General features: G+C 45.5%; 1 protein-coding gene across 1 annotated transcript; it reads right to left on the reverse strand.

Moving 5' to 3' along the window:
- Positions 1-24513: 24513 nt before the first annotated feature.
- LOC112872964 lies at positions 24514-24864 on the reverse strand. The gene has a single exon (XM_025935999.1). It carries the CDS (start codon positions 24862-24864, stop codon positions 24514-24516), a length of 351 nt encoding a protein of 116 aa, XP_025791784.1.
- Between the last annotated feature and the right edge of the window lie 47225 nt (positions 24865-72089).

Raw genomic sequence — 72089 nt, forward strand, 5'->3', positions numbered from 1 at the left:
TACATTCCTGCAATCACTATAAGGATGACGGACGGGAAGAATGTAAGGTATCATGGTTGAGGTGATACCCCGTCTGTGTTGTTGAAATTGATAAGGTCGCGGAGTGTGCCGATCGGGATTAAGCGTTTGAAAGTACTAGCCACATGCCGCGAAATATGGTAAGCGGCAAGCCTAGTAGCCAATCGGCCCGAGGAGTGGACATTCCTCCCACCACTCGTGTTGCTTCTTCTGGTTACTTAAGTTCGACGTGTGGGAATATGTGTTGCAAGGGCAACCAGGAATACGAGTTTTGTAGTCGCGCTACAGACGTATGTCCTGCACTTTGGAAGTGCGTGTGGTCCTGCAGTCGATTGTGGTGGACCTGTCCACGAGTCGGAATGAAAGGCAAACGGTTGCTTCGGAACAATCGTTGGATGTTCCAAGCGTGTGAGTTAGGTTTACCTTGCAAGGTTAAATTCGATTCAGAATCGTCCGCTTCTCACGAAGATTGAGACTGCTTGATCCCTTTATCACACAGAGTAACAAGAGCAACTATATGATGAGTAATGCTGATGGTTGATATAAAGAGTTCTACCTTGCTTGAGTAGTTATAGGTGCTTACCTAGAATGGATAATCAACTAGAACCTGAAAGCTAAAATTTGAAATTAAGGACCTACTCTTTGTTGCTTTTCAGTTGGAAGTAAACCCAGAATCCTTGAAATACCTTCATGAGTCTAGTTACGGGCTAAAGTATACCCAATTCCGGGTAAGCCTTGCTGAGTATTAGTATACTCAGTCTTGCTAGTTATATGTTTTTCAGGTAATGTCTTTGAAGACCCTACTCTTCCCTGTCATGGCCCCGTGCTCTTCCAGATGGTTGGTCCGTGGAATGGGATCCGTCCCCGGCCAACACTGATGATACCGAGTGATGTCGTGCCCGGGCTTAGCATGACATCCGTCTTGACGACGTGCTGTAATCATCGCGTATGTTTTTTTTCGCTGCTAAAAACCATAACTCTAATAGTTTGTAATGTTTTCTCTAAATTTGAAACTTCGTACTGCTTTTGGAAACTTTTATAATGTAATTCCCTGTGATGTAAAATATGATGGTAACTGTATCTCTGGACTCACCTTCGTGTGAGGTAACCTTATTTGATCCTGTGTATCGGTGGTTAATCGGGAGGTTACCCGACAGGACAAGGGATTATATCGTTTTAAAGCACGTTGGAGCCCTTAGGAATGGACTCACGTACTTGAGCCGGTATAATTCAGGTTGGTTCTCCCACAGCTCCCTCGCCGGGATTTGACCGCCAACCATGGCAGCACCGCCCAGGGACTACATTGCAATCGCCAAGTTCTTTTTAGGGTCCTTTCTGCTAGATCCAGGGACCTATCTGCGAGATCGCGAGTACGTTCTGTTTTCAAAAGGCCATCACATATAAAATAAATTTAAATTCATAGAAAAAAATCATAAAGATGCAAACTAAAATTTGTTGTGGCCCTCTTGATGAACCCGACTAGTTACAAACTATAACTTGGGCTAAGATAAATCTTGTTTTAAATAGCCCATAAATATATCTCCTGATCTAGAACCATACTGTGAATGATTTTTGGACTGTAAGCTAGTTTCTGCTTGTGAAGACTTGTGTAAAAATTTCAAGGCCAGAACATTACTCTACGAGTAGTTTTTGTAGTATCTTGTTTGATGTGCTATTTTGCTAGAGTTATTTATTCATGATGTTCTACAGATATTTTAGGGTTGAAACTTTTAAAGTAGAGTAACTTTGATGCATAAAAGCTATGGACAAAGTTTGGAACCTTTTACTTCTGTCTAACTTACTCATATGTTTTTAGTTAAGAAAAACTGCATTAAATCAAAGTAACTAGTCCTGGTGCTTAGAAAAATATAAAATTTAAACAAATCTTGATTAATGTAGATGTATCTTGACCTATTTTACATGCCTTGTATCTTGCACTCTAAAACCTAAAAAATTTACAGTAGACTCACCGTAAGTTTAGAAGTACTTAGTAAAATATTGAGCACCAGTTCTTATATGGTTTATTCTGTATAAATAGATTTTGATCTTAGCAGTAGCTGTTTAAGGTATTTTTTATGATTAATCTGCTGAATGAAAATGGCTAAAAATTTTATAGTGAGTTTTTTACTTAAGTAATATACTCTGCATAAAAATCTCAACACCAAAAACTGTCTCTACGAGTAGTTTTGTTTAGTCCATGCTTACTTTTGAAAAATGGCCATTTATGGAAGGACAAAACCACTCATTGACTTAATGAAGTTAGTTAATCTAGATAAGTACTTGATAAATGACTGCCCAAGGAAAAGAAAATGAGTGCTTTACAACTTAACTTGAGTTTCGTTGAATTACAACTTTATAGTGAAATAGTTATTTATCTTGTATCATTAAAACCACTCGTACATATGCATTCATATAGAACCGACAACTCTCACCGACGGAACCTACGAGCTGGTGCCCGAGTCTGAGAGTGAGCAGCGTGAAGCTCAAGTTAATCTAATAGAAGTTGCTGAAGACCCGAACCAAAGTTTGGAAGAATCCCCGACTAGTTTTGCTCAAGAAGGCAAGCCCCGGAGCATAACCCCAACTTTTAAACTTATGCAACTTTTATTTATATATGGTATTGTGCATTAAGTTTTTAGGAGTTGATTGAAACCCTAGTTCCATGATCCTAGTACCTATGATATGAACCCTAGTTTGTGTCGGTCGCTAGATTGCCATGCTAATAGAACTCTGGTAAAAGTTGAGTGATTCTCTGTCACTCGTGAGATATAGGAGTTGCTTGTTTTACCTATGTTGGAATCATAAGGTCGACGGACGGGGCTATGTTATGATATTCCTGTTGATGATTGAGGCCCAGTTTGTTTAGTGAAAATTCTAAGGCCGCGGTGTGTGGTAGTGGTGGTTAAGTTTGTGAACGTACTAACCACATGCCGAGAATATGGTAATCGGTAAGCTTAAGTACCTGATTAAACTAGTGCGTGGACATATCTCCCACCATCTTGACGCTGTTCTCATGCGCACATGGTGAGTGCAAGAGCAGCCACGGCCCGACGCCGTACTGTGGTTCGTGGACCTCTATACTCGAGGACTGTGGCCTTGATCCATGAAACAGGAATAAAGGGGAAAAGTTGTACATGTGACTCTATGAGTAACCACATAACTTGTGTTTAGGTTTCCCTTGCAAGGTTAAGAAATTCGATTCGAATCGTCTATTTCTCACGGCCATTGAGATTGCATAACCCTTTTACCACATAGAGTAAGAAGAGGAACAATGATGATGATTAATATGGTTCGATGCTCACTTAAATATTCTCCAGCATGTGTGATTTGGATAGTTGCTTACCTAGAATGGTTAATCAACTAGAACTTGATGCTAAAACTTGAAAGCAAGGACTCATTCTTAGATGCTTTTTGGCAAAAACTACCCTCAGCCAAAACCCTTGCATGTTTAGAAGTCGGCTAAGTATATACCACTAGTCAGGTAAGCTTTGCTAAGTATTAGTATACTCAGCCTTGGTTGTGGCTTTATTTTCAGGTGAGACCTTTGAGGACCTGGTTGCTAGTTTGACTTGGCTGTGTACTCTTCCTCCTGGTTGGTCGGTGGAATGGGATCCATCCCCTGCCAACAATGATAACACGGAATGATGTTATGTACGGGCTTCATCATTATATGTTGTATCATTGTTAGAATTATTGTTTATTTTCCACTAAACTATTAAACTCTGAAAGTACTTGTTATGCATGAATTTGAACTTGGCTTGTAATAATAATTCAGGTTAAACTCTATGATGTAAAATTTTTGGATTGTTGTAATCTCTGGTCTCACCTTCGTATGAGTTTTATGTATGCGTTGTTTCGATCGAATTTCCAGTGGTTGCATCGGGATGTTACCCGACAGACTGTCATTTTACTCCGTTTTTAGTGCGTGTTAGCTGGGATTGCCTTTATCATGATGGTTAGTGCACTTAAGCCGGATTAATTCAGGTGGTTCTGCCACAGTTGGTATCAGAGCCGAAATGCATACAATAGAGAGTATAATGAGCCTTAAAAACTTATTTTCTTAAAACTTGACAACAAAAATTACGTTTGCAAAAATACGTTGGTTCGTTAAGGATGACGCCTAGTTCGTAAAGCCCTAGGGAATTATGAGAAGTAACTAGTGGCTATCTTAACTATATTATATATAACTGACTTTCAGCACATTACTTTCTTTCAAAACTTACTTTTGTGTACAACCGACTTTTAATTTCTATAACGACGCACTCATCGCTAAGGTAAGAAGGAAAGGATTCTCAGTCAACTGAGAGAGCTTGACCCTCACGTCGGTGACGCGAACCGACGCTGCCCTCAAGCAGTGGCTTACTTGAGGTACTGCCAATATACCAACCACTCATTGATTATATTGGGAGTAAAATATGCTGCACGTACGGTGGCTTCGATGTACAAACGTCCCGTAAGGCGATTTTTACGGGAAGTGAATACGTTATCATGGTAATGTATGAAGCACTATCCATGCAGTGTTGAATGAATGGATGCCGCTACTATAGTGAGCGGTAATGTATGGGGACGCTTTCGTGAGTACTGGCACGAAAGGTTCAATATATATTCTATAAATCTTCTGCAGGTACACTAACCGCGATTACGTAAGCTAAGAACGGTTAGAAAAAATTGGCTAGTTAATATAAGGAGAGACGTATTATGTATCCTACCGAAATTAACCACGTAAGACCAAAGCTATTTGGCAATTGTTTTGCTTTGTGAGGATGAATAGGGTGTGCATGCATCATGATCATACATGAAAATTGAATGAAACATTATCCTAGGTTACAAGGGGTAAGTTGCACTAGAGCACGTTTGAGCACTCCTGTTACAAATAAATTCTTACACCTTCTTAGTGAAGTTTTCTGCAGAAGTGTTCAATACAAAACTTGTTGAAAATTCACTCAATCAGTTGCTGTTTAAAATTGAAAATTGTTGGCCGAGTAGATTTTCTCTGGTAGTCCAAATACTAGCTCTCTGTCCATTGAAAATCTGGGTAAACAGCAATTGAAAAACTTAAGGATATGACTACCTTAGAGCCTGTTCTAGCCAAAGGGGTTGACTAGAAAAGTTGTGCACAAATATCTTAGGAAGGTTCTGGTAAAATTTGGGAGTTTTTGGACATCAACTTTTTAAGTTATGACTGCTTAGTTCCCTGAGAATAGAATCTGTTCATTTATCTTGTGCACAATTTTTCCTATATCTCACCCATTTGATCTTTTGTTTAGATGGCCGACCCTATTGTCATGGTTGTGGATGAGGATGGACGCGTGCACTTGGAGTGCCTCCACTGGGAGGGTTTTCCCTCCATTTTGTGGGACGTTACGAGCGCTGCGGGCTACCCCATTCCTCCCCGCTACGTGGGATGGGAGTTCGCGGAGATGGGAGTTACTCGGTGCCAAGTGCACATAACTCTCCTTCCACCCCCAGAACACCCGGAGTGTCCGGTCTTGGAGATCGAGGCTATGGGTCGCCGCCTTGCTGACACTTGGGAGACTGCCGCCATGAAGGCACTCACTACCTTTTGTGACCAGCACCCCGTGGAGGTCACCTTAACTCCCATTGGCTTGTTCCCTACTATCCAGGATGACAATCCCATGTGGCTTGATAGGGTGCAGCACATGGACTACCTGGCGGACTTCCACGCTCAGAAGACCATCCTAACTTCTGTGCGGTTCATGAATGCACTGTACCGTCTCCAGAGTCTTCTGAGTCAGGGGCTTCCGTAGGCCACTGACCTTGCACGGGCCTACTACATGATGGCAGACACAAGGGATGAGCAGATTTAGGAGCTTTTCGAGGATCTTGAGGATAGAGATGCTCGTATTGGCCAACTTGAGGGCCAAATCCAGGAGCATGACACTGTCATGGGCAAAAGGGATGCCATGTTGAGTTCTTGGAGGAGCAGTTCCATGATCTCAACAGCGAGTTGGAAGATGCCAATGAGCACATTGAGATGCACCATGCACAACAGGCAGCCCAGCATGCCCCACCGGATGCAATGGATGTGGATGGTGATGAGGAGCCCCAGGAGATGGAGGGTGTCTCCGAGATTGACTACGAGGCTGGAAGCCCGCTGCCACCACCACAAGGAGCTCACTCCCCCGTGTGCAGCGAGTTGTCCGTCAACGACCTCGATGATTTCTAGATTATAACCTTGGTGGACTTTTGCACATACTCCTTGATAGTGTAGCCTAACTTTTGGCAAGTGTTGTACTAGGCTAACTGAGAGTTGAGTACCTCTTTTTTAATGAGTGCAGCTCGACCGTATGAACACCCTACTCGTGTAGGCCATGGTTAAGGACTTGTTGGACTAGTTGTAAATGCTAGACCTACTATTGCAGAAATGTGTCTGAACTTTAATCCATGTTTACCTACATTTCTGGGCTGTGTGATGAATACCAAAGTTGTCATAAATTTACTAGTATAGGTTCTTACAAATTTTCAGCATCATTGGACTTTTGTAGTTAGAGTTATAGGCAAAGTACTATAACTCAATCTGCTGAAGAACCGCCAAAATAGAGAAGCAAAGATGTAGTCGAAGTGGTCGAATACATAGTCTTAGTAGTCGAAGGTGTAGCTCAAGTAGTCGGAAATATAGTCAAAGAATTGAAAAAATAGTCGTACCAGTCGAAGATGCAGTAAAAGCAGGCCATGATGTAGTCGTAGTAAACGGAAATGTAACTGAAGCAGTCGGAGATGCAGTCGAAGCAGTCATAGATGCTGTATAGTCGAAGTTGTAGTCTTGCTAGGCAGAGGTACAACTGAAGCAGTCGGAGACATAGTTGTAGTAGACAGAGATAAAGTTGATGCAGTCGGAGAGCAGTCGAAGTAGTCAAGATTGCAGTGCAGTCAAAAATTAAGTCGTAGTAGTTGGAGTTATAGTGGAAGTAGTCGCAATATAGCCGTAGTAGTCAGAAATGTACTTGAAGCAGTCAGTGATACAGTCAGGATATCAAAGATGCAGTGTTGTCGCAAAAAGTAGTCGTAGTAGAGGGAGGTATAGTTAAAGCCGTCGTAGATGTTGTTGAAGCAGTCGGAGATGTAGTCGAAAGGAGTCATAGATGTAATGAAAAAGTCGGTGATGTAGTCAAAGTAGCCGTATAGTAGTCAATGCAGTTGGAGATGTAGTCGATGATGAAGCCGTAGCAGTCAACGTTGTAGTCCTGGTATACGGAAACGTAGATGAAGTAGTCGATAATGTAGCCATGGTAGCCTGAGAAATAGTCGTGGTAGTCAGAAGTATAGTCGAAGTAGTCAGAGATGTAGTAGTCGGAGGGGTATTTGAATACCAAAGTCGTAGGCCACTAAATTTCCTAATCACTGCCAAAATTTGTAAGGGTTTGGATGAATAGACTCGGAGTTACGATTTTTCTTGCAACCAGCAGTATTCTGTCCATAGTTCATATCTGAATCCTTGAGTTCTAAATCTTCCGCACTTATTACACTCAGCCTTGGTGGTATTGTGGATTCCTGAATTAATGAAAAATTTGCACCTTGCAGATGGTTCAAGGGACCCGCAACACCCCGACTGGTTTTGGTGCTAGTGGTAACGGACAACAGCAGCAGCCGCCACCACCACTACCCAACATGGCTGAAGTAATGACCGCCCAGACCGAGTTGCTCCACCAACTTGTTAAAGGGCAGCAAGCATTTCAGCAATTGTAGCAGCAGCGGGGTGGGCACAATGTCCACTAACCTCAGGCTGCTGGCTACCTGGACTTCTTCGATACTCTGCCCTCTGTTTCACAAGACGGAGGAGCCCTTGGATGCGGATGCTTGGATTCGCACAATCGAGTCCATGTTTTCTGTACTTGTGGTGCCCTGTTCCGATGCAAATAAGGCCTGTTTTGCCGTGCAACAGCTTCGCGGTACTGCACGCGTTTGGTGGGACAACTATTTCACCATGCTCCCAATCAACCGTGTTGTCTCTTGGGAGGAATTTAAGAATGCATTTCTGGCTCTTACTCAGGGTACCCGCACCACACTCCAGTATGCCCAGGCTTTCAATAACCTTTATCAGTATGCGGGCTATCACGCTGACTCTGATGCTAAGAAGCATGATCGCTTCCGCAGAGGCCTTAGTACCAAGCTCAAGGACCGCTTAAACTCCATCAAGGTAGACACTTGTAATGAGCTGGTCAATCTGGCAATCACTCAGGAAGACTGTATTTTGGCTCACCATGCTGACAAGAAGAGAAAGGCACCAGCTGGACCCTCTAGTGCTCTGGCACAGAGGTATCGTTCGGTGCAGAATGATACTTCCAAAGCTCCTCAGAAGGCCCCTCAACAAGGGCGTTGGGTTTTCAGGCCCCCACAGCAGCAGAGCGTCGCACGACCCCCTATGCCTCAGCAGACTGGCCCAAGGCCAATTGCTTGCAGCCAGCTTGTCCGAGCAACACAAATCATTGCTTTAATTGTGGGAGTTCTAGCCACTTTGCACGAGAATGCCCCCAGTCTGGGCAGCCAAATGAAGGGCAAGTTTCTAATCAGAACAATAAGAACAAGGGCAAAAGATAGACTGTTCATGTTCAGCAGGGAAGGATCAATTTCACTACACTTGCTGATCTTCCAGAAGGTGCGCCAGTGATGACGGGTACATTCTCTATCCATAAGAAGCTTGCAATTATATTATTTGATTCTGGTGCATCCCATAGTTTTATTAGTGCAAAATTTGGCGCAAAAGTAGGATTGGATTTTTGTCACACAAAAGGGTCATACATGATATCAACACCGGGTGGTAAAATTGCTTCCAACCAAATCATAAGGAACGTACCGATCAAGTTGGGTACTAAAACTATCAAAACCGACCTCATCCTTTTGGCACTTGAAGGCATGGACATTATTTTGGGGATGAATTGGATGGCTCTGCACGGGGTTACATTAGATATTTCTTCCTGAGCTATGGAAATAAACTTACCCAGTCACGGAGCCACTACTCTTCACCTACCTTCTCAGGAAAGAATAAATTCTTGTGCTTTCACGATGGAAGGAGTCAAAACAGAAGATATTCCAGTGGTGTGCGAGTATGTCAATGTTTTTTGAATGACTTGCCAGGAATGCCACCAGATAGGGATATTGAGTTCATTATCGAACTGCAGCCAGGCACTGCACCTATCTCAAAAAGACCATATAGAATGCCACCCAAGGAGTTGGCTGAATTGAAACTACAATTGCAGGAACTTTTAGATAAAGGTTTTATTCGTCCTAGTGCATCACCTTGGGGTTGCCCAGCCCTATTTGTGAAGAAGAAGGATGATAGTTTGCGATTGTGTGTGGACTACTGACCTCTCAATGCGGTGACAATAAAAAATAAGTATCCACTTCCCCGCATTGATGTTCTCTTCGATCAATTAGTGGGAGCTAGAGTCTTCTCAAAAATTGATCTTTGCTCTAGCTATCATCAGATCAAGATTCGTCCATGTGATATCCCTAAGACTGCCTTTTCCACACGATACGGGCTATATGAGTATCTGGTCATGTCTTTCGGGCTCACAAATGCTCCTGCCTACTTCATGTATCTTATGAATTCAGTATTCATGCCCGAACTTGACAAGTTCATTGTGGTTTTTATTGATGACATCCTTATTGTGGCAGAACCAACCTAAATTATACCGGCTCAAGTACGCGAGTCCATTCCTGAGGGCTCCAACGTGCTTCAAACGGTATAATCCCTTGGCCTGTCGGGTAACATCCCGATAAACCACCGATACACAGGATCAAATAAGGTTACCTCACGCGAAGGTGAGTCCAGAGATACAGTCACCATCATATTTTACATCACAGGGAATTACATTACAAGAGTTTCCCAAAAGTAGTACGAAATTTCAAGTTTAGAGAAAATATTACAAACTGGTAAAGTTATAGTTTTTAGCAGCGGAAAACATACGCGATGAATTACAGCACGTCGTCAAGACGGATGTCATGCTAAGCCCGGGCACGACATCACTCGGTATCACCAATGTTGGTCGGGGACAGATCCCATTTCACGGACCAACCTTCCAGAAAAGCACAGGGCCAAGGCAGGGGAAGAGTAGGGTCTTCAAAGGCCTTACCTGAAAAACATAAAACTAGCAAGGCTTAGTATACTAATACTCAGCAAGGCTTACCCGTTCATGGTATACATAGCCATGTAACTAGACTTATGAAGGCTTTTAGCTTTGGGTAGAGTTTTTAGCTGAAAAGCAACGAAGAGTAGATCCTTAATGTCAACTTTTAGCTTTCAAGTTCTATGTGATTACCCATTCTAGATAAGCACCTATAGCTACTCAAGCAAGGTAGAGCTCTTTACATCAATCCTCAGCATTACTCATCATATAATTGCTCTTGTTACTCTGTGTGATAAAGGAATCAAGCAGTCTCAATCATCGTGAGAAGCGGACGATTCTGAATCGAATTTAACCTTGCAAGGTAAACCTAACTCACACGCTTGGAACACCAAAGGGTCGTTCCGAAGCAACCGTTTGCCTTTCATTCCGACTCGTGGATCAGAGCCACCACAAGCGACTGCAGGACCATACGTACTTCCATAGTGCAGGACGTACGTCTGTAGTGCGACTACAAAACCCGTACTTCTGGTTGCCCTTGCAACACGTATTCCCACATGTCGAACATAAGTAACCAGAAGAAGCGAGACGAGTGGTGGGAGGTATGTCCACTCCTCGGGCCGATTGGCTACTAGGCTTACCGCTTACCATATTTCGCGGCATGTGGTCAGTACTTTCAAACGCTTAACCCCGATCGGCACACACCGCGACCTTATCAATTTCAACAACACAGACGGGGTATCACCTCAACCATGATACCTCACAAAACTCCCATCCGTCATCCTTATAGTGATAACAGGAATGTAAACATTACAATTCCTATATCGCGCGAGTGACAGGAAATCACCCGACTTCTACCGGTCCTATTAGCATAGCAGCTAATCGGACTCAAGTTCTAGTGTTCAGTACATTGGTTCCTGGAATTATACGACTAGGGTTCCAAACAATTCCTAAGAACTTAATGCATAGAATACGTAAATAGATATAGATTGCGGTGTAAATAAAATAGTGGGTTATGTCCGGGGCTTGCCTTTACTGGTGGGACTGAAGTCAGAAATGTCAATATCTTCCGAACTTTGGTTCGGGGCTTCAGTTAATCCCTTGGTGACGTTCATTTGGTCTTCAGGAACATCCTCTGTAGACTCCGGGGAGATCTCGTAGGTACCGTTGCCGAAAGTAGTCGTATCTACATGCAATGCAACATTACATTTAAAGTGTGCATATGAAGCTATCTTACTTTACAATAAAGTTGCAATTCAACACTCACTTAACATATTACTCGTATAACAAACAAAAGATCTGAAACTAACTTAAATAGAGCTTTAGGAGGACAACTAATTAGAATCGGCTGCTCGTTGAAGATTACAACAGAGCCGATTGGAAACAACAGAGGTTTATTCGATTGAAAGGTGCATCGGGTTCCTAGATGATCAATGAAAGCATCGATTATTTCAGCAGAGGGATGATTCCTAAAGCAGTTGTGTCTTAATTGAGATGTGCTTAAGTGTTATCCTAGGTAACTAGGTGTGGTTGTATCGGCTCGATTACGTCAGCACAACAATTGAGTGACGTACAGCCGATTGGAGTGTGGTTGAGGGTATGTGACCGATAGATATATAGCCGATTGTTCAGCCAATAAATCGGCTGATAGAAGTATATGGATAAAGATGGGAAAACTAAAGAAATATCGGCTCTATTAGATTGATGTGGAAGACAGCTAGAATCGGCTTGGGTTAGCCGATAGCAAGAATCGTAAGATTGTGTGTGCACCTCAGATTGATCGGCTATGTGACAGCCGATGTAGGACAGAACAATAGAATTGTATCGGCAGTAGCCGATACTAGAAAGGTAACAACCGTATCAGCTAACCAGCAGATGGTAGAAGCATCGACTGACAGCTATTACACAGGAACATCATAGACTCAAGGAAACGGATGCTTAGTGGTTGCGTTGATAACCTGACACTAAAGCGTAGCTGTCGAGATGTATTAGCTAAGTAGTAGATGCACACGGACTAACAAGGATCTTTATACGAAGAGAACCTTAAGGAAATGGCAATCAAAACAAGGACAGAGTCTGGATGGCAGGAATCTGAGTATTCGTGTGAAAAGATTAACTAGAGATCACACATCTGTACTTGAGACATACATCTTATGATCTATATTCAGCTACAACACATGCATACAACACAAGGTATAATAAAGCACTCATTTCCTAAGATTTAACCTAGACCACAATTCAAAGACTTTCAACTCAAAATCACAACATATAACTTGTAGATTTTGACCTAGGGTTTCAAACAAAACTGATTTTGTACTTTTATGAACTTCTTATGAAAATCTATAAAATGTAGAAGTTCACTGATTTGAAATAAAGAAAGCTCTGGAAATCTTACAGAAAACACCCTAGAACTTTCTAAATCAAAGCAATTAAGTCCCTGGTCTGGGAAAACAGATAACAGGAAGTTAACGATGATATTCTGGCAAAGGAGTCGCCGGCATTAGGAGGATTCAGTGAATCAGGGCAAACCTTGGGGTAGCCTTGGTTATGAAGGAGAACACGCGGAAAGTGAATTCCCGTGGTGAACGGAATCGGCGATGAGAAGAGCTCGATGAAAGGGTTCACGAGCTTTCTTGAGGTGTTGTGGTCTTGCTCGGACGATCGACGAGGAATAGGAACTGCTGGATGTCGTGGATCTTTGGGACGAGACGATGGAGCCAAATGGGTTCGCTATACCGACTTCTCTGCGAACCCTAGGGTTTTCCTGCTCATGGGTTGAACTTCCTCTGCCCACGCACATGTGATGCCAAAGCATGGCCGATCGAACACCTCTGCTCGCACAAGAAGAAACCCTCCTTGACCTGACTGCTCCGATGCGTGCACTGCCGGCATACTTGCGCAACCATTCGCAAGGCCGCCGCTCCCGTTCTGCTTCCACACCATCGGCCTCCAACTTGCTTGTGCGTGGTCCGTTGCTTTGCATACGCACGCGCCTGCAGAAACGAGCCGTGTCGGCCACCGGTGGAACACTCTCGCTCGCATCCGCGGACGTGCTAGTCCAAATCCGTTTGGACCTTCACCTTCGCTTCGCCGCTTTTCCTCCGGCTCGCCTCGCCAAAAGTGTAGCCGCATCACTATCTGTGGCCTCCGCCGCCCCACGCCGAGCACTCGACGTGGTCGAACCCTGGAAGGAAGCCCTGGATGTCATGCTGTTTGCAGACCAGCTGCTGTCAAACCCGCGCCGCTGTTTCCGCCTCGACCACCTCATGCTGTTGCTCCTCTTCTTCCTCATCTGCTGGATCCGCGTCGCCTCGGCCTTATCACGCTGCACCTGCACACCGTTGCTCTACACACCGTCGCAACATCAGCCCGACGGCATCTTGCACCCTTGACGCTTCGCCCAACAGCAGGACCCTCGCGTCCTCCACCACCACGCGTATCGGCATTTCATCGAACACTTGAGCTGCGTCCTTGATACGGCCATCGCGTTCCTGCATCTCGCGCAACAGCTTTCCACCGCAACTCCTCCTGCGCGTGCCGTTCCTCGGCATGTCGTACTCCAGCATCGCCTGTTCATGCCCATGGGCCCGCTCTGCTTCTCCTGCCCAACACCTGCATACACCGCCAGCTTCCGTGCCGCCTGGAGCCACACGCTCTGCACCGCCCGAGCGCTCTGCTCGCGCGCACCTCCGGCCGTGCGCACGCCGCCACTGCCTGCGCATGCTGCTCCTCCTGCGCGCGCCTAGCTGCCACGCCGAGCCGTCTGCACGCCTCACTCCAGTGCGCCCCGTTCCCGCGCGCCTGTGTTACCGCCTGAATCCGCCTCTGGGCTCACACGTTCACGCCAGGGCCTGCTCGCTGCTGCCCGCGCGCCAACGCCGGCCTGTCGCCCAGCTTCTGCTCCTGTGTGCCGTGCACTCGCTCGGCGCCCGCCATCGCCCATGCTCCAGCCCCCGCTCACGCGCCTGAGCGGTGCTTCGCTCGCCGCTAGCTCGCTTGGGCTCGCCTGCGCCTCGCGCCTCGCGCCTCTGCTCGCCCGCGCATGCCCCGCCTGGGCCTGCCTCTGCGCGCTTGCCGAGCCGCGCCCGCCGCCAGCGCCACGCCCGAGCCATCTCCACTCCGCTCACCGCCGTGCGCCAGCTCGGGCTGCCAGCTCCTGCCCAGCTCCCGCACCTGCCTCCGCGCCCGCGCCTGCCTGAGGCTGCTTGCCAGCCGCGTGTCCCGCGCTAGCCGCGAGCCGCGCGCTCGCGCGCGCGCCTGCGCCGAGCCACGCCGCCGGCCGCGCAGCGCTCCAGCTGCTGCAGCTCGCGCCTGCCCCTGCGGCCGCCGCCCGTGTGCCGAACCGGGTGTAGGAGGAGAGAGAGGGGGAAATGGATAAGGAGGAGGTTGTGCTGCCGGTGGGGAAAAGAAGAAAGAAGGGAAGCGTCAGGATAAGGAAGAGGAGAGAAGAAGAACAGATGGACTTTCCCAAGGGCTTATACGCAATTTCAGAAAACTGCAGGGACTTGTTTGTAAAGCAAAAATTTCCCATTGATTTAAAACCCTAATGAAGAAATGCCCCAAACGAAAGTTGGAGAGTTTTTCAAGCTCTACAACATTGCTTTAGGGCTCAAGTTCAAAAACTCAAAACTTATATTTTTACACGTGAATCTTTGATCAAAAGTCGGATTTGAATTGCTTTTGTCCTAAAGAATGAAACTTTATAAAATTCAGGACCTAAATGCAAGCATTTATGACACGACATGATGACGGGATAGACTCATCATAATGATTGGATAGACATGTCATGATGACTTGCACTTTTACACTTTAGTCCTGAGTAATTTTGAAAGTTACTTTTGTAAATCAAATACTTACGTAAAAGGACTTATACTTTTATAAAATTACATAAACACCCTTATTTTTACCATTTTACCCAAAATTTTTACACACTTCAACACATGCATTTCTAATACAACTTTTTGGATAAAGATATATTTTTACAAGATATAAAATAAGAAAAACATATTTGCAAAACTACCCCTCACTTATTTTGAAGTTAACTCCTATCCAATTACATTTTGCAAAAGCAACCCTAGGTTTTTTTGTAATTACAAAAATACCCTTCTACTGGCACTTTAAATTTTCAAAAGCTTCACATAAACACACATGAGCTTTATACAAACAAACACATACTTCACACTAACAAATATATGTCTAGCATTACAAATACATGAACTGTCACACTTATTTATTCAAAGAATGAGGAAGATCATGCTAAGCACCTGCACATTGTTCTCCAGCGTCTTAGAGACCATCAGTTCTATGCTAAGTTTTTCAAGTGTGAATTCTGGCTGGATAGTGTAAAATTTTTAGGCCACACTATTTCCAGCGAAAGCATAGCCATTGATCCTAGCAAAGTACAACAGGTGATGGATTGGATACCTCCCACCTCGGTCCACTAGTTTACAGTTTTCGTGGTTTAGCTGGTTATTATCGCCGCTTTATTCCGAACTTCTCCAGAATTGCTAAGCCTATGACTGAACTATTGAAGAAAGGAGTAAAGTTTGTGTGGAGTAAGAAATGTGAAAAAGCTTTCCACACTCTTCGTGAACATTTGACTACAGCCCTAGTCTTAGCTCAACCCGACAACACCAAGCCATTTGATGTTTATTGTGACGCATCCGGCACTGGTCTTGGTTGTGTGCTTATGCAAGACAATCGAGTCATTGCCTATGCTTCACGAGCTTTTTGACCTCATGAGCAAAATTATCCAACACATGATCTCGAGCTAGCAGCTGTCATTCATACTCTAAAGATATGGAGACACTATCTTATGGGCACTCATTGCAATATCTACACCGACCATAAGTCTCAAATATATCTTCACCCAAGCCGATCTGAATATGAGACAAAGAAGATGGTTGGAATTGATCAAAGATTATGATCTTGAGGTGCACTATCACCCAAGAAAGGCTAATTTAGTTGCAGATGCACTAAGCCGCAAGGCTCATTGCAATTGCTTGTTCGTAGAATTCTATAATGGAACGTTATGTCATGAGATGAGGAAACTCAATTTGGAAATGATTCCCCAAGGCACTTTAAATCATATCTCTGTTGAACCAACCCTTCAAGATCATATCATCATGGCACAATTACATGATGAAGGTGTTAAAATCATCAAGCAAAAACTCTCTCAAGAGAGGAGAAATATAAATATTTTCGCCAAGACAAGAATGGAGTTCTATGGTTTGAATCTCGCATAGTGGTTCCAAAGAATCATGAGCTCCGAAAACAAATTCTTGACGAGGCACATCTTTCCAAGTTCTCTATTCACCCGGGTAGTAGCAAAATGTATCAAGATCTTAGGCAAAACTTTTGGTTGACCAGAATGAAAAGGGAAATTGCCAAGTATGTCTCGGAATGTGACACATGTCAGAGGGTTAAAGCTAGCCACTTGAAGGTAGCCGATACACTTCAACCCTTGCCTATACCATCATGGAAATAGGAAGACATAAGTATGGATTTCATTGTTGGATTGCCCAACACCTCCCAAAAGCACGACTCCACAGGGGTCATCATGATAGACTCACAAAAACGGCACATTTTATTCCAATACACACTACCTTCACTACCAAGAAATATGCCGAGATTTACCTTGATTGCATCGTTTGCATACATGGAGTACCCAAGACGATTATTTTAGATCATGGTGCTCAATTCATAGTATGTTTTTGGGAATACTTACAAGCTTCTATCGGCACCAAACTGATTCGAAGCTCAGCTTACCATCCTCAAACGGATGGCCAAACCGAGAGAGTAAATCAAATACTCGAAGACATGCTTAGAGCTTGTGTCATTCATTATGACAAAAGTTGGAACAAATGCTTACCCTTAGCAGAGTTCTCATACAACAATAGCTATCAGGCAAGTTTGAAAATGGCACCGTTTGAGGCCTTGTATGGTCGTAGGTGTCAAACTCCGTTGAGTTGGTCCCAAACCGGAGAATGTAAAATATTTGGACCAGACTTGGTAATCGAGGCAGAGGAAAAAGTAAGAATAATACAAGAGAATCTAAGAGTTGCACAATCTAGGCAAAAGAGCTATTTTGATAAAAGGAGAAAGCCTTTGCAATTTGAAGTTGGTGATCATGTCTACCTTTGGGTTCCCCAATCAAGGGTGTGCAAAGGTTTGGAGTGAGAGAGAAGTTAGCTCCCCGATATGTTGGTCCTTATGAAATCACCGAAATTTGCGAACCCGTGGCCTATAGAGTGCGACTACCCCCACAGCTTGCAGCCATCCATGATATCTTTCATGTCTCTCAACTCAAGAAGTGTATTCGAGTTCCAACAGAAATTGTTGAACAAAAGGAAATATTGGTATAACCGGACCTCTCTTATGTTGAATATCCTATCAAAGTTCTTGGTCAAATGGAAAGGGTCCCTAGAAGAAAAGTGGTTAAAATGTATAAAATCCAATGGAGCCATCACACCAAAGAGGAAGCCACATGGGAAACTGAAAGCTATCTAAATCAAAATTTCCACGGTTTTCTAAATTTGTCCAAAGGTACACGCACTATCCACCCTAGGCGTACTTATCTGAATCTCGGGACGAGATTCTTTTTAAGGGGGGAAGGCTGTAACACCCTAGGTGTTTAAAACCCTAAGCAAGAAAATCTAAACATAGCATCATGCATAATAACCCAGAATCATTGAAACAAAACATCTAATTATGTGTGTGCATATGCATGTGTATGAATGTGTATGTGCATGTGTATGTATGTGTGTATGCGAGATTTGTTTCTTTTGTGTTTGTAATCTTTCATGCTCCACATTTCATGACAAATGTAGTATAAAAACACACTCATATTTTAGTACGTTACAAAGTGTACTTCAAACACCATTTGCAAATTCAAAATTTAACACAACAAATGACCAGTAATTCCAATCCTAGTACTCTTGAATTTGAAATAACTTCTAAACCGTGGCTCAAATGAACTTTGGGCTAAAACAAAAGTTGTAAATTCTCAAATTCCCTAAAACTTTCATGTTTAGAGTTTTTCAAGTTTCTATTAGAAATTTTGAGAAAATTTCATTTGAAGCGTGGCTCTTCTCTCCCTCCCTCTCTCTTCTCTCCCCTCCCCTGTTCTGCCCCATCGAGGGGTAGCGGCCGCCGGCCACTTGGCTGATGATGCCTGCCCTGGCAAGCCGCGCTAAGGCCCCCAACAGGCCCCGACCAGCCACCGACCGGGCCTGCTGCCGGCAATTTGCCCCGCTCCATATCCTGCCCTGCCAGCTCTCGCGCGCCACGCGGCCGTTGATTCCCGACGCCCGAGCCAGGATGCGCTGGCGATGCCGTGCCTTTGCCGCAGCCTTGTCCCGACTGCGCCTCCCTTTGTTGTGTCGCACCTAGCACCACCTCCCCTTCCCTGTGCTCCTATAAAAGGGCTGCACCGAGCCCCTGCTCACGCGCACCTGAGCACCACCACCGCCCCGCCATTAGCGCCGCCACTCAACCTCGCTGTCGAGCCCCACTTTCTGCTGCTCCTCTGCCCATACTGAGGCTCTAAATGGGTCGCCCTCGACCTGCTGTTTCTCCCCAACTTCCCCACGCCGCCCTCCCTCACCTGACCACCGCCGCGCATCGCCCGCACCTTGGCGAAGCTCCTGCTCACCGCTGGTAGTCCAACTCCGGCCACCCCAGCCCCAACCGAGCACACCAACAGGTTCCCCTCAACATCCTCGTGCTCCCCCACCCCTTTCCCCTCGTCGCCGACAAGTTCCCTCGCTGGGATTTGACTGCCAACCATGCCAGCCCCGCCTAGGGATTACATTGCAATCACCAAGTTCTTTTTAGGGTCCTTTCTGCTAGATCTAGGGACCTATCTGCGAGATCCCGAGTACTTTTTATTTTCAAGAGGCTGTCACTTGTAAAATCAATTTTAAATCATAGAAAAAATCAGAAAAATGCAAACTAAAATTTTTTGTGGCCCTTTTGATGAACCCAAAAACTTTTGCACAAATGGATTACTAGTTACAAATTATAACTTGGGCTAAGATAAATCTTGTTTTCAATAGCCCATAAATGTATCTCTTGATCTAGGATAGTACTGTGAATGATTTTTTGGACTGTAAGCTAGTTAGGAAAACCTACATTAAATCAAAGTAACTAGTTTTGGTGCTTAAAAAAATATAAAATTTTAACCAGAGACTACCTTTGAGTGGATTATCATGTTGGAAAAGTTTGAGAACCGGAACCCTTATGGAACTACCTATAGAAACAAATCTTGATGAATGTAGATGTATCTTGATTTATTTTCTATACGGTAACTTGCACCCTAGAACCTAAACAATTTACAGTAGACTCACCGTAAGTTTAAAAGTACTTAGTAAAATATTGAGCACTAATTCTTGCATGGTTTGTTCTGTAAAAATAGATTTTGATCGTAACAGTAGCTGTTTAAGGTATTTTTCATGATTATTCTGTTGCATGAAAATGGATAAAAATTTTATAGTGAGTTTGTACTTAAGTAATGTGCTCTGCATAAAAATATCAACACCAGAAACTGTCTCTACGAGTAGTTTTGTTTAGTCCAGGCTTAGTTTTGAAAAATGGCCGTTTATGGAAGGACAAAACCACTCACTTACTTAATGGAGTTAGTTAATTCAGAAAAGTACTCGATAAATGACTGTCCAAGGAAAAGAAAATGAGTGCTTTACAACTTAACTTGAGATTTGTTGAATTACAACTTTACAGTGAAATAGTTATTTATCTTGTATCATTAAAACCACTCATACATATGCATTCATATAGAATCGACATCTCTCGCCAACGGAACCTACGAGCTGGTGCCCGAGTCTAAGAGTGAGCAGCACGGAGCTCAAGTTAATCTAACTGAAGTTGCTAAAGATCAGAACCAAAGTTCAAAAAAACCTCCGACTAGTTTTGCTCAAGAAGGCAAGCCCCAAGCATAACCCCTACTTTTAAACTCATGCAACTTATATGCAAGCCCCAAGCATAACCCCAAGCATTAAGTGTTTAGGAGTTGATTGAAACTCTAGTTTTTTTCGTAGGTACTACGATATGAACTCTAGTTTGTGTCGGTCGCTAGATTGCCATGCTAATAGGACTCCATTAAAAGTCGAGTGATTCCCTGACACTCGCGAGATATAGGAGTTGCTTGTTTTGCCTATGTTGGAATCATAAGGTCGAGGGACGGGGCTATGTTACGATATTCCTGTTGATGATTGAGGCTCCGTCTGTTTAGCCAAAATGCTAAGGTCGCGGTGCGTGGTAGTGGTGGTTAAGTTTTTGAACGTACTAACCACACGCCGAGAATATGGTAATCGGTAAGCTTAAGTACCTGATTGAACCGGTGCGTGGACATACCTCCCAACGTCTTAACACCGTTCCCATGGGCATATGGTGAGTTCAAGAGCAGCCACGGTCCGGCACCGTACCGTGGTTCATGGACCTCTGTACTCAAGGACGGTGGCCCTAATCCATGAAATGTGAATAAAGGGGAAAAGTTGCATGTGTGACTCTATGAGTAACCACATGACGTGTGTTTAGGTTTCCCTTGCAAGGTTAAAAAATTCGATTCGAATTGTCCATTTCTCGCGGCTATTGAGACTGCTTAACCCTTTTACCACATAGAGTAAGAAGAGGAAAATGATGATGATTAATCTGGTTGGATGCTCAGTTAAATATTCTCCACCATGTGTGAATTGGATAGTTGCTTACCTAGAATGGTTAATCAACTAGAACATGATGCTAAAACTTGAAAGTAAGGACTCATTCTTAGATGCTTTATGGCAAAAACTACCCTCAGCCAAAAGCCTTGCATGTTTTGGAGTCGGCTAAGTATATACCACTAGTCGGGTAAGTCTTGTTCAGTATTAGTATACTCAGCCTTTCTTGTGGCTTTGTTTTTAGGTGCGACCTTTGAGGACATGGTTGCTAGTTTGACTTGGCTGTGTACTCTTCCTTCTGGTTGGTCGGTGGAATAGGATCCGTCCCCGGCCAATAATAATAACGCTGAATGATGTCATGTACGGGCTTCATCATGATATCTTGTATCGTCGTTAGAACTATCGTTTATTTCGTGCTGCACTATTAAACTCTGAAAGTACTTGTTATGCTTGAATTTGAACCTAGCTTGTAATAATAATTCATGTTGAACTCTATAATATAAAAATTGTGGATTGTTATAATCTCTGGACTCACCTTCATATGAGTTGTATGTACGTTGTTTTGATCGAAATTCCAGTGGTTGCATCGTTTTACTCCATTTTAAGTGCGTGTTAGCCGGGGCCTCTATGGTGATGGTTAGTGCACTTAAGCCGGACTAATTCGGGCGGTTCTGCCACAGATCATTCCTCGGGTCTTTTCCAAATTCCAAATAGGCTTTCTGTCGCCCTTCTTGCACTTATCTGAATCCCACACCGCATCGGTTCATCATCCTTTGGGTTGGAGAAGAAACGCCTCAGGCTGTTGTGAACTGGGAGGTACCACAAAACCATGGCAGGAATTCTATTCTGCCTCTCAGAAATGCCTAAAGTAGTGTTTGCTGGTTCAACAGAGGTGACACTATTCCTTGCATCATTCCTCTTTCTTTTATTCCCATCACCTGGACCTTCAATGTTGCCACCACAATAACCGGCATTGTTTTTGTATCAACTTGACTTACAAACAGGGCATTTGTCCAAGTCTTTGCAAGTATCCCCATGATAAAGAATACAATTATTTGGACATGCATATATTCTTTCCACACCCATCGTGAACGGACTGACAAACTTCTTTGCTCGATAGGTGTCAGCGGGCACTTTATTTTTCTTTGGAAGCAAGCAAGCCAACAAACGCAGGAGATCATTGATTCTACTGTCTAACCAGCTGTGCTTAGCCTTTAGAGTCAACAGCTGAAGATGAAACGAAGCACGGACCAGTATTTCGGACATCCCTTTGATCGCTCGTATATATTTTTCTCTGCTAATTTTTTTCACCATCTCGAAGTTTGCTAACCCCTTTGCAGTACCTACCAATAGCTCTGCTTTGGTTTGGCGCAACAACTGGCTAAGAAAATCACCATCACCAAGTTTCTCGTCACTACCACCATCGATGGGCCCCTCGCCGACACCATCACAATCATCATTGCCGACCTCCGCACAAAATTCATCATAAGCATCAAACAATCTATCAAACTCGACGTCTTCTATCATTTCATTGAGTGTGTTCTCCATTGGAGGGGGTACTGCTTTTCGTCATGATGCGTCAAGCTCATGTAATCCTCAACAAAACCACCCACCAACACATGCGATCTAATTGTAGTTGTGTCGGTGAATACTCTCGTATTCTTGCATGTTTTGCACGGGCAAGGTATCCTGTGTGTCTTCTCATTATTTGCGTGGTTTTCCGCAGCTTGAATTAATTTATTAAATTCTCTACAGAAATAGGCATCCGTCCTTCATGCTTTGTACGTCCATGTCCTATCCATCTCTAAATATCAACAAATAATTTAAGTGAATTAAAACAAGCTCTTCAATAATTTAGAAAATATGCATATAAACTTTATATCCGCCTAGATATGCATGTGTGCAAATATAAAAAAAACTCAAATCTTGTTCTATCTCCTCCATGGATCTAGGAAATTGGTTACTTAGAAATAAGGCTAAAACATAAAGATTAGGTTAAAATGATTATATAATATAGTTGTCATACTAAAATAACATAACTTCATCCAAAGTTTGAGGCAAATAGATCCCCAAATGGCCATAAATATATACTTTTATATATGTGTAGATATTGAAAAATTCAATTTAATATGTAAAAACTAAAAAAAGTTAAAACCCCACCTATTATTGAACAACTAAATTATTTTAAAAATAACTATCATGGATGTGTGTAAATATAGAAAAAACAAATCTTCTTCTCTCTCCTCCATGGATCTAGAAATTTGTTTACATGGAAATAAGACTAAAACATAGAGATTGAGCCAGAATGAATATATAATCTTATTCTTCTACTAAAATAATATAATTTCATCAAAAACTTGAGTCAAATGGAGCCCCAAATAATAAATTTACACCATGGAGATCTAGATCTAGCAAGAGACAAAGAGAGAGCCATTTGAGACTTAAAACTAACAAAAAAGCTTAGAAAATATATGAGATTAGCACCAACTTACCTCCTACAGCCTCCAACTTGAAGAAAATCAAGTTTAAAACCTTCCCTTCTCTTTTTCCTTTTTTTATTTTTAGGTAGCACCTCCCCAAGCAAGCAATGGGCTGTATGGAGGAGGAAGAAGGGGGCACCTAGATTTTTCGATCATTTTCAGGGACGGGTGATGGCGTTACTCGTCCCTACAAATACTTTTCCAGGGGCGGGGTGGTTGCTACAGTACCCCTGCTCACTTTGTAGGAGTGGGGTACATTTTGACCCGCCCTGAAAAAAAAGAAGGCGTTGCTACGAATTGATTTTCAATAGTGAGGGCAATAACCTCTCTCAAACTGGGGTGCAAGTGCGACCCAATTTTGAATGGGACACCAACCATGTTCAACTCCGACCCTCGACTTGGGATGGTGTACCCGGGTCGTGGGACAAGGCATCGACCCTGAATATGTGATGAACAGTACCCCATCTCTCAACCGTATCGTCCTCCTGGTCATGCAACCATACGCTAGCTCTGCATTTGCAACTCCTTCTGGAACTTTGCCAACGCATGGGCAGAGGTCGTACTTGCGCTAAGCTCTCAGTTTTGGGGCGAGAAGCTTGTAGGTCTTATGCTCCCAATTTCTTTTCAAGCAAGGAGATTTCGGTTAGTTTATAGCGTGCTTGTGCGTCTCAATTAATGAATTATTATGAATATGTTTGAGATATTGATGTGTATGCGGTATGCCCTGCAGTTTCTGGTGAAAGTTCCAGGGTAAACTTATAAATTCCTGGACATCGTATCTGTACGGATCCTTATTAACAAGGAGAGACATGCTTTTTTTCCCATTGATAAGAAAATGAGACGTTGAATGCTTTTTTCCTGCTGTATGTGGTGCCATATTATGGAACCTATTAGTGTTTTATACAGATGAACACCAATACAATTCTTACGCTCCAACACCATCCAACTAAGAAGCACCAACTTCAATTTATTCATTTATTATCTGAGCATTACAGGTGGCCTGGTATGCTAGCCAACTTCCATCATCCGGTTCTGTCGTCAGACCTGATTTTAGCTAGTCTGTGACAAAAAGGGAACTTAACATCAGTTCAACATCGATATTTTAAGCACATCTACTCAGTTAGTTCTCTCTAATTGCCTAACTGATCCGAAATTATCTGACCATAGCCACCTCTCTACTTGTTTACATGGTCCAACTCCGACATGTGGGCCCTGTCGTTTGAGTTCCTACACGGCATATCACCAATCCAAAAATACAAGCTAAAACTCACCCCCGCAGCTCCAGGGGATGGCGACGGCGCACTGCCCGGCGACGTAGAACACCCTGTCCAGGTTGATGTAGTCGAGGGAGCTGAAGTAGTCGCAGACACAGGTCGCGTTGGCGATGCCCCTCACGGTGCCACAGCAATGCGGCGACGGCTGCACCATGGGCCCACCGTCATCCTGGACGTACTGGTAGCAGGTGCTCCGCAGCGCTACAAGGTCGTTGTGGCAGGGTGCTCCCGCCGCAGCAGCTGCAGCAGGTGTGCCGGCTACATGGGCGGCGGCAAGGAGCAGGAGGAGGAGCGTTGCGGCCAGGATGCGGCCAGCAGAGCTCATCAGCTGGTACATCTTGATTAGTGTATTGTTGTTGTTGTACTATATTGTGTGGAGTTACACTTGGTATTTATAGTGTCTGGTCGTCTTGAAAAAATTGTAGTGCTTGTTGGAGAGGTTTATTTGTTCGATTGGGACTTTTCAATTTTTAAGAACAGCTGCAATACGAAATTTGTGAGCATCTTTTCAGGCTGAGAGTTTGGTCAAGTTAGTGTTCATGCAAATGACATAGGATTGATTTGACCCCTAAAACTAGGGCATTCCTACCCTCACTTCTGCAACAATGCCAAGCGTGCTGCCGCCCGCACGGCCACACCTTCGACTTCCGAGATCCAAGGAAAAAGAAAAAAAGTACACCAACCCTGAATGTGGATTGGATTAGGAAAAATCCATTTTATTTTCTTCAACAATTCATTTTATCCACTTAACCCTTTAAATAAAATTTAGGCTCAATTTACTTCTCCAAACTATTCCAATTGGTCCAATCTACCCCCTACTAAGATTTCTCACTTTTATTTCTACGCATACAAGTGGAATTTGAACTTCAAATTTCACAATGTAACTTATAATATGATGGCCTATGCTAGAAAAATACATTATAATTTTTCATGAATATTTTTTATGCAGAATTGTATTTTTGTGATAAATTTCGTGTTAAATGTTTCCAACTTATGAAAATAACCATGAAAATTTCTTAATATATTTTTTTAAGATAGGGCATCATGTTCTCTACCCACTTATAAAATTTGAACTTAAAATTCAATTTGTACGCGGAGAACAAAAAAGAAAAATAGCATTTGGGGTAGATTGTACTAACTGGAATTGTTGGGGAAGTAAATTAAGTCTAAATTTTTCTCAGGGGATTAAGCGAACAAAGTGAATTGTTGAAGGGAGTAAAATGGATTTTTTCCATTGGATTATGCAAATAGGGCCTGATTTGGACATGTTTGGGATAAATTTTCAAATAAATTAGAGAAGTTTCAACCGCACTGTCTAAGGAGTGCACGATACGCTCTATCTGAAGGTCTGGTGCATCGTAAAATTGCAACTCCAAAGCTTGCCATTGTAATATTTCATTGGAAAATGGTTTTATTTTTCCCTCTTACTTTCCAACTTTAAATAGACCTTGCCATCACCTTGGTGCCATTCCTACATCAAATTTGACATATGAGAAACATCAATATGAAGTCAATCCTCTGTAAATGCTTCTCTGAGGCCTTTTCTCATGTACCTACTTTATAACTGTTGTTCCTATGCATAATATTTCAAGTCCTGCCATAGTTCTGTTCAAATTAAAATGGAATTCAATCATTTTTTTCATTGAAGAAGTCCCATATTTGAAAGACAAGCAGCCTAGGATCGGATAAATCGTTCAGAAAAGAGAGGCTAACAATCTTCAACATCACTACCTTACACCACCTCTGAATGGATCACTATCTTCATCTACAAGCAGTTGAGACATAAATTATTATCCATATCTTTTTGAAAATGCTACAAATTTTGAATTGCAAAGTATTTTGCTTGAGAGATTCAACTATAGGGTTAGGACCTGGTCATCTTTCTATACCTTTTATGCCATCCAATCCAACAGCCAAAGAAACAGAAGCAAACATAGATGCAAATATAAATTTCATAGAGATTTATCAATTCTGGCAACATATTTGTTGACGTCTAAATTTTGCAAGTAAAATTAAGGAAAAGGCAAGGGTCCCGTGAGAAGCTGGTTGAGTTAAGAAGAAGGCCAATAATGCGACCAAGTCAAGGGACATCGGAAGCTGTGGTCAAAGGTGACATGGTACTAGTCAAAGGCAGAGCAGGGTTCGGTCAAAGGAGCTGTCAGAATGAATTCGAATCGGACTAGAGGATGACGTCAGTGAAAGATCTTGCGGAAGTCCGGTTTCCTTTTGTTTTATCTTATAGATATAGTAGCTTTTACGTTTAATTCAAGTTTGTAACATATAGTGATCGATCGGGAGTCTAGCTTTAGAGTATAAATAGTAGACCTCAAGGTTTTGCAAAAGGACAATCATCAATTCAATACAACTTTTCTCGGCACTTTGCTAAAATCCTAGGACAAGTAGTAGAGTACTTTCTCACCGAATTCTTCAGCAAGAAGGGATGCACCGAATCGATCTCCGACTTGTTGATAAGTTCACGTTTATCAGATTCTCTAGGCTTTAGCTAGCTACTAGCGTATCATTGTAGTTTCGTCTAGTTTAATCTACCAAGTTATCAATTTCTATCAAGTTCTTGTAAGGCTGCATCGTTCGATCTCTTGCTAGTTTTTAATAGATTTCACAATTTATCCGGTGACAATCTTCGGGTTATCGGCTCTACTTAACCTTTTTCTGCAGAGACCCTATAGCCGATCTCTCTTTTGATTATCGCTACCACCATCAAGTTATCCACGATCTTGGACATTGTTGCGACGGTCAGATGTGCTGGTTCGCTTGAGCTATCGTGGTTATCTCAGGCTATCTCGGTTAAGTCCGATACTTGAGTAATGATGCTGGTTCGAGTCTTATTTGTCAGATTTGTCTGTTGGTCAATGATGAAATGATTGAGATTGCTTGATGGTTTCAATCGTCCTCATTGCCGATCATGGGCTTAATGCTAAGAATAGATTCCAATATAATTCAGTGCATCGGTTAGTTATACTCAGTTCATCGTCCTGCCGTTAGCATTGTCTCGGTTAAGTCCGATCCGACTAATGGTGACAATGGATTTAGTCTGATTAAGTGCATATGTTTAACTATGAGGTATTCATTCTTAATCTTGCTTCATCATAGAATTAGCTTTGCTGCCGATGGGTGGGATATATGTATTGCGCTTCTAGCCGATGCTCTTCTCGGAACTATTCAGGGATATATGGCCATGGGACTGCGTGAATGGCGTACATTTTCTAGGTTAAGGGATGGGACATGGCCCGCAACTTACACCAATTGTAACTACTCGTACAGGAGTAAGACTAGTCAGAATAAAAGAAAACTAGCCGAGAAATACTCAGGTAGAACTTCCATGTAACCCTGTCCCCCCAGACTATATAAGGGCGGGCAGGGATCCCCTCCAAATGAATACATGTCTAAGACAATACAAACCACCACACAGGATGTAGGGTATTACGCATACTGTGGTCCGAACCTGTCTAAAGTTTTGTGTTCTTTGCACTTTCGAGTTCCTGATCTCGGCGACACCCCACCTACAATCTACCACCTTAGGGGTATCCCTCAGTGGGCTTGGAGGTTAAACACCAACAGCTAGCGCGCTAGGTAGGGGGTGTTCATTGACGATCCACCTGAAATCTTGAGGGCATCTTTTAACTTCACCAGCGCTATGGCCGATGAGGGCACATCGTTCACCTTCGGCAGCCACCTCACCGACCCCAGGGAGTCGAAGGCATCTGCTCCAACACCCTACCGGGACATCAACGCTGTCACCAATGGTTTCGGCAGAATCTGACTTTCCGATCTAATTGGAAGCTACGTGAGCCGCCTCAAGGCAATATCTTGTCCCCGGATCAGCAACGGTGACCTACTCGCTAGAATAGATCAGGTAGACTCCAGCATTGTCGGGTGCATCAAGCTTGCGGAGGCTGCTCTCCAACGTTCTGATGACTCGGATCCCTCGACCCAGAATCGCCTGCGATACCTCATCACCCTCTCGCCGACACCGGCGACATGTTTTCTTCAATCAATCGAGTCGGCCAAAACATCACCGAAAGCATCACGCTCATGGAAACTACTCTCCGGCGCTCTGACTCTAATGAGTTGGAAGCATCCACGGCAATCTTCGTTCGTGACCTTGATGACTTCATCGACGCACTCGACGAGCTACGGCCCCTTGGACCAATTTCAATTTGGTCCAAGGCCACATGCACTAAGCCCCTCTCCGAATTGGAGAAGGACTTTGATTACCTACTACAACTCGGGGAAGGAGAAGCCACCGTACAACGGGAGGCTCCCCTCTTCGATAACTTCTCGGATTCTGATGCAATGCCCTTATTAAGAGGCCGCCAAGGCCCAACGATCGCATCAACTCAGCGAGCGGGCTCGCGCGTCAAAAGGGCACGAAACCCCTCGAGCTATTCGACATCATCTTACCCCTCTATGACACTGACTCCGACGAGCTCCCATTCCAGGAAGGCAGGCCCCTCAATCCCTCTGATGGTGAAGAGGAGCAACCTGCCAAGAACTCAGCACCGGATCATGAGGTGTTCATGGCATTCATTGAGGAAATCCAGGACGCGGGGGAGGAAGGATTGGAGCAAGTTCAATTGGACGACTACTACATCAACGATGACAACTACATCTCTAACACACCCAGTTCAAACCTAGACACAGCAGGGGCATTCGCGGATCATGAACTATCTGTATGTGCTCTCGACACCGTGGGTACTGTGCAGATCGAAGATGAAGACGACATCCAAAAAGAGTAGCGCCAGCTTAGGAACGCCAAGCGTGCTGCACGCAAGCAGCGCCATATCAGAACAACACCAGCATCAGCCTGGCAACCTCTACGACTTCTCCATTATGGATCTCCTCAACGTCATCAACATGGGTAGAGACGCCCACAATGTCATCATCGCCAGGCAATAGGAACGCATCAAGGTGGAAGCTTACAGCCCCACCAACTATCAGATCCCTCAAGACTACCTAAATTCAACTTGGAAGTGCAAGCCAGATGCTCCTGATGCAACGACAGAACGATCGACCCGAGGAAAGAGGATGCTCAATTCGCAAGAGCGCTTCGAACAAACCCTCCACAGGTATTTCCCATGGCATCCAAGTTCTAAATCATTCCGCTTTCAAGTGCATCCACCTGCATAGGGTCCTAGGGGCTCCCCCACTCAAGAAAGGTTGGAAAAAAGCTCATGAAGGAAGGCGGCAGGACTACTCGAGCGATAGTATTTACCAAAATTAAGTCCCGATTCAAGGAGGTTTTTTTGAGGATCTTTAAGGGTGCATCTATATAACCATTTTTTCATAGTCGCGTATCAGAACAAGCAGTTCTTGAAACCTAAAGATTTTTTATTTCTATCAGTTAATCAGGAAATTGTTTTGTGGACATCAAATTTTCACTATTAATTTTAAAGCAATTCTTCTGCTGCCCAACTAACTCAGCAGCTAGCGCAAATCCTTTTCCTCCATCGATCTCTTATCACTTATCCTTCATGTCACGAGTTCTCTTCGTTTTCGCTCAAGGACTGAGGGTAAGGGTTGGCAGAGATGGCACCGGGAAGGAACAGGCCAGCTTCTTTTTTCGGTTCAAGAACCCTACCACAATCAGGTCCACATGATTACCGAGAGGCATCATGCTATTCATACATGACATGTAACCTGATGGTAGAACCCAGTAACACTACGAGTACTAGTTACCGACTAGTACTATACATAGCCTTTGTTACTGAAGAGGTCCTTACACCTAAATTCCGATAACACACCGAGTTCTGGTCATCGACTAGTTCTACATGCAGCTTGTTACTAACGGTCGTTACACCCATAACCCACTAACACTATGAGTACTATTTACCGACTAGTACTATACTTAGCCTTCATTACTAAAGAGGCCCTTACACCTAAATTCTGGTAACATGCCGAGTTCTGGTCATCGACAAGTTCTACGTGCAACTTGTTACTGATAGGGTCATTACACCCATAACCCAGTAACACTACGAGTAATAGTTACCAACTAGTACTATACGCAGCCTTTGTTATTGAAGAGGTCCTTACACCTAAATTCCGGTAACACACCGAGTTCTGGTCATCGACTAGTTCTACGTGTAGCTTGTTACTGAAGGAGTTGTTACATCCATAACCCAGGAACACTATGAGTATGAGTTACCGACTAGTACTATACATAGCCTTCGTTACTGAAGAGGTCCTTACACCTAAAATCCGGTTACTCGCCGAGTTCTGGTCATCGACTAGTTCTACACGCAGCTTCGTTACTTAAGAGGTCCTTACACCTAAATTTCAGTAACACGCCGAGTACTGGTTTCCGACCAGTACTACGCACAGCTTCCGTTATTGAAGGGGTATTCCGTTACTGAAGGGGTATCGGCTAAGTCACAAAGCTATCTACGCATTCTCCGACTACTTCGAGTACTAGCCTAATGGTTTGTAGCAACCAACGGCATGAGTCACTGCGAGAAAGTCGAAGAGGCTCCCACACCTATAAAAGCAATCCAGAGTATCGCACGGTGCGAGTAAATCCTGATTCGCTTATTTTCCCTGTATGGGACTTTGCGCTGGACACCAAGTCATCAACTACCTCCAAAAGCGTGGCCTTCTAAGCTGTTCTGTATTGGGCGTCCCATATTTCTTATCTAAGTCCTATGATTTTCAGTATTACTCTATGAGTAAGCACACCGAACACATCAATAGGCAACAACAAATAAAACATGCATACATGTTTACAAACATGGACATGTTGTTTAGCTGTTACATATCACGTTCACTCCTGCTCCAAGCTATCTATTAACCTTTGAGCCACTGGCTTTGCTTCCTTGACAAATTCTGAGAATTTCTCCTCAGAGCATTCGGCTGCCATGCCATCTTCTAGTGGACCTTCTAAGCCAAAGTTGTGCGCTACATAAGTTTTGGTGGTCTCCTAGATGTATCCAGAAATCTTTTGTGGGGCTTCATGGAGTTGCTCCAGCAACATCCTCTTGCTGATTAGCCCCTTTTCTGGAGGATCCACCAGATCTACGACTACTTGCACTGCAGCCTTGAGCTCTTCAAGTTCTTTATTTTTCAGCTCCTTTTCATCGGCCATGTCCCTGATCTGTGTCATACACTCTATGAGTTTCACATCTGCATCTTGGAGTGCTTTAATCAACTTCTCTGCATCATCTGAACGATGGTACACAAGATCCTTCAAGTCATTGATCTCATCATCCTTATTTATTATGATATTATTAAGTTCTGCAAGCAAGAGGAGACAAAGAAGTACTTGTACGAGTTCAGATACTACTTTCTGCGTATGTCAAAACAAGATAAAGCAGTCGATAGGGTATCAGCTTAGTGAGTTTTGGCTTGCTGTCTGTTTTTGTTTTTGAGATGCTCAATCTTCTTCTTCAGCAGCCAGACCTCTCGGGTATGCTCCTGTTTGATGGTGTCGAGTTGATTCCTCAAGTCAACATTCTTGTAAATTTGCTTGCCAATTTGGCGATCTTTCTCTTGCAACTGGCGAAGCCCATCTTTGACAGCTCATAGCTTGTCTGATTTCTTCCTGGAGCGGTTGGCCAATTCCTATTCAACAAAAGGAAACAATTAGACAAGATCAAGAAAGATTGACAAAGGCAGTCCTACCCAGTCCAGGACGCTTACCATGGAAAACTTACATAGATCTTTAAAGGTGTCCTGGAACTGCTTCAGGTTTGCTGATGTAAGCATCGGATCTTCAATAAGCTCAAGCGGAACGGCATATTGCCACTTCGGTGTAGTGACCAATATGGCGCCTGAAGAAGTACTCGCAGCGCCTTGTTCTTGAGATGTAGGCTGCTGCTGCGGGATATCTATCACCTCACCCGTAGCGATCAGAAGAGTTCAGGCAAAGTAGATCCTATGGGCGAGGGTGGCTAAATCAACTTACCCGTGGCAATCTCTGGGGACACCTCTTCGACTTCGGTCCTCTCCCCCATGGGTGGTTTGATTTCAATGTTGGCCTCTGCGACGATAGGCTCTGGGGGCTCTCGCGGCACCGACAACTCGACAAGCATGGTTGTCGCTTGTACCGCACTCAACACTGCAACATCCGACTCCTTCTCTAGCTCGGGGGCTGGAGTCTCCGTGGCATTGCCAGGCTGCTCCAAGCCCAGAGCAGAGGATGGCCTACACACAAGAAAATAACAATAAGATTTGTTCCTCGCAACAACGAACCTACAATATACAAGTGAAAGCACTCGGATACATAAACTACAGACTTCTTTACTCCTAACTTCTTCTTTTAGAGTGGTATGGGTGCTAGGGCAGCACCTAAAGCACTCTCCAACACCATTGTGCTAGTCATAGGCAGGGTTTGCTTTGGCGGGGCAGCCGCGATGGTCACCAACGAACTCAGGCTAGCTGCGGGTGGTGATTGCCCTGGCGGTCCTAGCGGAACCTGACAACATGTCCATTGTGACGGAGGGCACGCTCTGCTCCCTCATAGTGTCATCACCGGCAGCATCCTCGATCATTCGCTTCAAGTGCTTGGGGTTTGAGGAGCTAGCATAGAAGAATCATGAAAAAGGGAAAATTCAACAAAACTCAGCAACCGCAAATTGAGAAAAAGTACTCGCAAGTTCAGGAAAAGCTCTTACTTGGGTGTTTCTTCATAATCACCACCTAGTGAAGCGCTTGCCCTGCGTTTGCAGGTAGTAACCCGTGGCTTCTTTGGGTGACTTGGCAAAAGATCGCCACCAGGAGAGCTTGTGCCTTCCTGTGAGGTCTTCATGGATTTGCTCTTGATCACCTTAGCCAGGGTGCGGTCAGAATCAGTTTCATCACCCTCTTCTTCCTTGCTGGATGCTGGGATGGAAAGAGGATGGGTGGAAGTCATCAAGTGGCTTGAACGCTCGATGTCTGACATGGGAGGCATACTCCTATACACATTTACATCATCCTACAGTAATATTTGAAGACTTGTCAATACAAAAACAGACTAAAAGATATTAGAAGTACTCGATAGAATTATACGACTACTTACCCCTAACTGTTTGGGAGGCTTGGCACATATGGGATGGTTTCAGCGTCCATGAGCACCCGACTTACTCGCAGCAAGGCTTCACCTTTCTCAATACGCTCTGTAGAAAACCAAGGCGGATGTGAGACACCAGGGTATTCGAAGCCAAAGCGCGTGCGCTTCTGCAGAGGCCGGATCCACCTGCCAGCCACGTGTACATCACTGATACTCTAGTAACTCCTGCATCTCTGTACTTCTTGATCATTCTGAGTAGCTCCTCAATTTGGCTCATGTCATGGCATGCCATTGTCCACTCACCACGGATCCTAAGTGCCTCGGTGGTCCTTTCAGGAAGTGAGGGATGATGGTTTCCAATGTAGAACCATCACTCCCTCCACCCAGACAAATTAGTAGGGAATTTGTAGGGGGTGTACTTCTTTTCCATCCCTTGCCACAATTGCAATCTGGCACCACCAACTTCATACATGGTACACTTGTTGGGCTGTGGTTTGAGATGGAAGAGGTAGCAGAAGAGGTTGAAGTGGGGTTCTATCCCCAAGAAGGCTTCACAGAAAAGAATAAAGATGGAAATATGGAGAATAGAATTGGGGTTGAGGTGATGGAGTTGGATGCCATAATAAAAGAGAAAACTGCAAAAGAAATCAGATGCAGGGAGGGCCAATCCGTGCTCAACAAAATATTGAAACAAAACAATCTCCTCATCCCCTTCATATGGTCACTTATCACTAGTGGCAGAGCGCCACAGGATAATCTCCTTGGGTTGCAGGAGGCATTCATCTACCAGCGTTTGCAGATCAGCTTCCGAGAACTTACTTATTCTCCACCCCCCCCCTCCCAACGGTGGCAGCGGGCTTGGATTCCTTCTCTTTCCCCTTGGTGGCGCCTTTCTTGCCCGCCATTCTAGATGTCACGAGCTACTTCGCTCACATACGTTCGGGGGCTGAGGATGGAGGTGGTGGAGACGTGCTCTGGGGAAACAGTGGCACTCAGCGACTACTTTCCATACAGGGAAGGAGCTGGGAATAACATAGATCTGATTTTGGGAGCAGCGGTAGCTGTAGGATAGATGAAGACAAAACGCAACTGCAGTGAGAATGCAAGCGAAAGGCTGAGTAAATCCAAAGTTACCACGCGGTTAAATAACCAGCGGTGGCCCCACAATTACTCTGTGGGATGCAAAAGCTTTCTTTCCTTGGGATAAGATTTGTTTTGAGCGGTAATTTCGGATTACTTTGGAAAAGATATTTGCTTAACCATTTTTTAGGGATGCTATCCCAAAAAAAGGGATTTTCAAATTTCTAAACCAATTTAATCATTTTAATCATCAAATCAAATTCTTAATTTTTCAACAATCCATCCCACGACTCTTTGGATCCTTTTTTTCCAAACCTTGCGATTTGGATTCAAGGCTAGGGAGTTGCAGGACACGTGTCATCGATGGCTTATTTTTTGAATTTTTGAAAGATAAGGAGAAGATTCAAGACTAATTTGACCCTCAGCCTGATTCTTTTATTCAACCTAAGGCTCGGGGGCTACTCTATATGAAATGCGAGTTCAATCACACCCCATATAAAAGAAGACTGGAAAACTACTCGGGGCATGAGCACCTCACAGCCTTAATGCAGGCAAGGAAGTACTCGGAAGACACCTTAAAGACGAAGTTTGGAAGAACTCAAAGACGCCATCAGAAGTACTCGGAAGCCTGCAGTACGCGACTACGAAGAGCTCGGGGGCTTATCAGACCCGGGGCCACGGGACTACGCACATGGCGTACATTTTCTAGGATAAGGGATGAGACATGGCCCATACTCTACACCAATTGTAACTACTCGTACAGGAGTAAGACTAGTCGGAATAGAAGGAAACTATTTGAGTAGTACTCGGGTAGGACTCCTAAGCTAGTATCGGGCTAGGATTTCCATGTAACCCTGTCCTCCTAGACTATATAAGGGTGGGCACAGACCCCCTCCAAACGAAAACAGATGTAAAACAATACAAACCACCATACAGGACGTAGTGTATTACACATACTGCAGCCCGAACCTGTCTAAAGTTTCGTGTTCCTTGCACCTTTGAGTTTCTGATCTCGGCGATACCCCACCTACAATCTACAACCTCGGCGGTATCCTTTGGTGGACTTGGAGGTTAAACACCGACACATAGAAATTTATCAATTGTGACAACATATTTGTTGACGCCTAAACTTTGCAAGTAAAATTAAGGAAAAGACAAGGGTCCCGTGAGAAGCCGATTGAGGTTAAGAAGAAGGCCGATAATGCGACCAGGTGAAGGGACATTGGAAGCTGCGATCAAAGGTGACATGGTACTGGTCAAAGGTACAGCAGGGTTTGTCAGACCCGGGGCTACCGGGCTGGGCATGTAGCGTAGTCTACGGAGGTTTAAGACATTAAGTTTGTCTTATCTCTTATTCATTTGTTTATCTCTTATTTATCCCGTTTAAATAGGAGATAGAGCTAACCAACACGGAGAGGATCTACTCGAGATCAGTTCTGGTGTGATCCCTCGGAGGGGGTTGGTTAGCATCTTTGTAGCCCTGGCCTCTCGGACGTAGGGTGTTACGCTCCGTGCGGCCCGAACCTGTCTAAAGTCTTGTGTTCTTTGCACCTTCGAGTTCCTGATCTCGGCGTTCCCTCACCCAAAACTTACCACCTTGGGTATATCCCTCGGTGGGCAGCCAGTTAAACACCGACAGCTGGCGCGCCAGGTAGGGGAGCGCGTCGAAGATCCGCCGACGAGCTCGATGGCAACTTTCAGTTTCATCAGGTCAGTACCCTCTCAGGGTACGACGTTTGTTTTTGGCTCGTGGGTTTGCGTCGCAGACGGTGCGGGCAACTTTCGGCGATTCCTCGTCGACATGACGCCGAAAACCGTCGCTGCGGATCCTCGCAGCGGCCTCGACAAGTTCGTCGACGAGCTCGACAACTTGCCGCTCCATGCTTCCGCGGCACAGGTCGAGATGGAATCTGTTCCATGCTCGACTTCCTCTAATGCCGCGACAACTTCTCCTGGTTTGGACTCGTTCCAATTCAGGGGTTCGTTGAGTCGAATTCAACCCGGCTTGCGCGAATTGGCCACTGATCTTCAGGAGGCCAATGCGCTCAGATTCCTCTTCATGTTAGAGAAGGATCGGGATCTGCTGCTCCGGGACGGAAACTCCGAAGCCACCGCGTGTCGGGGGGCTTCGGGTTGTTTTGGCCCCGGTGATTTGGTGCTCGCTTCCTCGCCAAAGGGATACATCGTGCATTGGAAGGGCATGAAGCTCTCCAATCTACTCGAGGCAGAGAGTCGGCTCGTGGCTCACCTCGAGCCATTGCCTTTCTAGGAGGGCAGGCCGTTGGCCACCGCGGCGGAGGAGTCGACGGAGCTAGTCGATGAAAGTTCTCATGAGCTTTCCTCCCGCCAGGTGCTGATGGCCGAAGAAGGCGAGGACGGTGGGGATTTTCTCATCGACAATTTTGAAGCGATCTCCGGGGATGAGATCACGGCCAATGTTGGTGATGAGAACGACGCTGATCGTGAAGCGCGGAGGGCCAGAAACAGGGCCCGCACAATCCGGCGGAGGAGGGCCAACGAGCGTAGGCGATCTATGCATCGCGAGCTTGATCCTGAGTTCGCCGCCGTCAGCGAACGAGGGTTTCGGACTCCGGTGGCCAACATCGCCAGGCTTACGGCCATCCTCGAGCGCAGCCATGACCCGGAGGTACGTCAAGCACTCTTGTACGCGCAGAGGGCTTGGATCCAGTTGGATCAACACAACCCGGCGCCTACCATCAGGGAGGAGCGTGTGGGCGAGAGTCGAAGTCAGACCCACAGCAGAACGGCTGGCGGCCGTCCTCGACGTCAACCCAGCAACGACAACGCTTGCGGGAGCCAGACCCTTGGCGGGAGGCAGCAGCCACCGCAAGGGGGTCAGCCACGACAAGCCCATCATCGACTCCCTCCGGAGGATCTGCGCCAACACATCAATGAAGGCCGCGATGCGCGCACCGTGATTTCTTCCAGGCGCAAGACCCGTGAAGAAGTCGAGAATGAAGGTACTGACTGTAGCGATCGATTTCCTGCTTTTTCCGCTCGTTTCAGCAGCTACAAGTACCCGGAGGGCTTCAAGCCGATCGGCATCACCAAGTACGACGGCAAGCAGGCTCCCCAGCAGTGGCTTCGTTGCTACTCCACGGCCATTGACGTCGCGGGGGGCTCAAATATCACCAAAGTCGTCTACTTCCCGATGGCTTTGGACCCTGCGCCGCTCACTTGGCTGGAGAGCCTCGGCAGCAACACAATCGACTCCTGGGAACGACTTAAGAAGGTCTTCATCGATAATTTCCAGGGAGCAATTACCCGTGCAGGTACTCGACACGATCTTGCCCAGTGCAAGCAGGAACGTAACGAGCTTCTACGGTCCTACACGCGTTGCTTCTTCGACGTTCGCGCCACCATCGCGAACATCTCGGAGGAGGACATCATCGACTGCTTTTACAACGGCATCACCGACCCGAGCATATACAGAGATTTCGGGCGGAACAGGCCGAAGACCGTTGCGGGCCTTCGCGATATGATGCACGATTGGTCCGAGCAGGAGGAGAAGATGCGGGAGCGGTTCCCGCGGCGCCATGATAGCAATCTGCGGTGCCCAAACGACAACCGCAGCGACATAGGCCAGCGGGACTTTTCCGGGCCACCCCGGAAACGAAAGCCAGATGATGTCATCGCGGCTATCGATCGTCCTTCGCGGGGCAAGAAGTCGACGACGCAGGAGGAATTCGAGAAACTCCTGCAGAAGAAGTGCCCATGGCATCCGGGCGCCAGCCATGCCGCCATTGACTGCTACCACCTTCGGAGGACGTTCAGCAACACCGGTGGTGGAAAGAAGAATAAGAAGCCTGCTGACAAAGAACCCGAGGATGACGATCACGATGACCAGGGGCGTAATCCGAAGTTTCAGGATGCCTCGAAGGTCGTTAACGTTATCTTCGGCGGTGATGAGGATTTCGGTTCCAGGAGGGACCAGAAGCTGCTTCTTCGGGAGATCTTGTCCGTCGAGCCGGCGGTACCACGGCCGCTCCGTTGGTCGGAGGTCCCCATCTCGTTCTCTCGCGACGATCAGTGGACGAGCTTCTCGGAGCCCGGTAAGTTCCCATTGGTCCTGGATCCTATTGTGGCAGAGGTCAAGCTTACCAAGGTCCTCATCGATGGCGGAAGCGGGCTCAATCTCATCTTCGTCAGTACTCTGAAGAAGATGGGCCTGGATTTCAAGGATATGCTAGTGCCCAGCAAGTCTCCCTTTTATGGAATCGTCCCAGGTAATGCGGCGCATCCGCTTGGCATGGTGGTCCTCCCAGTCACCTTTGGCACGCGGGAGAACTATCGTACCGAGTTCATCAAGTTTGAGGTGGCTACTTTTGATTCCTCTTACCATGCAATATTGGGTCGTCCGGCACTAGCTAAGTTCATGGCAGTGCCGCACTATGTTTATCTGCTTCTTAAGATGCCAGGACTCGGTGGAGTGCTCACCCTCCGTGGCGACTTGAAGAAGTCATACGACTGCAACCAGGAGGCGATCCAATATGCTTCGACTACTCGTGTGCCAGATGCTTCGGGAGAAGTACTCGCGGCCGCGCAGCAGCTTTCCTAGTCTGGGCTGGAAATTCCCTCCAAGAAGGCCAGCAAGTCGAGCATCCAGTCGACTGATGGCGTGGCCCTCAAGTCGATCTAGCTCCAGGAGGGAGATCCATCTAAGACCGCCGTCATTGGCGCGGGCTTAGGCGACAAATAGGAACTCGCGCTCGTCAGCTTTCTTCGGGCTAACCGAGACATATTCGCATGGAAACCTGCGGACATGCCAGGGGTGCCCAGGGAGTTGATCGAGCATGCTTTGAATGTAGACCCGAAGGCCATGCCCAAAAAGCAACGCCTCCGGAGGTTTGCTCACGACAAGCGTGAGGCCATTAAACGAGAGATCGCTCAACTCCTCGCGGCTGGATTCATTAAAGAAGTAATTCATCCAGAGTGGGTAGCGAATCCCGTGCTTGTAAAGAAAAAGAACAATGAATGGAGAATGTGTGTCGACTACACCGATCTCAACAAGCATTGCCCAAAAGATCATTTTGGGCTGCCGCGCATTGACCAAGTCGTCGATTCGATGGCTGGGTGTGTCCTTCTTTGTTTTCTTGATTGCTACTCAGGGTATCATCAGATTGCGCTCAAGGAGGAGGACCAAATCAAGACTGCATTCATCACCCCATACGGGACTTATGCTTACAAAACAATGTCTTTTGGGTTGAAGAATGCAGGAGCAACATACCAACGCGCGATCCAGATGTGTTTCACGGATCAGCTGCACCGGAATGTTGAGGCTTATGTGGATGATGTGGTCATCAAGACCAGGGATTCCGATAGCCTGATCGAAGATTTGGAAGAAACATTTAGTAGTCTACGCAGATATCGGTGGAAACTCAATCCCACCAAGTGCGTCTTTGGAGTACCTTCTGGGAAATTGCTTGGGTTCATCATCAGCAACCGGGGCATCGAGGCCAACCCTGTCAAGATCATGGCCATCACTGCTATGGAGGCTCCGGCCACAATCAAGGATGTGCAGAAGCTGACAGGTTGTATGGCGGCCCTGAACAGGTTCATCTCCCGACTCGGGGAGAGAGGACTACCTTTCTTCAAGCTCCTAAAACGCCAAGACAAGTTTCAATGGACGGAGGAGGCCAAGCGAGCTCTACAAGACTTGAAAATTCACCTCCAGTCGCCTCCGATCCTTACCGCTCCGCTACCGGAACAGGACCTACTACTCTACATTGCGGCAACAACCCATGTTGTCAGCAGCGCTATTGTAGTCGAGCGAGGCGAAGAAGGCCATGCGTTCGGAGTGCAGAGGCCCGTCTATTTCGTCAGCGAGGTCCTCTCCGAGTCAAAAGTACGGTACCCAGCTGTTCAAAAGCTCTTATATGCAATTTTGATCACATCAAGAAAGTTGCACCATTACTTCGACGAGTACAAGATCACTGTAATTACGGACTTCCCGCTGGCGGATATTCTCCATAATCAAGATGCCACGGGACGCATATCTAAGTGGGCAGTGGAACTGGGGGCTTTGTCAATCGACTTCAAGCCACGCACTGCCATCAAGTCACAGGCTCTAGTCGACTTCATGGCTGAATGGAGGGAGAATCAAGTCCCAACCCCAGTGGACAAGCCAGAGCACTGGACCATGTATTTTGATGGGTCCCTCAAGCTCGACGACGGAGGCGCTGGTGTCTTGCTCATCTCCCCACGAGGCGAACAATTGAAGTACGTCCTTCAGATCTTATGGAAGGTATCTAATAATGAAGCCGAGTATGAAGCCTTGCTTCACGGGCTTCGTTTGGCGATATCACTAGGGATCAAGCGATTACTTGTGTATGGCGATTCTCTTCTTGTCGTTCAGCAGGTCAATAAGGAGTGGGACTGCAACAAGGAAACAATGGATGCATACGTCCAGGAAGTGCGCAAGCTGGAAGGCAAGTTTTCTGGCTTGGAGGTTCACCATGTGCTACGGGAGCACAACGTTGGCGCGGATATCCTGTCCAAGTTAGGGTCAACGCGCGCTCAAGTCCCGCCGGGAGTCTTCGTCCAGGAGCTTGATCAGCCATCCATCAAGCCTTCTCCGCAAGTAACCATCGACTCGGGTTCCCAACAACCCGATCGAGAGGTTCTGATGCTGGGGGAGGACTGGCGAGCGGCTTTCATCGACTTCATTCAAGACCAACGGCTACCAGCGGGACTTGACGCTAAGAGTGCGGAAGCGGCGCGCGTCTTAAGAAGAAGCAAGGGCTTCGTCCTGGTCAACGGCAAGCTCTATAGGCGTGGCGCTCGGTCAGGAGTTCTTATGAAGTGCGTCACGAAGGAAGATGGATACGACATACTACGAGAGATCCACGAAGGCGTCTGCGGCAACCATGCGGCGTCAAGAACGCTGGTTGGGAAAGCATACAGGGCCGGCTTCTGGTGGCCCACCGCGGTCACCGACGCGGAGGATCTCGTGCGCAGGTGTCAAAACTGCCAATTCTTCGGCAAACAGACCCATGTTCCTGCTCATAGCCTCATCACTATACCACCATCGTGGCCTTTTGCTTGTTGGAGTCTCGACATGATCGGGCCCTTCACGACGGCGCCAGGTGGTTTGACTCATGTTCTGGTGGCTATCGACAAGTTTACGAAGTGGATTGAGTACAAGCCAATCGCCAAACTCACGCCAGACCAGGTTGTTGACTTCATCTCAGAAATTTTGCACCGGTTCGGCTTCCCCAACACTATCATCACGGACTTGGGGTCAAATTTCACGGCCAACCATTTCTGGGAATTCTGCGAGAATGCTTGCATCGAAGTCAAATATGTCTCAGTTGCACACCCGCGGGCCAATGGACAAGTCGAACGGGCGAACGGCTTGATAATCGACGGTCTCAAGAAGCGACTATACGATGAAAACAGCAAGAAGGGAGGCAAATGGGTACACGAGCTGCCGCATGTAGTCTGGGGGCTTCGGACTCAGCCGTCCAAAGCCACAGGCCAAACACCTTTCTTCCTTGTATATGGATCTGAAGCCATTTTACCAGCCGATATCATGTGGAAGTCCCCAAGAGTTGAAATGTACAATGAAGGCGAGGCGGACGAAGCGAGGTAGTTAGAGCTCGATTCTGTGGAAGAAGCTCGTTGCACCGCCCTTGTCCAATCAGCCAGGTACCTGCAGGGGATCCGCCGATACCATGATCGCAACGTCAAGGAGCGGTCATTCAGCGTCGGCGACCTGGTTTTACGTCGTATCCAGGACGAATCTGGCCTACACAAACTCAATTCAAGGTGGGAGGGCCCGTTCGTCGTCAAGCAGGTCACACGGCCAGGGTCGTATCGACTACAATGCCCCGAGGGCCAGGACATCCCAAATTCTTGGAACGTCCAACACCTGCGTAAGTTCTACCCATAAGCAAATCCCTGGCGATATCCGAATTCCTCAGGGGCTTGGAGGATCTCCTTTCTTCGATGCATATTGGAGGCTATGAGCCACAATATTCGGGTTGAACTTTCATTCTCCAGCGCACGACAGCCACGGCCACGAACCAACACTCGTGCAGACTGGCCGCTCGTCGTGAATAAAGTTGTGACTACATTCACAACTTATCGACTTTACTTTTTGTCGAACCATCTGCTCCGGCTAAAACTCCTCGATATATCGAGTTCCGCCGCGACCTTGGGTGGTCACACGCGATCGAAGTCGCACTTTGTCCAACTCAGTTGATCCGCTCGACTGGCTCAAAAACAGCACGTTGGACAGGCTCGCATGAAGAGCTACCTCGACTACATCCTGAGTGGCGGCACTCAGAACAGTCATGTTTTTGCCAAAAGAATGGCCAAAACGCGGCAACGACCGCACCTGCTCCTAACAAGCCCGATCCGTCCGCCCGGGTCTTACACAGCTTACAGAGCACGCTCATAAGCAGGAGCGATTTTCGACTACACTCAGAGTCGCCGCACTCGAGCTAGTCCTAATTTTTTGCCCTACGCACGGCAATCCCGCGACGATGCTCGCGTTCCCTCCTAACGAGTTTAGGCCTACAATTTCGGGTTGTGGGCCACTTGTTAGACGAGTTCCTACACGGAGCTACGGCTACCTTCAGGGTCGTTGCACCCCGGGGTAGTGTCTACTACTTGCGCCTTGTAAGCCTGGACATTCGCTCAGCATAGGCACACACACAAACACAAGTAGAGACATCGACATAAACATATATACAAGAGAACGAGTACTTGTTCCTCATACCCTAATCCTGCAGTACACTGTGTACAATTTGTTCTGCTACAGGTTGGGCTTCACGCAGGTACTCTTCAAAACGCTCGTCCGAGCAGTCTGCCGCCATCCCCTGCGCAAAAATGCCTAACTGCGCATTGGGCACGAAGGACTTTACATATGCAAGGGCGTTGCTTACGCAAGCGACTGGAGCTTCGGATAAGAACTTGAGCATTTTCTTCGGGGCTTCACGGAGCCGTCCCAGCAGGGGCCGCGGGCCTGCCTCGCCTTCTTCCGGCGGGTCCACCATGTCCACCAGTTCCTGGGCGGCTCCCTGGAGGTCCTCCAGCTCCTTGCGCCGCTGCTCGTCCCTCTCGCCCAGCGCTTTGACTTGCTGAAGGCAGTCGACGAACTGACATTCAGTGTCGTCGATCACCTTCTGCAGCCTTTCGACTTCATCTGTACGATGATACAGCATATTCTTCACGTCAGTAAGCAGCTCCTCTTTGTGTTTTATTACTTTCCTAAGCTCTGTGGTGAAGCTGTTTCAGCAAGCAAGTGAAATCACTAAGGAAAAGTACTCGAGGGAAGCGGGGGCCTACCTTGGTGCGCCTTCTTTTCTGCCTTGAGCTGCTCCTGGTACTCTGCGTGTTGCTCCTTGACCCGTTGTTGGAGCTCGGAGTTGGCCTCTTCAAGATTCTTCAGGTCATTCTTGAGCAGCCAGGTCTCTCGAGTCCTTTCCTGCTTCAGCATATCAAGCTCGCGCTGCAGATAGCAGTTCTTCGTCTTCTCCTCGGAGATGCGCTTATGCAGGGCACCTAACTCCCGCGCGTCACTCACAACCACGCGGAGTTTCTCCGACTTCTTCTGGGATTTGGTAATCACATGCTGCGCCAAAGGAGGAGAATGAGTACTAAACAACTCACCAATGCACACACCCGGAACTTTATGCGAGTACTACCATCGAGAAGTCGTATAACTCCTTGAAGGTGCTCTTGAAGGTCTTCAGGTTCTCGGCCGTTAGCAGAAGATCATCCACCAGGTCGGTGGTGATGATGTTCTGGTACCCTGGCCCGGTCCTCAGCACCTCACGGGGACTCTCCGAGGGCCCGGCGGCATCCCCGGACGGCGGCGGCTGGACACCTGCAAGCATACGAAGTAGTCACCACATTGTCCCCGGACCCTGGCATCAAGCCGCGGGCGGGTAAGCGCGTACCTGTACCACTGGTAGGAGCGGCACCAGGGGCCGCGACTTGTTCCTCGCCACTGGGCCCGGCTCCCTCTTGCCAGGACCCGGGAGGCGGCAAGTTGGGGAGCCCCGCATCCGCTTCCGGGGCCATGACTTGTTCATCGCCACCGGGTCCGGCTCCTTCTTGTCGGGACTCGGGAGGCGGCAAGTCGGGGAGCCCCACATCTGCTTCAGGGGCCACCTCTGCGGGTACAGGCCCCCCAGGCGCCGAGGGCTCGGGGGCTGCTGCAGCTGAGGCAGGCGCCGCAGCCCTGCCCGGTTCCAGCTGGAGTTGCACTGCACTTGCAGCCCTGGCGACATCGACAACATGGTTATCCACGCAGGCGCGGTCAAGCTTTTCAAGCGATTGAAGCAAAACTTACAGTGTCGACTTCTTCTTGGCAGCCTTCTTCACCCGCCAGGCCCGCCGAGGAACGCTCGTCGCTGATGGCGAGGCTTGGCCGGCCGATGGAGGGGTTTCCGCCACGGCAATTGTCACCGCCGCGATGTCGGAGGGGCCTGTCCCCACCCTTTTGGGTTCAGATCCGGGTGGTGGAGCAGGAAGACTGCAAGGGGGCGCTGTTAGTGTTCGGCATCATCGGAACTTGGTACCTGGCCAAAACAGCAACTCCGTACCTGGAGGACTCGACTTCTTCGGCCTTGCGTTTGCGCATCTGCCGCTGGCCCTTCGGCACCGGTGGCAAAGCGCCGGCCAACTCCAAGCTCTGGTCGGAGGAGCTCTCCCGGCGCGCTCCCCCCTCGGTTCCTTCACTCGCCGGCGAGTCCACGCACTCGGAGGACTCGCCGCTGCCTCGAACCGTAGCAGGGCGAGTTGTCTTGGTGGCAACGGCGGCGGGCCGGGCGCGATCCTTCTTCGGCTTCTTCCCCCGCCCGCGGGCTCGCGCATTCGGCGGACTCGCTGCGGCTTTGAGCCGCAGCAAGGCGAGCCTTCTTGGCGGCCGCGGCCGCAGAGGGGAGGAGGTGATACGCTCGGGGGAGGTCCGGCTGCGGCGGGTAGCTGCAGTACAACTCCGAGTGCCCCAGCAGAAAAGTTTTTCAGTACACCATCGGCGCAGTAACAGATTTCTTCAGTAAAAGAAGTCGAACACTCACTGGCGGGGGTGGATTTTGCGCGGAGAACAGAGTGGGCACGAACGGCACGGCGTTCACGTCCAGCAGCACCCGCTGAACACGCTGGAGCGCGACTTCGTCAGGTACCTCTTCTGTGCACATACGAGAAGGGTCAGCGGGGCCGGTGTACTCGAAGCCCAGATTACAGCGCTGCTGGATGGTTTGGACGCGGCGCTTGTAAAAGGAGAACATGACGGAGGCGCCGGTCACCCCCTCCTTCTTCAGTGCATCGATGGCCTCCAGCAGCTCCTTGACTTGAATCATTTCCATGCTGGAGGGTTCAAGGTTCCACTCCCCCCTCACCACGGGCGGTTTGCTCGACTTCGTCGGCAGGGGGGGAGCATGGTTCTCGATGTAAAACCAGAGGTTTTTCCACCCAGGAAGGTTGGAGGGGAATCTATATGCAAGGTATTTCTCGCCGGCCTGCTGTCGCAGTTGGATGCCGGCACCCCCTACCACGGCGAGTTTTTTCGTGGTTGGCTGGGGTTTCACGCGGAAGAGGAAGCGGAATAGATCCCAGTGGGGTTCAATTCCGAGAAATGCTTCACAAAAGTGGATGAAAATGGAGATGTGGCAGATGGAATTCGGGTTGAGGTGATGGAGTTCAAGCCCGTAGTAGTAAAGAAGGCCGCGGAAGAAAGAACAAGTGGGGAGGGCCAATCCCCGTTCGGCAAAATGGAAGAATGTGATGATTTCGTCGACATTCTCCATGGGGAAAGGTTCACGGAAAGAGGGGCGCCAGTTAACGAGGTTTTTCTCTTGGAGCAACCCCTTGGAAACCAGTTTGTTCAGATTGTTAAGGGAGCACTTACTGTGTGACCATTCCTCGGTCGATGGTTCTGCTGCTTTCTTCTTCCCCTCGATCTCCGACTTCTTAGGCGCCATCTCCAATGCGCTACGCCACGAGATGCTCGGGGGCTGCAGGGAGAGGGGCGGGGAAGTTGGAGTAGGAGGATCTCCTTGGGCAGTGGCGGCGGCGTTCGGCTCAGATTGGGGCTTTGGTGGGTTTTGGCGGAATGCGGACTGAAAGCACAATTTTCCCTCCTATGGCCGCGGGGTTAAGTAACCTGCGGGATGGGGAAAAGTTACTGTTCAGAAGACCAAGAGTCGTTTTGTGGAATATTCTGAAGGTGAGGGGTCACTTGGTGGTCTGATTAGATTGAATATTTGATTAATCATTTTTTCAGGGCCAATTAGCCCGAAAGAAGGGGTTTTTCGAATCTTTGGTCTAATTGCATCATTTGTACCATCACTTTGGTCTCCCCTTACAGTGTCATTGTTTAGCCTGTATGCCACGATTTTTTGGACCCTTATCTCCAATTTCGTGGGATTTGGATTCAAGGCTCGGGGGCTGCGGGGTACGTGGCATCGACTACTTATTTTTCAAGTTTCTTTGAAGGATAAGGAGGATTACAAATTAATGGGACCCTCAGCCTGATTCTCCGATTCAATTTGAGGCTCGGGGGCTACTCCATATGGAGTGCGATTTTTCAATCGCACACCATAACAGAACTAAAATTCGGGGCATGAGCACCTCATAGCTTCGATGCGGCCAAGGAAGTACTCGAAGCAGGGTTTTAAGACGAAGCTTCAGAAGAAGTCGAAGACTGCTTCGAAAGTACTCGATAAGCCTGCAGTACTCAGCTACGAAGAGCTCGGGGGCTTGTCAGACCCGGGGCTACCGGGCTGGGCATGTAGCGTAGTCTACGGAGGTTTAAGAGATTAAGTTTGTCTTATCTCTTATTCATTTGTTTATCTCTTATTTATCCCGTTTAAATAGGAGATAGAGCTAACCAACACGGAGAGGATCTACTCGAGATCAGTTCTGGTGTGATCCCTCGGAGGGGGTTGGTTAGCATCTTTGTAGCCCTGGCCTCTCGGATATATAAGGGAGGTCAGGGACCCCCTCGAAACAGAAGATCATTAGGTCATTCTACTCCAAAGAGAATACAAACCACCATACAGGACGTAGGGTGTTATGCTCCGTGCGGCCCGAACCTGTCTAAAGTCTTGTGTTCTTTGCACCTTCGAGTTCCTGATCTCGGCGTTCCCTCACCCAAAACTTACCACCTTGGGTATATCCCTCGGTGGGCAGCCGGTTAAACACCGATAGGGTTAAGTCAAAGGAGCAGTTAGAAGGAGTTTGAATCGGACTAGAGGATGACATCAGTAAAAGATCTTGCGAAAGTGCGGTTTTCTTTTGTTTTATATTATTGATATAATAGATTTTACATTGAAGTCAAGTTTGTAAGAGATTGTGATCGATCAAAAGTCTAGCTTTAGAGTATAAATAGTAGACCTCAAGATTTTGTAAAAGGACAATCATCAATTCAATTCTTTTCTCAGCACTTCGCAAAAACCCTAGTAGTAGTAGAGTACTTTCTCGCCAAATTCTTCAGCAAGAAGGGCTACATCAAATCAATCTCCGGCTTGTTGGTAAGTTCGCGTTTATCAGATTCTCGTGGCTTTAGCTAGCTACTAGCGTATCATTGTAGTTTCGTCTAGTTTAATCTACCAAGTTATCAATTTATATCAAGTTCTTGTAAGGCTGCATCGTTCGATCTCTTGCTAGTTTTTAATAGATTTCACAATTTATCCAGTGACAATCATCGGGTTATCGGCTCTACTTAACCTTTTCCTGCGGAGCCCTATAGCCGATCTCTCTTTTGATTATCGCTACCACCCTCAAGTTATCCATGATCTTGGACTTCGTTGCAACGGTCAGATCGGATGGTTCGCTTGAGCTATCGTCGTTATCTCAGGGTATCTCGGTTAAGTCCAATACTTGAGTAATGATGCTGGTTTCAGTTTTATTGGTCACATTTTTCTGTCGGTCAATGATGGCATGATTGAGATGGCTTGATGGTTTCAATCGTCCTCATGGCCGATCATGGGCTTAATGCTAAGAATATATTCCAATATAATTCAGTGCATCAGTAAGTTATACTCAATTTGTCGTCCCGCTGTTAGCATTGTCTCGGTTAAGTCCGATCCGACTTATGGTGATGATGGATTTAGTCTGATTAAACGCATGTATTTAATTATGAGGTTTTTATTCTTAATCCTGCTTCATCATAAAATCGGCTTTGCTACCGATGTGTGGATATGTGTATTGCGCTTCTAGCCGATACTCTTCTCGGAACTCTAGCCAATACATTCCTTGTTATTTTACTGGTGAAATGGACTGGCACATCCTGAATCCGATTTGCAGGACCTGTACTGGAGATAAGCAGAGCTCTCAGACCTTAGCGTGTGGTGCTCCGCAAGATTAACTATCCAATTTTTACGGCAATAATATTTTTAATAGAAGAATAAACAAGGCATTAGAACGACATTAGTATCCATATATCTCTACATGACGGAATATGTCGATGATTCCCGTGGACACATCAGGACTCTTGCTTGTATTTCCCAACCATCCGTTCGCATGTCTCATATACATGTGCCGTCCGTAATAGTTCAGTTCTGTGAACTGTATAAAATGCCATCGTATCCGTGGGTTGAATTCTTGCAAATAAACATCAGGTGTTTCCCTGCTTTTCCTCAGCCTAATGGACCAGTGTCCAATTGATTCAGTTGGACGCTGGTTCCCTCAAGGGCTCTATCGTAACTCATAATGGCATATCCTGGTGGAACAAGTAGAAATGTATTAAACCAAAATGTTCTAAATTTAGGTTTCAGAACTTAGATTTAGGTAGGATGTGTGAAACTGAAGTTTTCTGCATATTTACTTTTTGCATATTTGTATGAACTTATTCAAGATGTCGTAGTGTTTTTTATATGACAGGCGGAAGTGAAGGTGTTACTGGCTAAGTTATGTTTTCTTTTTGCAACCGGTGCTGGGTTTGTTGTCCTTAAACTTTTATGCATTCAAAATGTCAGGTCCATGTATCTTCTCAAGGGGTGTTATAAATTTTGTGTACCTGCGGAACTCAAAACTTTTTGGTCCATTTACATCTTATTTCACAAACTTCACTGTATACTTTTATTGAGAATGTTTTTAGACTTTTCACTAGAAATGCCAGCGCGGGCCTTGCCGCGCCCAGTTTTGATTGAACCAGCGTACTGTATTTTTTTTCCTAATGGGACTTTTTCGTTTAATAAACCTTTTTCTCTTGATTTCTTCCCACTATTTTCCGTTGGGGCGTCTTAATGAATTCTGATAAGAACAAATATCAAAGCATGACCCGTAACAGACCTACTGTATTATAAAAAGACGAGATGTAAGTGGCAAGTATGGCAAAGAGAAGCATGGTTACTATACAGCCTTTTGCCTGTTGTCAGCATAAAATGTTTAATTTTGCCAATCTAATGAATGAACACTACAAGAAAATAGGACCTTAGTACCGGTTGAAAACCAGCTTTGGTCCCAAATCTTAAACTGGAACTAGAGAACCGAGACTGAAAGTCTCGGTCCAGAATACCGGGTATTTTACCCGGTGCCTAAGGCCACCTTGGTGCTGGTAGGAAAGACCAACCGGTACCAAAGGGCCGCCACGCTGACGCAAGCTGGCGACCCCTTTGGTAACGGTCGGTCTTTCCAACCGGTACAAAGAGTTTTCTTTTTTTCCAAATTCTATTTTATTTTAATTATTTATTACTGTTTAAGCTTGCAGAATTGCTACGCGTACCCGAGCTATACACTACTATACGTCCTTTAGCCGCGTTCGTGTGAAAATAATGTATGAAAATAAGTAAATATCATTGACAATCATATAATTAAGTTATCTAGATATAATAATATTTACAAATACACAAATATCACGATTATATGCACTCGAAATTATTGTAACGAGCAATCATTTTTGTCTCGACTACAAGTTCTAAGCCCCTCACGACGTCGATGCGGATTCTCTAGGGACGAGATGGCCATCATGGTAGAACTTGCCTTTAGGATCAATGATCTCTATAAAAATGAATCCTATGAGTTGCTCCGACCTGGCCACGATCCTACCCACATGGAGAACTTCATCCTTGATTCGCATCATCTATCATTTTATAAAAATAAAGCTTGATATATCAATTCTTCGCGATAGTATAATTAGGAACATATTTTTGAATGGTTTGTACATACTCTTAGGTCCTCCGTCGTAGCAATCCTAAAATGGGTTAGAGTGTGCATGTAATCACATACGTAGTACCCACACCAATTATTTCATGCTTTTTTCTCGAACACTAAAAAAGAAATAAATTAGTTATAATTGTATGCGTATATAGAATAATAAATGAGATATGCAAATAGTAGCAGACCCACATACCGGAAAGTCCATTCTAACATCCAATTCATTCTTAAAATCACCATTTTACTTTTTTGCAAAAGCTCTCCACACCCTGCGCATAAGAATGAAAGGTAAATGTTCGAAGCTTAATCGATCCTAAAATAGTTGTATTTTGTGCAAAATAAACTTACCTATTCAATGGGTCTAAGAAGTGTTTGATTTTCTCCTATTTGTGCCGCTTGGAGTCGTACACTATATCTCTACTAGTCTCTATGCAGAGTATGAGAAAAATCCAATGGAAGCTGTACATACGGATATACAAGCATATATACATATATATACATACATCATTAAAGTTAATATTTATTGAGGAATAGAAAAGAGTTCCAAGTCGATCAGAACTTACTCATAGTTGTAGGGTATGAACATATAGGGTTTGTAATATTGTTGCATTAGGGCTTGGTACATGTTTGTATACATTTGCTTATAGTCATCTAGTAAATTTTTCTAATTAATAAGCATGGGAAGCATGAAACCCACCCGATGCTCCCATCCTTTGTTTCGGCACTTTTGAAGCTCCATTCTACATGATACAATATAAATTAGATTGTACACAAAGAATAGTGTGTTGATTAATGAAACATAACAATGTAGACATTGGTTGACACTTATAGAATCCAGCAAGACACGAGAGAGATGTCGAGGGTGTCTCGATGGTATATTGCATGCACATCTTCAAAGTCAATCCAGAAGTCGTCATCCCCAATGAAGAAATCATGATGGTGATGCTTAACTCCAAACGTGTATTGGCCAGCTTTCAAATGTTCCAGGTACAATTTATGAAATGCGCACATCTGCGTGGGTATGTTGATGAACTCCTCACGAAGGGTTTTCCACGCTCGTATGGATGAGCAGCAACTGTGGCAATTGGGAGACCATCATCTTTCTTGGTTGCCTGCTCAATGGTAAAACCCGTTTCTTCCAAAATAATACATCATGTGTTGCTCTTTCTGCATCGTCACCCAGAGGGGCTCAAATTTTTTTTGTTGTGTGCCTAGCTAAGGAACGCCCTTGCCACTTTGCCTCATTCTCTAGTGGGCCTTTATCAGTGTGCGGTCATAGTCTGAGGGTAGATTTACTGGTCTCTTGGCGATGCCGCTCAAGCAATTGTAGAACTTTTCTGCCTCGACTTGATCAACTGGCACCCTCTTCTCTGGTACCTTAGGTTTGAAATGTTCTGTCACCTCTTGGCGTGTTTGCTCCGCCAGTTCCTCATCAGCCATCTTGTAAGCTAATTTCTTTGTAGGGCCTATTTTCTTTTCGGCAATCTTCCGCTTCTTGGGGGTTCCAGCCGGTGGGATGGATGAGGTCTGTTTTTTTCCTTTGGCCGGTGCTGCAGGAATTGGAGTAGTTCTGGCCCTTGCCGGAGATGATAGTGATGGAGCCCGTGGTGTGTGGCAGAATCGCCTGAATTATTCTAGCTCAAGTACGCTAGTCATCGCTATACAGCTGATACTAACTCAACGCACTTCAAACGGAACAACTCGTTGGTCTGTCGGGTCTCCGCCCGATGCAACCACGGTTCAACAGGATTGAAGTAGGTTTACCTTGCACGAAGGCGAGTTTACAGCCGCACAACAGCTCATCAACTTTTAATTCACATAATATTAAACATTATTACAAAACGTTTCAAACTTAAGGTAATAAACAAATATTGTTTAAAATGACAAGCTAAACATGCTTGTCAAGTTCACAGCGGAAAAAAATTAACACGCGACTACACACGTCGCGAAGGTTGACACCACACTCAGCCTGAAGCATGGCGTCATTCAGGAGGGTCACTGCCAGCCGGGGACGGATCCCACTCTACGGACCAGCCAAACGGAACAAAGGATTGCCATGCAGGACTATCCATGGTGTTCTCAAGGGTCATACCTGAAAAATTCACTAGCAAGACTGAGTATACTAATACTCAGCAAGACTTAACCAGGTCATGGTATACTTAGCCATGTAGCTAGACTTATGCTAGCTTGTAATGGTTCTGAGTTTAAGTTTAGCTGAAAAGCAACAAAGAGTATGATCTACTTTCATGTTTTAGCCTTCAGATTCTAGTTTATTAACCATTCTAGGTAAGCACCTATTCTAGACAAACGAGGTAGAGGTTAACATCCATCCAGATTATTCCATAAGGTTACTATTCTTGCTCTATGTGGCAGAAGGAATAAGCAGTCTCAATCTCCCCGAGAAATGGACGATTCTGAATCGAATTTCCAAACCTTTTAAGGGTAAACCTAACTCACACGCTTGGAACATCCAAGATCGTTCCGAAGCAACCATTTCCCTCATATTCCGGGTTATGGATCAGGGCCACCACAAGCGAATGTAGGACCGTACGCACACCAATTGTGCAGGACATACGTTTGTAGCGCGACTACATGATCGTACTCCTGTCTGCTATGCAGAACATACTCCCACACATCGGTGCGTGTGTACAACAGAAACCAAATAATCGAGTGGTGGAGACATGTCCATTTGCCGGGCCAATCAGGTACTAGGCTTACCGCTTTACCATATTTCGCGGTATGTGGCTAGTACTTTCATACGCTTAGCCACCACTACCACACACTGCGACCTTATCAACTTTTATCAACACAGACGGGGTAACCTTCCGAATCATGATACTGTACATGACCCCGTCCATGATCCTTATAGTGACTGCAGAATAGTAAACATTCAACTCCTATATCGCGTGAGTGACAGGAAATCACCCAACTTCTACCGGTCCTATTAGCAGAGCATCTATCTGATATGGACTCAGGCATATTACATAGGTTCCTAGTATCAATACATCTAGGGTTCCATTTCAACTCCTAGACTTAATGCAGGATATAATATATAATGTATAAGTATAAGATTGCATAATGTAGTAATTTGAAATACTGGGTTATGCACCGGGGCTTGCCTTCTTGAGCGGGGCTAGGGTCAATGGTGTCAGAGACTTCGGAACTTAGGTTCGGGGCTTCAGTTATAGTCTCGGCGACGTTCGCAGGATCTTCAGAAAATCCTTGCTTGTTTTCCGGGACTAGCTCGTAGTCTCCGTCGTCGAGTGTCGTTGACTCTACATGATATGCAATGATTTGATTAGATGGTTCTTGAGTTAGTTGACTCTACATGATATGCAATGATTTGATTAGATGGTTCTTGAGTTAAGGATTTTACTTCACAATAAAGTTGCAATCCAATAAATTAACAAACATAAACTCATGAAACAAGGGGGGTTGGATTCAATTCTACTATTTGTATTTAATGCATTGTCATATTAATGGAATTACTTTAATGTAATTTGACAAGTTTGATTTTTATTTTGAGAACCATCAAGTTTTTGAATTTGAATTTTTGGTGGATAAGCTTATTCCTAACAACAAGATTATTGTGAATTTTTCCTAATTTTCTGAAAACAGAAACTAAAGCATTTGAACTTAAATTCAAAATTCAAGTTTAAATTCAAACCTTAAACAAACAAAGCTTTAATTCCTTGAAAATTTAATTGGGAACTCATTATCAACAGACTGAGTTATGTTAAAAAGATCTAACTAGGAAAGTTTTAGGAACATGCTTAAATAAATTCAAACCATATCAGATTTGATTTGCAAAAGTTTAAAAGAACTTAAACTACAGAGCAGTACTGAGTATGAAATTTTTACACAAGCTCACTCATCACCTAAACAGGCTACACACCAAAAATCATAAGAAAATAAGCTTGTATGCAAAGGTTATACACAAGATACCCTTTTTCTAAACTCTAAAATAACTTTAAAAGCATTTGGTTTCAAACCAGATTATATTAACCAAATTTGTAGACCTTGACTTCTAGTTTCCAACAAAACTGGTTTGACAATTTTTGGATTTTTCTACAAATTCTTATCAATTTTACAAGTTGACAGCTAACACTAATTAAGAAACTTGCAGAGAGGCCCTCGGGTTCTTGCACATAGGACCCTAATATGCAAACTTAGATTACAATTGGGTCCTTACCGGGTCGAGACGGCGGCCGTGGCGCCTGACCGGCGTGTTCTCGGCAGCGGCGAGGGTTTGGCCGAGGGGAAACTGGTCCTATACGACCTACAGGACGGGGCGCACATGCCGGTGGGTGGTGTGCACAAAGGGAAGCGGCGGAGCAAGGTCGAGAGCGAGGAATGGCGGTGGCCGTGATGGCGCATCTGTGTTCCCGGCGAGGGGCCGGCGAACATGGAGGGATGGAGTGCGCACGAGCATCGTGGAGTCGTGGGGATGCTATTCCCATACCTGGTTCGGCAGGAGGTGGGGCGAAAAGGGGTTGTCGATGGTGAGGCGACTCGGGTTTTCACCGGCGGCGATGGCGGCACGGCGTTCTGCTGGCTGGGGTGTTGGAGGGCAGTGAAGGAGTAGCTAGATTGCATCTGCAGGATGATGTAGTGCTGCTGGTACCCTTGGTTGGGGCTGAGGGGCAGTGTGGCGTCGGGTCGACGGCGAGGCCGAGCGGCGGTGGAGTTCGAATTCACCAGCGCTGCGGGGGACGACGCTCGGATGCGGGAAAGGGAAATTGGGTGGGTCGGTGAGCTACAGGGAGTTGCGGTGGTGCTCTAGGAGCATTGGATCGTGGCTGGGAGGCATCGTGGGCGGCTAACAACGGCGAGCCGAGGTAGCGGCGGTGCTCCGACGGGGTGTGGTGGTCGGGAAAAGGAAATCCCGTGGAAATGCACTTGTGTGAGCGCAAGAAGGAGTCCGTGGGAAGCTCCAGGACGTGCTTAAGGCCTAGAAGCAGGTGTGGTCACGTGGGAGCAGGAGCTGGCAGTCGGCGGGAGTCGTGGCGGCTCGGGCGATGGCAGCGCGATGTGGAGAGGGTAGGAGCAGGCCAGCGCGAGCCGGGGAAGCGGTGGCGCAGACGCAGGGGCAGCACGTGGCGCGAGGAAAGGCGGCGCAGGGGTGGCGGGCGCATGGAACATGGCCGGCAAGAGCTGTAATATCCAGGTAGTTAGACAACTAGATACTAAGTTTGGGTGTATTATATGTAAGCAGGTTATAGTGTATACAAGTTGTACAAAGCAATAAGAGTATATTTGTAAATTATGAGTTTTATAAATTTTTATGTGCAAGTGTGTAAAAATGTTCTTAAGTGTCAAATTTCAGATGGCTATAGAAAAGAAAAGAGCAAAAGTTAAATAAATCTAAGGGGAATAGACTTTATATGAAATTAAGGACCTTTATGTGATTAATACAAAGATATAAGGACTTACATGTGAAATGGTAAAAAGATAAAAGTAAAACTTAGTTTTACCTAAGGACTAAAGTGTAAAAAGAGCTAGTCATGATTACTGCAGAAAAACTTACAAAGAGACCCCAAACATTAGAGCATTTTGTTTAAATTAACACATAAAGTTTATAATTTAAGTTGTGTTCAAAAGTTCAAAATAAAATAGTACCCTTTGAGATTTTGAACTCGAGCTCTAAAGCATTCTTGTAGGATTTAAAATTCTCTACAACTTTGCTTTAGACATTTTTCTCATTAGGATTTTGTATCAATGGGAAATTTTAGTTTACAGAGGAGTCCCTGGACTTTTTGGGATTTACAAACGAGTCCTTCTGACTCCAGTCTGCTTCTTCCTCCTCTGACCACCGCCGCTTCCCTTCTGCTCCGCCCTGCCACCGCCGCTCACCGCCGGCGCAGACCTCCAGAGCTCCACCTCCAGCTGCTACACCCTCCACGCGTCATCTTCCCTCCATTCCGGCCGCTTCCCTCTCCCTTCCTGGCTGCACGCGCGCGCGCCACGACATCCCCGAGCTTCCTCCGGCCGCCACCTCCTCGCTGCCGTGGAACGCTCACCACAGAGCCTTAACCTTCTCCCTCTCGCACGCAACAGCACCACTTCAACACACACGGCCTATTCTGTTACTTCCAGAGCCCAATTTCGCGCGCCCGAGCTGCGTTCCGCCGCCGCCGTCTTCCTCCGCTCCGGCCGTGCACTGCACGCCCGTGGGCAGCCCACACCGGACCCCCTCCGCCCCAACCAACACCCGCACCAGCTTCCCCGTGTCTTGCTCGTGCTCGACGACCCACTGATCTTCCCCAATTTCCACTGAAGCCTTGTTCCCGACGAGCGCCACCGCCGCCGCTTTCGGCCTCCACCGTGGGCAGCTCGCTCCGGGCACTCTCACGCCACCACGACTCTCTGGCCAGCACTACATCATCACCCTGAAGCTGTACGACCCATCTATTGACCCTCTGGTGCATCACAGTGCCTTCCCGACGCTCGCCGGCGTTCTTCCTCGCCGCCGCCGCATCGGTCTCCGTCGAATTCCCTCGATCCAGCATGATTTCATCCAATTGATGGCACGTACACGTTCTCCACGACTCACTGGTGCTCGTGCGCAGGTTACTTGCCGACATTCACCACCGGAGCTCCGCCGTCGACGGTGACCCCTCCGCCGTCACCTCGGGTTCAAGTCGAACTCCATCTTTCCGGTCATCCCCGCCCTCGACAAGTAGCTCAACAGAACCGTTGTAAGCTCCTGCATCCTTCCCTGCCCTTGGACCTCACCGCCGGTGATCACCGTCGCCGGAACACGGTCGCCTCCACCTTGCTCTGTTCTGGTTCACGGCTAAGGACCTCGGGTTAGAAGGAAAAGAAACCCAGGGGGGTTAAGAGCATAGCCTAAGACTCAGAGAAATAGTAACCGAGGACCTCTTTGTGTAAATCAGGCTGTCAACTTAGAAATTCTGTATCTATTCGAGGAAAAATCATAAAAATGCAAACTAAATTTTGTTGGAATCCTTAAGTCAAATTCGACTACTTTTGTTTAGGAAGTTTGAGCAGTAGGTGTATATTTTCTGATGTAGATTAAATATTAGAAAATAAGTGTTTTAATTGTATCTCATGTTGTAGGCATGTGTTAAAGCTGAAATTTGGATCACAGATTGTAGGTGCTATGTATAGCACTGTGTAAAACGTTCGAGTACTTTACTCTTCATTTGCTTAGGTTTCGAGTACTTTTTGTTATATGTTGATAAAAGTTACTTAATTTAATTCCAAATGTGTCCCTTCATATTTAGGGCTGAAAAATTTATCTTAGCTTTGTTACAACAGGAGTAATTTAAGATAAAAATTTGAGAAACAGAAACCTAATATAACTTAAGTTATAAATTTCAAACTTAAACTCAAAGGTAATTCATAAATAAAATTGTTATGCATGAAAAATATATTATGGTTCTGTTTTGTATTATTGCAACATATTATTAAGTTTTCAATTAAGAATTAGATGTTAAATAAATTGGATATAATATAATTGATTTATAATGTAATAGTAACTTAAAGTTCATATAAATAATTAGTGAGGTTAATTTATAAAGCTCTTTAATATAAATATTAAGAACCACCCCACTTGTTGCTTCATGCTACTAGTTAGTTAATTAATGTAATTCACCCTATTGTTTAAATGGATTTAGATAAAACATATAATACTCGATAAATGATTGCCCAGTACAGGGTAACTAAGTTATCTATCGAAATATAACATCCTTTACATGGAATTGCCACTTTATCGTGAAGTGAAATACAAATGTATGCATCCATTAAACTTCATTTTGCATATCATGTAGATTCGACCACTCTCGCCGACGGGGATTATCAGCTGATCCCGGAACAAGAAGAAGTTTATTCTGAAGACCCCAGGAATCTCGTCGCGGATTTCTCTGAAGCCCTGAACCAAGGTTCGGAAGAAAATAGTTTGACTAACCCCAACCCTACCAACGAAGGCAAGCCCCGGACATAACCCCTACTTTATTACACTGCAACCTATACTATTTATGTATATCTTTATGCATTAAGTTCTTAGGAGTTATTTGTAAACCTTAGTTGCATAATTCTAGGAACCTATGTATTGAACACTAGAACTTGAGTCCGAATAGCTGCTCTGCTTATAGGACCGGTAGAAGTCGAGTGATTTCCTGTCACTCGCGCGATATATAGGAGTTGTAATGTTTACATTCCTGTTATCACTATAAGGATGACGGACGGGAGTTTTATGAGGTATCATGGTCAAGATGATACCCCGTCTGTTTTGATGAATTTGATAAGGTCGCAGTGTGTGGTAGCGGTGGTTAAGCGTTTGAAAGTACTAGCCACATGCCGTGAAATATGGTAAGCGGTAAGCTTAGTAACCGATCGGCCCGAGGAGTGGACATACCCCCCACCACATGTATTTGCTTCTTTTGGTTACTTTGTTCGACGTGTAGGCATATGTGTTGCTGGGCAACCAGGAGTACGGGTTTTGTAGTCGCGCTACAGACGTACTTCCTGCACTTTGGAAGTGCGTATGACCTGCAGTCGCTTGTGGTGGCCCTGATCCACGAGTCGGAATGAAAGGCAAACGGTTGCTTCGGAATAACCCTGTGGTATTCCAAGCGTGTGTGTTAGGTTTACCTTGCAAGGGTTGAATCTCGATTCAGAATCGTCCGCCTCTCACGATGTATGAGACTGCTTATTCCCTTTACCACATAGAGTAACAAGAGTAATTATGTGATTATCTAAGATGATGTTTGAATAAAGATTCTACCTTGTTTGACTAGTTATAGGTGCTTACCTAGAATGGTTAATCAACTAGAGTCTGAAAGTTAAAAGTTGAAATTAAGGATCTACTTATTATTGCTTTTCAGCTGAAAACTTTACCCAAAGCTAAAAGCCATCATGAGTCTAGTTATGGGCTAAGGTATACCCAATTCCGGGTAAGTCTTGCTGAGTATTAGTATACTCAGCCTTGCTTTCGTTGATTTGCTTCAGGTAATCCTTCTGATGAGCCAGCATTCATTACACCGTGGCCCTACCCTTTGCCTGATGGTTGGTCCGTGGAATGGGATCCGTCCCCGGCCAACACAGATTCCGCCGAGTGATATTATGCCAGGGCTAGCATAATATCTGTAATGACGACGTGTATAATGGTTACGCCTTTCAAATTCCGCTGCTTTGACTAAAAACTAAAACCTGTCTTGTAATAATCTCTCCTCTGTGGGAGTTAATGATGTTTTGTACATTGTTGTAATGTAACTGCCTGTGGTGTAAGATATTTTGGGCATTGTATCTCTGGACTCACCTTCGTGTGAGGTACCTTGTTGGATCCTGAGTTCGGTGGTTTATCGGGACGTTACCCGACAGACCAATGGTTTTATACCGTTTGAAGTGCGAGGTAGCCCTTCGGTGAGGACTCGCGTACTTGAGTCGGTATAATTCAGGTTGGTTCTGCCACAGCTGGTATCAGAGCTAACAAGTGTACTCTGGAGATATAATTAGCCTTAAAAAGTAATTTTTAGTATAAAAATTTATTAATCAAGTATTTGCAAACTACGGTGGTTCGTTAAGGATTATGTATAGTACGTAAGCCCTAGGGTAATGTTATTATGGGAATTAGAGGTGGCTGTAATATATATATATATATATATAATTCTGACTTCCAGCATTACTTTTCTGTTGAAACTTAGATTTATGCACAACCCAACCTTACTTTCTGTAACGACATCTTCGATGTGAGGTAAGAAGGTAAGGATCCTCAGCCAACTGAGGGAGCTTGGCCTTCCTGTCGGTGATGCGAACCGAACGCTGTTTCTCAAGCAGTGGCCTACTTGAGATGCTGCCAATGTACCAATTTCGGTTGACTACATTGGGAGTATATGGTTCGGCGCAGGGTATGGCGATCGCTGTTCATACCCCCGCATTTTGCGGTACCCCCGTGAATACGTTGTTCAATAACGTATGTTAACGTTGTCTGTACGGCGGTAATTGTACAGATGCTGTTTCTATAGTGAGCAGTAATGAATGGGAACGCTTTCATGACATGCTGGCATGAAAGGTTCGTTGAATATATATATATATATGCATTGTGGTTTTCTGCAGGTACACTAACCACGATTCCGAAACTAGGACGGATAGGGTTTATCGACTAGTTAATAGTGAGAGACGTATTTATATTGTGCCACCGTAACTAACCACGTAAGACCAAGATTACTTGGCAGTTATTTTTGGTTGTGAGATCGCGTAGTGCGTGCATGCATAAACCATTAATCAACTAAATTGAATGCTTAAATTGATGCTTCCTAAGTAATAGGCAACATGTTGGTATTTCTTAAATTGGGTAAGTAAGAATCTTAGTTGGGTATCTTAGGCATCCATCTGATTTCAAGCCTTTGCTGTTATCAGAATTAGCTATCTTAATCCATTTTACCTTGTAAATTTTCTCAACAGGGTAAAAATATCTTACCATTTGCATTGTTGTCACAGATGGTTGCTCCTGCTAATACCTTTTGGGATCAGGAGGGGCACTTTCACACCAATGGTTTACATTGGGAAGGGTTTCCTCGTCTTTTGTGGGAATCCTTGAGTATGTTTCATTATACAGAGCCTCCTCTGTATGATGGGGTAGAGTATCGTGAAGAAGGAGTTCCCCGCTGCAGGGTTAAGATGATAATTCCTCAACACCCTTTCCGCTCCTTATGGCCTCCCATAGAAGTGGAAGTGGTTGGATATCGTCTAGTGGATACTCTTGAAACTGCTGCTTTAGAAGCTATCAAACTCTTTTGCAATCAGCATCCGATTGAAGTTGCTGCATATCCTATTGGGTTATTTCCTACCATAGACCCGGGTAATTCGGACTGGGATTTTCGGACAGATCATCATGGTCATCTGCTAGGGGATCTGGCTGAAGAAACCGTCCGTATGGTTACCAGGTTCATGGATGTGCAATATCATTATCAAATGCTACTGCGTCATGGGATAAGTCAGATAACTGGTGTGGCTCAAAGTCACTATCGGAACGCTGACCATCAAGTAACCCAAATAGAAGAATTACAAGCTTTGGTGACTCAGAAGGATGAAATTATTACAGCAAGAGATGAGACAATCCTCCATCGTGAAGATCAGATCAATGAGAGTGATCATATTATCACTCAGCGGGACACTGTTATTGAGTTCCTACAGGCACAAATTCATGATCTGATACTTGTGGCTGATGATGCCCAGGCTCACATTGAGGAATTGCAGCAGCAACCGATACTTCCCGCTATACCCATAGTACCTGAAGAAGAAGAAGAAGACCCAGAAGAGATTGAGGGTGTTTCAGAGATTGACTCTGAGCATGGGGATCCAGTTCTTAGTCCCTATCACTCTTCTTCTGGCAGTCAATCTTCTGTAGGCAACTTCGACGATTTTTAGTTTAGCAAATCGTCGACTATCTAGATGTAACCTATGGGGAGTGTAATAACTTAAGGAGTATGTAACTTAGCTAGATCTCATGCCAATTGTTGTAACATAGATGGCCTGCGTAGAGATCTTTCGGATGTACGATGTGGAAAACAAAAGAACCAATATTGTAATATAAGTTTCCTGTTTTATCATCTTGTTCATTATCCTTATGATTCTGAAATGAGATGATTGAATGGAGTATGTGCTTTGTTTATATCTTCTGAAATTAGGAGTAAGGCTATATGGTTAATGATGGACATCTCCTTTGTTTCAGATGGTTGGGGCCACACGCGGAACACCGGAAGGTTTCCGGGCTGATCAGGCTAGCGGTTCTCAACAACCGCCACCACCTCCTCCCAATCTTGCCGAAGTCATGGCTCGGCAAACGGAGCTGCTCAACCTGCTGGTACAAGCCCAGCAAAACCAGCAGCATCAATTCCGAGGAGGCCGTGATGATCGCAATCCTCCTGTGGCTAGTTACCAAGATTTTCTTAGTACCCAGCCGCCTTTCTTCAGTAAGGCGGAAGAACCATTGGATGCCGATGCCTGGCTCCATATTATTGAATCGAAGTTCGCTCTCTTGACCATACCATGTGCGGATTCTAGCAAAGCTTCCTTTGCTGCTCAACAACTTCGTGGTGCTGCTCGAATTTGGTGGGACAATTTTTATGCCATGCAAACTGCAGGCATGTCATCACATGGGATGAATTCCGGGTCGCCTTTCAAGCGCATTATATTCCCGCAGGACTATTGGAGCGAAAGCTTAATGAGTTTCTGGCTCTTACCCAAGGTGCCAATACAGTTCTGCAGTACGCACAGAATTTCAATCATCTGTGCCAGTATGCAGGGTATCATGCAGATAATGATACCAAGAAACAAGACCGTTTTCGCCGAGGCCTTAACACCAAACTCAAGGAACGCCTGAACCTTGTGAGGGCTAATACTTTCAGTGAGTTGGTTAACATGGCCTTAACTCAAGAAGACTGTATTGTGGCGCATTATGCCGAGAAGAAACGGAAGAACCCTGCTGGACCCTCGAGTGCTCAACCACCGAGGTATCGGGTTGTTTCCAATACGCCGCCCAGAGCACCACAGCGCAATGCTCCCACAGGTAGATTGGTTTTTAGGCCGCCTCAGCAGCAAGGAAGGTACAGACCTCCTGTGCCCCCGCAACAAGCACAACCATCTGGCCAACGGCCAAATATTCAGCAAGTGCCACAGAAAGGTAGCAATTATCGCTGCTTCAATTGCGGGAGTGCGGATCATTTCATCCGAGATTGTCCGCGGCCCAAGAAGCCTAATCCCGGGCAAAGCTCTACTCAGGGGAACCAAAGCAAGGGCAAGAAGCCGGTGATGCAAGTCCGCCAAGGACGAATTAACTTCACCACTCTTGCAGAACTTCCAGATGGAGCTCCCGTCATGTCGGGTACATTTTCTATTTACCATAAACCAGTTGTTACTTTATTTGATTCTGGAGCAACACATAGCTTTATTAGTAACAACTGTGGTACCCGACTAGGACTTGAATCTTGTTCTATCCAGGGGTCATATATGATCTCTACCCCTGGAGGAAAAATCACCTCCAACCAAATGAGTAGAAATGTGCCACTTCAGTTAGGTAGTAAAGAAATCAAAACTGATTTGGTTTTACTCAGTTTAGAGGGTATTGATGTTATACTTGGGACAGACTGGATGACTAAGCATCGAGTCCGGTTAGATATCTGTTCCCGAGTGGTTGAAATTGATTCACCATACTATGGGATTACCACCCTTTATCTGCCTCAGCCAGAGTATCTGCACCCCTGCACTTATGCTATCACAGATATCAAAGTCAAAGATATTCCTATAGTATGTGAATACCCCGATGTCTTTCCCGACGATCTGCCGGGAATGCCACCAGATAGAGACATCGAGTTCACCATTGAACTTCAACCGGGCACTGCTCCAATTTCTAAAAGGCCGTATCGCATGCCTCCAAATGAATTGGCAGAACTGAAAATTCAACTACAAGATCTTCTTGATAAGGGTTATATACGCCCCAGTGCTTCACCTTGGGGTTGTTCTGCTCTCTTTGTCAAGAAGAAAGACGATAGTCTGAGGCTATGTGTCGACTACCGTCCACTCAATGCGGTTACCATCAAAAATAAGTATCCTCTTCCCCGCATTGATATCTTGTTCGATCAACTAACTGGAGCAAAGGTCTTTTCCAAGATTGACTTACGCTCTGGTTATCATCAGATCAAGATTAGGCCTAGTGACATTCCAAAAACGGCCTTCTCAACCAGATATGGACTTTATGAATATCTGGTTATGTCATTCGGACTTACTAATGCACCGGCATATTTCATGTATCTCATGAATTCTGTATTTATGCCGGAGCTCGATAAATTTGTTGTGGTCTTCATCGATGATATTCTGATCTACTCCAGAACCAAAGAAGACCATGCTAATCATTTACGTGTCGTTCTTCAACGACTACGGGATCATCGCCTTTATGCCAAATTTTCAAAATGTGAATTCTGGCTGGATAGTGTGAAATTTTTGGGACATACTATTTCTAGTCAAGGCATATCGGTTGATCCAACCAAAGTTCAAGAAGTTATGGACTGGAATCCTCCCACTTCAGTCCACCAAATACGAAGTTTCCTTGGATTGGCAGGATATTATCACCGATTCATTCCAGACTTCTCCAAGATAGCTAAACCCATGACTGAGCTACTTAAGAAAGAAATTAAGTTTCGTTGGGATGATAAGTGTGAGGAAGCATTTCACGCTTTGAGAAAACTTCTGACGACTGCTCCAGTACTAGCTCAGCCAGATAGTACTCAACCTTTTGATGTCTATTGCGATGCTTCTGGAATTGGCCTTGGTTGTGTTCTTATGCAAAACAACCGGGTTATTGCTTATGCATCCCGAGCACTTCGGACTCATGAGCAAAATTATCCAACACATGATCTTGAATTGGCAGCAGTTATTCATGCTCTCAAGATCTGGAGACATCATCTTATGGGTGCTAAGTGTAACATTTACACAGACCATAAGAGCCTCAAGTATATTTTTACTCAAGCTGATCTAAATATGAGGCAAAGGCGTTGGTTGGAGTTAATCAAAGATTATGACCTTGAGGTACACTATCATCCGGGCAAAGCTAATGTGGTTGCGGATGCACTTAGCCGCAAGTCACATTGTCACTGTTAACCATATCCACCTTTAATGACACTCTTTGCCATCAAATGAGAAGACTCAATCTTGAGATTATTCCCCAAGGTAGTTTAAACTTAATCTCCATTGAGTCTACTCTGCGGGATAAAATCGTCATGTCACAACTACATGATGAGGGTGTCAAAATTATCAAATCCAAGCTATCCCAGGGAGAAGCTAAATATCAGTGTTTTCACACTGATCATCAAGGAGTCCTATGGTTCAACGATCGGATTGTTGTGCCTAAGGATCATCAACTTCGTAAGCAAATCCTCGACGAAGCACATTTGTCCAAATTCTCTATTCATCCTGGTAGCACCAAGATGTATCAAGATCTTCGGCAACATTTTTGGTGGACCAGAATGAAGAGAGAAATTGCCAAATATGTATCCGAGTGTGATACGTGCCAGAGAGTCAAAGCCAGTCATCTCAAGGCTTCTGGTACACTTCAGCCATTACCCATACCATCATGGAAATGGGAAGACCTTAGCATGGATTTCATTGTTGGTCTTCCCAACACATCTCAAAAACATGACTCCATATGGGTAATCATCGATAGACTCACAAAAACAGCTCATTTCCTTCCTGTGCACACCACTTACTCTGCTAAGAAGTATGCCGAAGTCTATTTGGACCAGATCGTTCGATTACATGGGGTTCCAAAAACCATCATATCTGATCGAGGGTCCCAATTTATCGCACGTTTCTGGGAGCAGTTACAATCAGCTTTAGGGACCAAATTGATTAGAAGCTCTGCATATCATCCCCAAACTGATGGACAGACTGAGCGAGTTAATCAAATCCTTGAAGACATGCTCCGAGCTTGTATTATTTACTATGGTACAAGTTGGGACAAATGCCTTGCTCTAGCTGAATTTGCTTACAACAACAGTTATCAAGCTAGTCTTCAAATGGCTCCTTTCGAAGCGTTATATGGTCGCAGATGTCGAACTCCTTTGAGTTGGTCTGAGACCGGTGAACGCAAAATCTTCGGACCAGACCTAGTCGTTGAAGCCGAAGATAAGGTTAAGGTTATTCAATCTAATCTTAAAACCGCTCAGTCCAGACAAAAGAGCTATGCAGATAAGAGGAGGAAACCTCTGCAATTCCAAGTGGGAGATTTTGTATATCTCCGAGTATCACCTACCAAAGGCGTCCAACGTTTTGGCATAAAGGGGAAGTTAGCACCTCGATATGTCGGACCCTTTGAAATTCTCAACGTTTGTGGCCCAGTGGCATACAAACTTCGCCTTCCGTCTCAATTGGCTGCTATTCACGATGTCTTCCATGTCTCTCAACTTAAGAAGTGTGTCAAAGTACCCACAGAAATCGTTGAGACAGGTGCCATTGAGATTGAACCTGATTTATCGTACATCGAGCAACCTCTTCGAATTCTGGATACTAAGGAAAGATTCACCAGAAGAAGGGCAGTTAAGATGTACAAAATCTTATGGGATCATCACACCGAAGAAGAAGCGACTTGGGAAACTGAGTCTTATCTTCAACGGAATTTTCCAGACTTCCTTCAAGCCAATCCCCAAATCTAATTATCCATTTCTATTCAGCTTCGGAATCTCGGGACGAGATTCTTTTTAAGGGGGGAAGGCTGTAATATCCAGGTAGTTAGACAACTAGATACTAAGTTTGGGTGTATTATATGTAAGCAGGTTATAGTGTATACAAGTTGTACAAAGCAATAAGAGTATATTTGTAAATTATGAGTTTTATAAATTTTTATGTGCAAGTGTGTAAAAATGTTCTTAAGTGTCAAATTTCAGATGGCTATAGAAAAGAAAAGAGCAAAAGTTAAATAAATCTAAGGGGAATAGACTTTATATGAAATTAAGGACCTTTATGTGATTAATACAAAGATATAAGGACTTACATGTGAAATGGTAAAAAGATAAAAGTAAAACTTAGTCTTACCTAAGGACTAAAGTGTAAAAAGAGCTAGTCATGATTACTGCAGAAAAACTTACAAAGAGACCCCAAACATTAGAGCATTTTGTTTAAATTAACACATAAAGTTTATAATTTAAGTTGTGTTCAAAAGTTCAAAATAAAATAGTACCCTTTGAGATTTTGAACTCGAGCTCTAAAGCATTCTTGTAGGATTTAAAATTCTCTACAACTTTGCTTTAGACATTTTTCTCATTAGGATTTTGTATCAATGGGAAATTTTAGTTTACAGAGGAGTCCCTGGACTTTTTGGGATTTACAAACGAGTCCTTCTGACTCCAGTCTGCTTCTTCCTCCTCTGACCACCGCCGCTTCCCTTCTGCTCCGCCCTGCCACCGCCGCTCACCGCTGGCGCAGACCTCCAGAGCTCCACCTCCAGCTGCTACACCCTCCACGCGTCATCTTCCCTCCATTCCGGCCGCTTCCCTCTCCCTTCCTGGCTGCACGCGCGCGCGCCACGACATCCCCGAGCTTCCTCCGGCCGCCACCTCCTCGCTGCCGTGGAACGCTCACCACAGAGCCTTAACCTTCTCCCTCTCGCGCGCAACAGCACCACTTCAACACACACGGCCTATTCTGTTACTTCCAGAGCCCAATTTCGAGCGCCCGAGCTGCGTTCCGCCGCCGCCGTCTTCCTCCGCTCCGGCCGTGCACTGCACGCCCGTGGGCAGCCCACACCGGACCCCCTCCGCCCCAACCAACACCCGCACCAGCTTCCCTGTGTCTTGCTCGTGCTCGACGACCCACTGATCTTCCCCAATTTCCACTGAAGCCTTGTTCCCGACGAGCGCCACCGCCGCCGCTTTCGGCCTCCACCGTGGGCAGCTCGCTCCGGGCACTCTCACGCCACCACGACTCTCTGGCCAGCACTACATCATCACCCTGAAGCTGTACGACCCATCTATTGACCCTCTGGTGCATCACAGTGCCTTCCCGACGCTCGCCGGCGTTCTTCCTCGCCGCCGCCGCATCGGTCTCCGTCGAATTCCCTCGATCCAGCATGATTTCATCCAATTGATGGCACGTACACGTTCTCCACGACTCACTGGTGCTCGTGCGCAGGTTACTTGCCGACATTCACCACCGGAGCTCCGCCGTCAACGGTGACCCCTCCGCCGTCACCTCGGGTTCAAGTCGAACTCCATCTTTCCGGTCATCCCCGCCCTCGACAAGTAGCTCAACAGAACCGTTGTAAGCTCCTGCATCCTTCCCTGCCCTTGGACCTCACCGCCGGTGATCACCGTCGCCGGAACACGGTCGCCTCCACCTTGCTCTGTTCTGGTTCACGGCTAAGGACCTCGGGTTAGAAGGAAAAGAAACCCAGGGGGGTTAAGAGCATAGCCTAAGACTCAGAGAAATAGTAACCAAGGACCTCTTTGTGTAAATCAGGCTGTCAACTTAGAAATTCTGTATCTATTCGAGGAAAAATCATAAAAATGCAAACTAAATTTTGTTGGAATCCTTAAGTCAAATTCGACTACTTTTGTTTAGGAAGTTTGAGCAGTAGGTGTATATTTTATGATGTAGATTAAATATTAGAAAATAAGTGTTTTAATTGTATCTCATGTTGTAGGCATGTGTTAAAGCTGAAATTTCGATCACAGATTGTAGGTGCTATGTATAGCACTGTGTAAAAAGTTCGAGTACTTTACTGTTCATTTGCTTAGGTTTCGAGTACTTTTTGTTATATGTTGATAAAAGTTACTTAATTTAATTCCAAATGTGTCCCTTCATATTTAGGGCTGAAAAATTTATCTTAGCTTTGTTACAACAGGAGTAATTTAAGATAAAAATTTGAGAAACAGAAACCTAATATAACTTAAGTTATAAATTTCAAACTTAAACTCAAAGGTAATTCATAAATAAAATTGTTATGCATGAAAAATATATTATGGTTCTGTTTTGTATTATTGCAACATATTATTAAGTTTTCAACTAAGAATTAGATGTTAAATAAATTGGATATAATATAATTGATTTATAATGTAATAGTAACTTAAAGTTCATATAAATAATTAGTGAGGTTAATTTATAAAGCTCTTTAATATAAATATTAAGAACCACCCCACTTGTTGCTTCATGCTACTAGTTAGTTAATTAATGTAATTCACCCTGTTGTTTAAATGGATTTAGATAAAACATATAATACTCAATAAATGATTGCCCAGTACAGGGTAACTAAGTTATCTATCGAAATATAACATCCTTTACATGGAATTGCCACTTTATCGTGAAGTGAAATACAAATGTATGCATCCATTAAACTTCATTTTGCATATCATGTAGATTCGACCACTCTCGCCGACGGGGATTATCAGCTGATCCCGGAACAAGAAGAAGTTTATTCTGAAGACCCCAGGAATCTCGTCGCGGATTTCTCTGAAGCCCTGAACCAAGGTTCGGAAGAAAATAGTTTGACTAACCCCAACCCTACCAACGAAGGCAAGCCCCGGACATAACCCCTACTTTATTACACTGCAACCTATACTATTTATGTATATCTTTATGCATTAAGTTCTTAGGAGTTATTTGTAAACCTTAGTTGCATAATTCTAGGAACCTATGTATTGAACACTAGAACTTGAGTCCGAATAGCTGCTCTGCTTATAGGACCGGTAGAAGTCGAGTGATTTCCTGTCACTCGCGCGATATATAGGAGTTGTAATGTTTACATTCCTGTTATCACTATAAGGATGACGGACGGGAGTTTTATGAGGTATCATGGTCAAGATGATACCCCGTCTGTTTTGATGAATTTGATAAGGTCGCAGTGTGTGGTAGCGGTGGTTAAGCGTTTGAAAGTACTAGCCACATGCCGTGAAATATGGTAAGCGGTAAGCTTAGTAACCGATCGGCCCGAGGAGTGGACATACCCCCCACCACATGTATTTGCTTCTTTTGGTTACTTTGTTCGACGTGTAGGCATATGTGTTGCTGAGCAACCAGGAGTACGGGTTTTGTAGTCGCGCTACAGACGTACTTCCTGCACTTTGGAAGTGCGTATGACCTGCAGTCGCTTGTGGTGGCCCTGATCCACGAGTCGGAATGAAAGGTAAACGGTTGCTTCGGAATAACCCTGTGGTATTCCAAGCGTGTGTGTTAGGTTTACCTTGCAAGGGTTGAATCTCGATTCAGAATCGTCCGCCTCTCACGATGTATGAGACTGCTTATTCCCTTTACCACATAGAGTAACAAGAGTAATTATGTGATTATCTAAGATGATGTTTGAATAAAGATTCTACCTTGTTTGGCTAGTTATAGGTGCTTACCTAGAATGGTTAATCAACTAGAATCTGAAAGTTAAAAGTTGAAATTAAGGATCTACTTATTATTGCTTTTCAGCTGAAAACTTTACCCAAAGCTAAAAGCAATCATGAGTCTAGTTATGGGCTAAGGTATACCCAATTCCGGGTAAGTCTTGCTGAGTATTAGTATACTCAGCCTTGCTTTCGTTGATTTGCTTCAGGTAATCCTTCTGATGAGCCAGCATTCATTACACCGTGGCCCTACCCTTTGCCTGATGGTTGGTCCGTGGAATGGGATCCGTCCCCGGCCAACACAGATTCCGCCGAGTGATATTATGCCAGGGCTAGCATAATATCTGTAATGACGACGTGTATAATGGTTACGCCTTTCAAATTCCGCTGCTTTGACTAAAAACTAAAACCTGTCTTGTAATAATCTCTCCTCTGTGGGAGTTAATGATGTTTTGTACATTGTTGTAATGTAACTGCCTGTGGTGTAAGATATTTTGGGCATTGTATCTCTGGACTCACCTTCGTGTGAGGTACCTTGTTGGATCCTGAGTTCGGTGGTTTATCGGGACGTTACCCGACAGACCAATGGTTTTATACCGTTTGAAGTGCGAGGTAGCCCTTCGGTGAGGACTCGCGTACTTGAGTCGGTATAATTCAGGTTGGTTCTGCCACACGTTAGCTTGGTCAAAATGCAATTTTGAGAGCACATCCGCTCCCACATTGCTGTCGCGAATCACAAGATGAATTTCCAGCCTCGAGAACATGTTCTCGAGCTTGCGTATTTCGACAACGTACGTGTCCATGGTGTCCTTGTTGACATCCCACTCTTTGTTGACTTGCTGGACCACCAGACTGCACACATGGCCTATATCTTTTAGGATAAGTGGTGGGATATGGCCCACGCTCTAGACCAGTTGTAACTACTCATAGCATAGTAGAACTACTCATACAGTAGTAAACTAGTTAGATATAGTAGGAAACTACCCGAAATATACTCGAGTAGGACTCCTGAGCTCATATCCGACTTGGACTTCCATGTAACCCTGTCCCCACAAACAATATGAGGGCGGCAGGGACCCCCTCCAAACATCAGATCATCTGATCACCACCTAAGGCAATACAAACCACACAGGACGTAGGGTATCACACTCTCGGTGGCCGGAACCTATCTAAACTTTGTATTCCTTGCACCTTCAAGTTCCTGATCTCGGCAACACCCTACCTACAAACTCACCACCTCAGGGGTATCCCTCGGCGGGCGTGGTGTTCATCGAGCATCCATCAAAGAACTCGATGGCATCTCTCAGCTTCACCAGCACCGTGCTCGACAAGAGCACAACTTTCATCTTTGGCTCTTGGATCTGCGTCGCCAACGGCTTGGGTGGCTTCCACAGCCACCTAGTCGACTCTAGGAAGCCGGAGGCCTCTACATCTACACTATTCAGCGACCTCGACGAGTTCGTCGACAACCTTGATGAGTTGCTACTCCCCGATCTAGCCAGGCAGATC

The sequence above is a fragment of the Panicum hallii genome, chromosome 9 (assembly GCF_002211085.1).
Source record: "Panicum hallii strain FIL2 chromosome 9, PHallii_v3.1, whole genome shotgun sequence".
NCBI classification, from domain to species: Eukaryota; Viridiplantae; Streptophyta; class Magnoliopsida; order Poales; family Poaceae; genus Panicum; species Panicum hallii.

What these genes read in the sequence shown, in the direction of transcription:
- LOC112872964 (XM_025935999.1), bottom strand. Translation starts at nt 24,864, where the DNA reads ATGTACCAGCTGATGAGCTCTGCTGGCCGCATCCTGGCCGCAACGCTC.